The sequence below is a fragment of the Salmo salar genome, chromosome 26 (assembly GCF_965601325.2).
Source record: "Salmo salar chromosome 26, fSalSal1, whole genome shotgun sequence".
Lineage (NCBI taxonomy): Eukaryota > Metazoa > Chordata > Actinopteri > Salmoniformes > Salmonidae > Salmo > Salmo salar.
Window position 1 is genome coordinate 4,127,444 of NC_138316.1, and position 65,033 is coordinate 4,192,476.

The 65,033-nt window shown below is 41.5% G+C and overlaps 2 protein-coding genes across 4 annotated transcripts in view; both read right to left on the reverse strand.

Annotated features, from left to right (window-relative positions):
• The window catches only part of cmya5 (cardiomyopathy associated 5), a 99,666-nt gene extending 95,124 nt beyond the window's left edge, over positions 1–4,542 (reverse strand). The window contains exon 1 of one of the 2 annotated variants that reach the window (XM_082969336.1): positions 3,838–4,542. In XM_082969336.1, coding sequence (XP_082825462.1) covers positions 3,838–3,935 — 98 coding nt within the window. In that variant the 5' untranslated portion in view covers positions 3,936–4,542. The remainder of the gene's footprint in view (positions 1–3,837) is intronic. The other variant, XM_082969337.1, reaches the window with a different exon arrangement.
• Positions 4,543–18,200: 13,658 nt separating this feature from the next.
• tent2 (terminal nucleotidyltransferase 2) lies at positions 18,201–60,324 on the reverse strand. Of its 2 annotated transcripts, XM_014174924.3 has the most exons (15): positions 60,159–60,323; positions 59,749–59,945; positions 54,648–54,761; positions 54,232–54,475; positions 53,931–54,045; positions 53,711–53,802; positions 52,574–52,637; positions 51,931–51,997; positions 51,500–51,576; positions 46,237–46,365; positions 46,034–46,077; positions 41,325–41,461; positions 19,995–20,086; positions 19,620–19,699; positions 18,201–19,503 (listed from the first exon to the last, which is right to left on the reverse strand). In XM_014174924.3, exons 2-15 carry the CDS (start codon positions 59,889–59,891, stop codon positions 19,432–19,434), a joined length of 1,470 nt encoding a protein of 489 aa, XP_014030399.1. In that variant the 5' UTR covers positions 59,892–59,945; positions 60,159–60,323; the 3' UTR covers positions 18,201–19,431. The 2 variants fall into 2 exon arrangements, with proteins under 2 accessions (XP_014030399.1, XP_014030398.1); XM_014174923.3 differs by having other exon boundaries at positions 59,749–60,324.
• Positions 60,325–65,033: the final 4,709 nt, after the last annotated feature.

The window sequence follows — 65,033 nt, forward strand, 5'->3', positions numbered from 1 at the left end:
CACATCAGTATTCGACATAGACTTTATTAACCAAGCTTCAGTAATAATAAGAATGTCAGTGTTGGTTTGAGAAACCAGAGTTACATTAAAATCTATTTTCAAAATCAAACTTCTGGCATTTACGTCAATCAAATCAGCAAGAGTAGAGCAGGCCGGTGCTCAGGGTTGGAATATCCATTGCAGTGTGGAATGCAGTCTAGTTGTATTTACACCATCCCAGCAGATATCTTAAAAAAATAACTTCCGCTCTGTGCTTTTCCGAGCATGCACTTCATTTGATTGAGACCGGTAATGAATTGGCCTTGTCAAGCATCATTCTAATGTTCTTCAGTAGAGGGCGCTAGTGGTCTTAAATTGTGAAAGTCCCAAACACAAACTGTATAGTCTTTTGCAATTGTAATGGTATTGAGTTGGGTTGGGTTTAATGGTAAATGTCACTAATCACACTGCATATAGAGCTGTTTTCTAATAATGTTATTGGAAATATAAAACTGCCATGCAATGGTTTACAATTTTTATATTTTATTAGGGTTGTTAGAACCTTTAGTCGCTAAACCATTTCTCCAACAAAGTTTTAGTCTTGCAGAAAAAGTTCATTGCACCATAGGGATAGCCCTCTCAGAAGGCTGCCTTGTTGGACTATTCAAGAAAAGTTGGGTTGAAGCATTAGGTTGCTAAGAGAAAGACAACATGAATTGCTTTCATGAAGGAATGACTTGAATTGTGAGGATGACCACACAATTTATTTACCATGAACAAAATGTATTGGTTTTCTACCCGAAGTTGCAAAGGAAATGCGATCTATTTAATAAAAACAAGGGACCAGCAAAATGTCTGGCAGCATAGCAGGAACAGCAGCATCTAGTGGTCAAAACCTGGTATTTTCACACTAATTTATGGTAAAAATTGCAAGAGACTTCAATTACAAATTTCTCAGAACAGAGGAAAATAACCATCACCAAATTCACAAGGAATACATTACATAGTATGAAGAAACAATACTCCAAACGGCATATTCATACTACTTGTCAGACATGTATCACGTCACATCACATGTATCACATTACATACCCTACATTACTAATCTCATATGTATATACTGTACTCTATACCATCTACTGCATCTTGCCTATGTTGTTTGGCCATCAGTCATTCATATATATTTTTATGTACAGTGAGGGAAAAAAGTATTTGATCTCCTGCTGATTTTGTATGTTTGCCCACTGACAAAGAAATGATCAGTCTATAATTTTAATGATAGGTTTATTTGAACAGTGAGAGACAGAATAACAACAACAAAATCCAGAAAAACACATGTCAAAAATGTTATAAAATGATTTGCATTTTAATGAGGGAAATAAGTATTTGACCCCTCTGCAAAACATGACTTAGTACTTGGTGGCAAAACCCTTGTTGGCAATCACAGAGGTCAGATGTTTCTTGTAGTTGGCCACCAGGTTTGCACACATCTCAGGAGGGATTTTGTCCCACTCCTCTTTGCAGATCTTCTCCAAGTCATTAAGGTTGAGGCTGACGTTTGGCAACTCGGACCTTCAGCTCCCTCCACAGATTTTCTATGGGATTAAGGTCTGGAGACTGGCTAGGCCACTCCAGGACCTTAATGTGCTTCTTCTTGAGCCACTCCCTTGTTGCCTTGGCCGTGTGTTTTGGGTCATTGTCATGCTGGAATACCCATCCACGACCCATTTTCAATGCCCTGGCTGAGAGAAGGAGGTTCTCACCCAAGATTTGACGGTACATGGCCCTGCCCATCGTCCCTTTGATGCGGTGAAGTTGTCCTGTCCCCTTAGCAGAAAAACACCCCCAAAGCATAATGTTTCCACCTCCATGTTTGACGATGGGGATGGTGTTCTTGGGGTCATAGGCAGCATTCCTCCTCCTCCAAACACGGTGAGTTGACTTGATGCCAAAGAGCTCCATTTTGGTCTCATCTGACCACAACACTTTCACCCAGTTGTCCTCTGAATCATTCAGATGTTCATTGGCAAACTTCAGACGGGCATGTATATGTGCTTTCTTGAGCAGGGGGACCTTGCGGGCGCTGCAGGATTTCAGTCCTTCACGGTGTAGTGTGTTACCAATTGTTTTCGTGGTGACTATGGTCCCAGCTGCCTTGAGATCATTGACAAGATCCTCCCGTGTAGTTCTGGCCTGATTCCTCACCGTTCTCATGATCATTGCAACTCCACGAGGAGAGATCTTGCATGGAGCCCCAGGCCGAGGGAGATTGACAGTTCTTTTGTGTTTCTTCCATTTGCGAATAATCGCACCAACTGTTGTCACCTTCTCACCAAGCTGCTTGGCGATGGTCTTGTAGCCCATTCCAGCCTTGTGTAGGTCTACAATCTTGTCCCTGACATCCTTGGAGAGCTCTTTGGTCTTGGCCATGGTGGAGAGTTTGGAATCTGATTGATTGATTGCTTCTGTGGACAGGTGTCTTTTATACAGGTAACAAACTGAGATTAGGAGCACTCCCTTTAAGAGTGTGCTCATAATCTCAGCTCGTTACCTGTATAAAAGACACCTGTCCACAGAAGCAATCAATCAATCAGATTCCAAACTCTCCACCATGGCCAAGACCAAAGAGCTCTCCAAGGATGTCAGGGACAAGATTAGGAGCACTCCCTTTAAGAATGTGCCCCTAATCTCAGCTCGTTACCTGTATAAAAGACACCTGGGAGCCAGAAATCTTTCTGATTGAGAGGGGGTCAAATACTTATTTCCCTCATTAAAATACAAATCAATTTATAACATTTTTTACATGTGTTTTTCTGGATTTTTTTCTTGTTATTCTGTCTCTCACTGTTCAAATAAACCTACCGTTAAAATTAGAGACTGATCATTTCTTTGTCAGTGGGCAAACATACAAAATCAGCAGGGGACCAAATACTTTTACCCCTCACTGTACATAAAAATATATATGAATGAGTGATGGCCGAACGGCATAGGCAAGATGCAGTAGATGGTATAGAGTACAGTATTTGTATTTCATGTTTTGCAAAATGTGGTCTAAGATATGTATTTGAGCATTTGATCATTGCTGTTATGCTATAGATACGTTTCAACACAGAGCGAAAAAGTGCTTGTACGCGATTGCCAAAAACTGTATAACAAATGATCCTATATGCACTGAGCACTCGCTTTGTCCAATGGTAGATAAAAACTGGGAAGGCTAGTGTCCCCGAACGTCATCGTGACTGGGGCTGAGGGACAACTATCTATGTAGCTACAGTAGCAATATTCAGGATAACCTAATTAGAAAGTAAAGCACTAAACTGTGTGATTGTGTAAGGCCTAGATTCAATTAGATCAAGTGTTAACCGGTGATTACTGACACACGCATACTGATGTTTCGGCGGTGTCTGAGTTGTAACTGCCTGGAAGTTGTCAAACCGGTGAGCACCTGCTCTTGATCATTGTCACAAAGCCACACCCGTCCCAAGTTCAGAATGAGAAAATGTAGGCTATATAGAAATAATGATGCTCAAATTGAAAATCATTAAACAAAATAATGAAGGTTTTCTATCAGACTAATCGCTTTACAGTGTTCGAACTTGTAAACAAGCCTGCATAGGATTTCTCGTAATGTGACTCCGTGCAGCCATTGGCAATGGTTGCTTTAGGTATAATGACAGGAGTCGCTTGTGGATTTGACAGCTCTAACGTAGTTTCACCTCCGACATGGCCAAAACAAACAAAACAATAGCTATGCGGATGTCAGCTAAAGAGGATCTGAATTAATAGAGCACTAATTGTCCTAGTGTTGGAGAGTGTGTGTGTGTGCTCCAGTGAAGCACTTAGCTGAAATTCAAGCACCTGTTCCTGAGTTCCTCCACGTCGTCTTCATCCTCCTCAACGACGGCCTCTGGCAACTCATGCTCCTGTAATTCCGTCAACGCCATATCAGAGTCCATTTTTGTAGTTTATAGCAGGTTTCAGTATTTTTCCGTAGTTCCTGATGTTTTCTAAAGTTTCTTGTTATTTTTCTGTTGGTATCTGACCCTCTTAGAGTATTGGAGTCCTTCCTATTTGTGTCATTCCAAGCTGAGAGCTATTCGCCTGACTCAGCTAGCACTGGAAATAGACTGACAGAGGGACAGAGCGAGACAGGAGAGGGCTAAGGGAGAGAGGGGAGGGGAGGGGAGAGAAGAGAGGCTGAAAGAGAGGAACAGAGGGGTGAGGAGTGTGAGACAGGGCACTGTGTCTTTCTGCCCCCTGCGTTTCAGTCTGTGGACCTACAACAACACCCTCAGACTGAGACGTAACATGTCACTCACTGCAACAACTGTTCCCAAAGATACAGCGCCAACAGTATCTAAAGCTGTGCAAGTTTGCTCCCTGTGTGCAACAACTCAGAGGGAATTATAAATCAATGTCCACCAAATGGTGGGTCCTGGTTACAAACATGACATGGTCATAACACTAAAATAGCTTTAAGTGGGTCACAGTGCCACAGTGTTCTAGTGGCAGCATAGATCAGGGTCAGTGTGAGTTTAAAGGGATAGTGCGAGCATGCTAGCTGTTCTGGTAGACTTCCAGGCATTGTGCTAACGCTAGTTAGCAATGGCTCGCGAAACTATTTTTTTACTTCCTTCAAACTACACTCAGAGACATACAAATGGTATCTCTGATGAAGGAATAAGTGCTAAAACGTGTTAGCCTTCCCGGACAAAAATAAAAAGGTGAAATCGGGTGACATTTTTTTTTGTATTTTAAAGTTGCACTATGCAGAAATCGCTCCGCCATTTCCTGGTGGCTAAAACTTTAATAGTTTGCCTAATTTCAGTTTATGTTACAAAATAAACTAGTATTGTGTTGATAATCATTGTACCATCTAAACCGGTGTGAAATATATTTTCCATAACCAAAAATATTGTTGTTTCAGCTGTTTAAAGCTAGTGTTCGAAAAACCAAAAGTAAAAGATGCAAAAACAAAACTTAAGAACAGCAAGCATAGAAATAGCTTGTTAGACTGGCTTTCAAATAGAATGATAAATCTATAACACACATTTCTATGTGAATAAAAAATAAAATTGGAGTGCCGTTTCCCAATGTTCTTGAACTTTCATTTGAAAGTATCCATGAGTTCATCGGACTCTGGGTAAGTAGAAAAAGGCCTTACCCTTTTACACTTGTGGGAATTGGCCTATAGGGATAGGGCTACATTGAAATGTTTCTCAAGGAAGAAATATGAAAAGCATATGCTCAAATGCATACATATAAGCATGGTAGCAAATGAAAGGGAACAGTTTGGAGATTATGGGAAAATTGAGGACAACAGGTCATCTGACAAGACTGAATCCAAATGTTACACTGTTGATTTTATGTATATTTGACATTTACTGTACTTTAACACATTTGTTGATCATCTGAAAATACTTTGGATACATTCAGTAACGTAACAATATTTTGGGTTTGGGTGAGAAGACTAACTGGTGTCTCCAAGTGGTCAGACACCTCTCCAAAGTGTGCACAGTTCCTAAGTAATTTCAAAGCACTTTCAAGGCACTCTCCTAGCTGTGCCGTTGAAGAACTAGAGCAAGCACACTTGTAGTTGCTTTGTTTGGAACACAACCCTGCATCCCCACCATCACACAATTATTGTTATTGTTTACGCAATCCCAAAAACGGCCCATTATAAATCGCAATCTGGGTCAGGTGGGCATCAGCGGACAGGCTGTGTGAAGGCAAAACTTCTGAAAGGATAGCGTATAGGACCATCACGGGAGAGAACAGAGGCAGCTGTTCTAAAAGCTAAAAGCATTGTATTTGGCACAAATCATTCACTAAACCCTAAATCTTAACTAAATCTTGTAATGAACAATGTGGAAATTAAGCAAATTGTGGTGACTAAACTGCTTGGAGTAACCCTGGATTGTAAACGGTCATGGTCAAAACATATTGATCCAACAGTAGCTAAGATGGGTTGAAGTCTCTCCATAATAAATCGCTGCTCTGCCTTCTTAACAGCACTATCAACAAGCCAGGTCCTACAGGCCCTAAGTTTTGTTGCACCTGGACTACTTTTCAGTCGTATGGTCAGGTGCCACAAAGAGAGACTTAGGAAAATTGCAATTGACTCAGAACAGGGCAGCACGGCTGGCCCTTAAATTTACACTGAGAGCTAACATTAATAATATGCATGTCAATCTCTCCTGGCTCAAAGTGGAGGAGAGATTGACTTCATCACTACTTGTATTCGTGAGAGGTATTGACATGTTGAATGCACCGAGCTGTCTGTTTGAGCTACTGGCACACATCTCGGACACCAATGCATACCCCACAAGACATGCCACCAGAGGTCTCTTCACAGTCCCCAAGTCCAGAACAGACTGTCGGAGGTGAACATTACTACATATAGCCATGACTACATGGAACTCTATTCCACATCAAGTAACTCATGCAAGCAGTAAAATCTGATTTAATAAACAGATAAAAATACACCTTATGGAACAGTTACAAACATAGGCACAGATACATGCATATACACACGATAGCATATGTACTAAACCCTTTTTCAGGACCCTGTCTTTCAAAGATAATTTGTAAAAATCCAAATAACTTCATAGATCTTCATTGTAAAGGGTTTAAACACTGTTTCCCATGCTTGTTCAATGAACCATAAACAATTAATGAACATGCACCTGTGGAATGGCCGTTAAGACACTAACAGCTTACAGACTGTAGGCAATTAAGGTCACAGTTATGAAAACTTCGGACACTAAAGAGGCCTTTCTACGGACTCTGAAAAACACCAAAAGAAAGATGTCCACGGTCCCTGCTCATCTGCGTGAACGTGCCTTAGGCATGCTGCAAGGAGGCATGAGGACTGCAGATGTGGCCAGGGCAATACATTTCTATGTCCGTACTGTGAGACGCCAAAAGCAGCGCTACAGGGAGATCGGTACATCTGAACATCACACCTGCGGGTCAGGTACAGGATGGCAACAACAACTGCCCGAGTTACACCAGGAACGCACAGTCCCTCCATCAGTGCTCAGACTGTCCGCAATAGGCTGAGAGAGGCTGGACTGAGGGCTTGTAGGCCTGTTGTAAGGCAGGTCCTCTCCAAACATCACCGGCAACAACGTCGCCTATGGGCACAAACCCAACATCGCTGAACCAGACAGGACTGGCAAAAAGTGCTCTTCACTGAAGATTCACGGTTTTGTCTCACAAGGGGTGATGGTCGGATTCGCGTTTATTGTCGAAGGAATGAGTGTTACACCGAGGCCTGTACTCTGGAGCGGGATCGATTTGGAGGTGGAGGGTCCGACATGGTCTGGGGCGATGTGTCACAGCATCATCGGACTGAGCTTGTTGTCATCTGGATAAGAGCGTCTGCTAAATGACGTAAATGTAAATGTAATGTAAATGTCATTGCAGGCAATCTCAACGCTGTGCGTTACAGGGAAGACATCCTCCTCCCTCATGTGGTACCCTTCCTGCAGGCTCATCCTGACATGACCCTCCAGCATGACAATGCCATCAGCCATACTGCTCGTTCTGTCCGTGATTTCCTGCAAGACAGGAATGTCAGTGTTCTGTTTGGCCAGCGAAGAGCCCAGATCTCAATCCCATTAAGCATGTCTGGGACCTGTTGGATCGGAGGGTGAGGGCTAGGGCCATTACCCACAGAAATGTCCGGGAACTTGCAGGTGCCTTGGTGGAAGAGTGGGGTAACATCTCGCAGCAAGAACTGGCATATCTGGTGCAGTCCATGAGGAAGAGATGCACTGCAGATCTTAATGCAGCTGGTGGCCACACCAGATACTAACTGTTACTTTTGATTTTGACCCCCCCCCCCCCTTTGTTCAGGAACACATTATTCCATTTCTGTTAGTCACATGTCTGTGGAACTTGTTCAGTTTATGTCTCAGTTGTCTCAGTTGAATCTTGTTATGTTCATACAAATATTTACACATTTTAAGTTTGCTGAAAATAAATGCAGTTGACAGTGAGAGGACGTTTCTTTTTTTGCTGAATTTATATACACACGTACACATGGATTTTGTGTTGTAGATATGTGGTTGTAGAGTTGGAGCCTGAGGGCACACAATGTGTTGTGAATGTATTGTAATGTTTTTTTAAATTGTATAACTGCCTTAATTTTGCTGGACCCCAGGAAGAGTTGCTGCTGCCTTGGGATCCACAATAAATACACATTTGAAAGCTTGTTCTATTGCCAACATGACAAGGTAAGTTATAAAATAAAATCTTAGTGTTAGGTTTTCACAGCACAATTCAGAGAAACGGATCGTCATTTTGTTGCGCATAGAAAGGAGTCATGCGTGCATTCAGGTGCGTGTTCCGAGGCAAATTTTCTTCATAAGACATAGTTCAGAACAACCCAGGGTATGACGCCATGTCATCTAGTAATTGTACATCAAACAAAGTGATCATAAACATTGACTGCATATGAGTTTTATGATATGGAAATGTGAAGTGCAAATTTGGACTCACGGGTGTTTGGCTTGCTTGTATGACATCAAAGTGGTATTAATTCTAATCCTCAACGTCTCATCTTTCAAAATATACGGAACAAAAATATAATTGCAACATCCCTCTTAATGAGAATTTCTCCTTTGCCAAGATAATCCATCCACCTGACAGGTGTGGCATATCAAGAAGCTGATTAAACAGCATGAACATTACACAGGTGCAGGTTGTGCTGGGGACAATAAAAGGCCACTCTAAAATGTGCAGTTTTGTCACACAACACAATGCCACAGATGTCTCAAGATTTGAGATAGTGTGCAACTAGCATGATTACTGCAGGAATGTCCACCAGAGCTGTTGCCAGAGAATGAAATGTTAATTTCTCTACCATAAGCCACCTCCAATGTCATTTTAGTTAATTTGGCAGTACATCCAACCTTCCTCACAATCGAAGACCACATGTAACCACACCAGCCCAGGACCTTAACATCTGACTTCTTCACCTGCGGGATCATCTGAGACCAGCCACCCGGACAGCTGATGAAACTGTGGGTTTGCACAACTGAAGAGTTTCTGCACAAACTGTCAGAAACCGTCTCAGGGAAGCTCATCTGCGTGCTCGTCATCCTCACCAGGGTCTTGACCTGACTGCAGTTCGGCATCGTAAATGACTTCAGCGGGAAAATGCTCACCTTCAATGGCCACTGGCACACTGGAGAAGTGTGTTCTTCATGGATGAATCCCGGATTTAAATGTACTTTGTGTGGGGGAGCGGTTTGCTGATGTCAGTGTTGTGAACAGATTGCCCCATGGTGGCAGTGGGGTTATGGTATGGGCAGGCACCAGCTACGGACAACACACATTTTATTGATGGCAATTTGAATGCCGACACCGTGACGAGATCCTGAGGCCCATTGTCGTGGCATTCATCCGCCACCATCACCTCATGTTTCAGCATGATAATGCACGGCCCAATGTCACAAGGATCTGTACACAATTCCTAGAAGCTGAAAACGTCCCAGTTCTTCAATGGCCTGCATACTCACCAGACATGTCACTCATTGAGCATGTTCGGGATGCTCTGGATCACTGTGTACGACTGCTTGTTCCAGTTCCCGCCAATATCCAGCTACTTTGTACAGCCATTGAAGAGGAGTAGGACACCATTCCACAGGCCACAATCAACAGTCTGATCAACTCTATGCGAAGGAGATGTGTCATGCTAAATGAGACAAATGGTGGTCACACCAGATACTGATTGGTTTTCTGATCCACGCCCCTACCATTTTTTAAAAGATATTCGTGATGCATATCTGTATTCCCAGTCATGTGAAATCCATATATTAGGGCCTAATGAATTCATTTCAATTGACTGATTTCCCTATACTGTATGAACTGTACCAGTAAAACCTTTGAACTTGTTGCGTTTATATTTTTGTTCAGTGTACATCAAGTCCTCTTAATTTACAGCATTTTCCTCATTCGGACAACAAAAATGTTTTAATAGTTGCCCAATTAACAGGAGGGAAGGGGGCTACTTCTTGTCGCGTGTGGTGCTCAAGTTCAAAACGGCTGTCAGTCAAAACCCATACAGCGCTGTGAAGCGCAGAGCCTGAGCTCTGTCATAATTTATAGCATGTTACTGTATAACCACTGCGTTCCAATTTAGGAGCTTATCAGTGTCCAAACCTGCCATTTTAAACATGTATACAGGTGTGAGTATAAAGGGCTAATTGACGAAATCTTGCAGCTATCCCTTTAAGACTAGATTCTCCGTGTCTTGGTTAAATATAGGCACTGTACCCCCTGTAGCACAGGCGTGAACAAACATACATGCACACACTGCTGTCTGACTGACACCGTGTCCCTCCTGATGCCAACACTATACACTGGTCATAAAACTAACATAATTAGGCATCAAAATCACAGAGAGACAAGCTTACAAGGGTCTGGGAACCTAGTGGTCTCAGCCTCAGTTAACATTTCATTTCAATGAAATACGCAGGGACACAATAATTTTTCTTATCACTTAAATAAAACATTGAAAGTGTGTTCAGTACAAAAAGTCACAAGGAACCACATAAACAAAATATTACCAATAAAAGTAGCTATACTCACGTCGAGGTGAGAGTAGATTGTCGCACTGGTCTGTCTAGCAGTTAACTGATCACATATGAGTGACTGTCTATGTTTAGAAGAACAAAACTAGTCGCTGAATCAGACACAGCATTGACCTGAATTCAATCATAGGAAAATAAAGGGTTTGAACAGAAATGTCTTAGAATTCCCCCAATATAATTAACTAATTTGAAAAATACAAAAAGCTTCCCAGCAAACCGGGAACATTCCCAGAACATTAGCCAAGATTCCCATTAACTTCTAGTTAGGATTTTATATAACATTAGGATGATAACATGTTTTTTTTTGTTGAATTTAAAATAAATGTAATGTCCTTAGAAAGTTCTCCTAATGTTAAAATGTTGTGCATAACAGCTGTAACATCCACCACAGAACATTCTTCAAACGTTCTCATTAGGTTTCCAGGTAATAACAATGTAAAAGTAATGTTTTTAGAACATACTGCTGTAACAAAATGTGAGAGCAATAGAAATGGTTCTGAGGAAACATTACAGGAACATTCTCTTAATGTTGATGGAGATGTAATTAAAAACACCCATAGCAACAAGCAGGGAATATTCCCACAATGCTCTCATAATGTTATAGTGTGACGTTATGACATGATTGTTCCAATAACGCTCCCTAAACATTCTTCAGCGGTCATGTCTGGGTTCAATTAAATTGCTTATGAGAGAACATTACTAGAACATTTCCCTAACATTAATGGAGATGTCATCCGAGACAGCTATCCAAGTATAGAATCTTAATTTGACCAGTTTCTCACAGCAGGAAAATAATCCTGCAGCAACAGGAAATGTGAATTACTATGTGGATTATAATTAATGGTACATTTTGTATAAGTTGATACAATTTTCATTTGGGCAAAAAAAAGTCTGACATTTTAATGTGGAAATTACAAACTTTAGAAGCATTTTATTAACCTTAAATACAATAAAAGTTTTAATTTCCTATGGTGCAGGAAAAAGTATCCTACAACAGGGTGGTCAAATTAAGATCCTGTATTTATAACAACCAACAGCCCAGCAAACTGGGAACATTCCCAGAACATTAGCAAACATTCTTATGAAGTTCTAGTTAGGTTTTGAGATTTGAGAATGATAACGTCCCACAAACATTCAAAGCATTGTTTTGATCACCAAATATTAATTTCTACGAATAAAAAATAAATAATAATTGTTGGAATGTTCTAAAAACTATCAAAGAACATTACACTAAGGATCTCATTAGGTTGCCAGGGAAGGTAATAACACAATTATCCGTTAATGTTCTTAGAACATACTGCCGCAACAAAATGTGGGAGCAATAGAAGTGGTTCTGAGGAAACACTACAGGAGCATTCTGCTAATGTTGATGGATATGTTATTCAAACACATAACAGCAAGCAGGGAATATTCCTACAACTGTCTCAAAGTTATAGTGTGACATTATGACATGATGGTCCTAATAACCTTTCCTGTTGGAGCAATATAAATTGTTCTAAAAAAACAATGATTTATTTATTATTCAGTTAATGATGTTGGGAGATATTAATACTAACACCTAATACAACAAGAAACATTCCTGCGAGACTCTTATGAAGTTATTCTTTAAAGATTATGACATGATGATCCAGAATTGTTCTAAAAATATACGTCAATGATAATGGAAGTAGTTTTGAAAACATTGCTTTTAAATTCTGTTAATATTGATGTGTGTTGTTACATTATTATATGAAGTTGCCAAACTTTTAAAGAAATGGCATTTCAATCTTCTTACGTCATTATATTTTATTAGGGTACTGTCCAAACATAACTATAGCTTTTTTAAAGAATGGTAATCAAATAGATTTGAACATCGTCAAGCCCTGTAGGCTACTTAGTCTGCTGCGCCACCAGGATCCTAATGTTTCCAGTGGATTTCCCATTGTATTGAAATACACTGCTCAAAAAAATAAAGGGAACACTTAAACAACACAATGTAACTCCAAGTCAATCACACTTCTGTGAAATCAAACTGTCCACTTAGGAAGCAACACTGATTGACAATAAATTTCACATGCTGTTGTGCAAATGGAATAGACAACAGGTGGAAATTATAGGCAATTAGCAAGACACCCCCAATAAAGGAGTGGTTCTGCAGGTGGTGACCACAGACCACTTCTCAGTTCCTATGCTTCCTGGCTGATGTTTTGGTCACTTTTGAATGCTGGCGGTGCTTTCACTCTAGTGGTAGCATGAGACGGAGTCTACAACCCACACAAGTGGCTCAGGTAGTGCAGCTCATCCAGGATGGCACATCAATGCGAGCTGTGGCAAGAAGGTTTGCTGTGTCTGTCAGCGTAGTGTCCAGATCATGGAGGCGCTACCAGGAGACAGGCCAGTACATCAGGAGAGGTGGAGGAGGCCGTAGGAGGGCAACAACCCAGCAGCAGGACCGCTACCTCCGCCTTTGTGCAAGGAGGAGCAGGAGGAGCACTGCCAGAGCCCTGCAAAATGACCTCCAGCAGGCCACAAATGTGCATGTGTCTGCTCAAATGGTCAGCAAGAGACTCCATGAGGGTGGTATGAGGGCCCGACGTCCACAGGTGGGAGTTGTGCTTACAGCCCAACACCGTGCAGGACGTTTGGCATTTGCCAGAGAACACCAAGATTGGCAAATTCGCCACTGGCGCCCTGTGCTCTTCACAGATGAAAGCAGGTTCACACTGAGCACGTGACAGACGTGACAGTCTGGAGACGCCGTGGAGAACGTTCTGCTGCCTGCAACATCCTCCAGCATGACCGGTTTGGTGGTGGGTCAGTCATGGTGTGGGGTGGCATTTCTTTGGGGGGCCGCACAGCCCTCCATGTGCGCGCCAGAGGTAGCCTGACTGCCATTAGGTACCGAGATGAGATCCTCAGACCCCTTGTGAGACCATATGCTGGTGCGGTTGGCCCTGGGTTCCTCCTAATGCAAGACAATGCTAGACCTCATGTGGCTGGAGTGTGTCAACAGTTCCTGCAAGAGGAAGGCATTGATGCTATGGACTGGCCCGCCCGTTCACCAGACCAGAATCCAATTGAGCACATCTGGGACATCATGTCTCGCTCCATCCACCAACGCCACGTTGCACCACAGACTGTCCAGGAGTTGGCGGATGCTTTAGTCCAGGTCTGGGAGGAGATCCCTCAGGAGACCATCCGCCACCTCATCAGGAGCATGCCCAGGCGTTGTAGGGAGGTCATACAGGCACGTGGAGGCCACACACACTACTGAGCCTCATTTTGACTTGTTTTAAGGACATTACATCAAAGTTGGATCAGCCTGTAGTGTGGTTTTCCACTTTAATTTTGAGTGTGACTCCAAATCCAGACCTCCATGGGTTGATAAATTCCATTGATTATTTTTGTGTGATTTTGTTGTCAGCACATTCAACTATGTAAAGAAAAAAGTATTTAATAAGATTATTATTTCTGAGCAGTATACTTTAATTATGATCCAAACTATGGTCATATGTCTTCGTACATACAGTACCAGTCAAAAGTTTGGACACACCTACTCATTCAAGGGTTTTTCTTTATTTTTACTATTTTCTACATTGTAGAATAATAGTGAAGATATCCAAACTATGAATTAACACATATGGAATCATGTAGTAACCAAAAAAGCGTTAAACAAATCCAAATATATTTTATATTTGAGATTCTTCAAAGTAGTCACCCTTTGCCTTGATGACAGCTTTGCACACTCTTGGCATTCTCTCAACTAACTTCATTAGGTAGTCACCTGGAATGCATTTCAGTTAACAGGTGTGCCTTGTTAAGTTAATTTGTGGAATTTCTTTCCTTAATGCGTTTGAGCCAATCAGTTGTGTTGTGACAAGGTAGTGTTGGTATACACAAAATAGCCCTATTTGGTAAAAGACCCAGTCCATATTATGGTAAGAACAGCTCAAATAAGCAAAGAGAAACAACAGTCTATCATTACTTTTAAGACATGAAGGTCAGTCAATCTGGAAAATGTTAATAACTTTTTCTTTAAGTGCAGTCGCAAAAACCATCAAGCGCTATAATGAAACTGGCTCTCATGAGGACCGCCACAGGAAAGGAAGACCCAGTTCATTAAAGTTAGCAGCCTCAGATTGCAGCCCAAATAAATGCTTCACAGAGTTCAAGTAACAGACACATCCCAACATCAACTGTTCAGAGGAGACTGCGTGAATCAGGCCTTCATGTTCGAATTGCTGCAAAGAAACCACTACTAAAGGACACCAATAAGAAGAAGAGACTTGCATGGGCCAAGAGACACGAGCAATAGACATTAGACCGGTGGAAATCTGTCTTTTGGTCTGATGAGTCCAAATTTGAGATCTTTGGTTCCAACCGCCGTGTTTCTGTGAGACGCACAGAGTAAGTGAACGGATGATCTCCGCATGTGTGGTTCCCACCTTGAAGCATGGAGGAGGGGGTGTGATGATGTGGGGCTGCTTTTAAAATTTTATTTAACCTTTATTTAACTAGGCAAGTCAGTCAAGAACATATTCTTATTTACAATGACGGCCTACCAAAAGGCCTCCTGCGGGGACGGGGGCTGGGATTTTAAAACACACATCCATCAACATTAGCAGAATGCTCCTGTAATGTTTCATGGTGACACGGTCTGTGATTTATTTAGAATTCAAGGCACAGTTAACCAGCATGGCTACCACAGCATTCTGCAGCGATACGCCATCTCATCTGGTTTGCGCTTAGTGGGACTATCATTTTTTTCCTAACAGGACAATGACCCAACACACCTCCAGGCTGTGTAGGAGCTATTTGACCAAGAAGGAGAGTGATGGAGTACTGCATCAGATGATCTAGCCTCCACAATCACCTCACCTCAACCCAATTGAGATGGCTTGGGATGAGTTGGACCGCAGAGTGAAGGAAAAGCAGCCAACAAGTGCTCAGCATACGTGGGAACTCCTTCAAGATGGTTGGAAAAGCATTCCAGGTGAAGCTGGTTGAGAGAATGCCAAGAGTGTGCAAAGCTATTATCAAGGCAAAGGGTGGCTAATATGAAAAATCTCAAATATAAAACATATTTTGATTTGTTTAACAATTTTTTGGTTACTACATGAATTAGTATGTGTTATTTCATAGTTTTGATGTCTTCACTATTATCCTACAATGTAGAAAATAGTAAAAATAAAGAAAAACTCTGGAATGAGTAGGTGTCCAAACTTTTGACTGGTAGTGTCTGCAAAGATAAAGACCACAATCTGGAAGTCAGAGTAAAGGTGTACATAGCTTTAAATGTATGTTAGTCCCTTCCCAATGGCGCTATGGATTAATTCCAGGGATAACACTCCAACGCTCCCAGGTCCGATCCCCGCTTGAGACTATGGCAGAACTGTTTGTACAATAAATTGTCATGTAATTACAATTAATTGCCAGATGTGTTTCTACATGGATTGTTGTACAACTAACTTTGTCAACAGTAAGAGAACACATGAAAGAAACCTCCATGGACTGTTCAAAACTGAATTTGATCATTCTGGGAACATAGAAATAACATTCAATGAACATTGAGGGAATGTTTTGTGCACCCTGATACAAACATTGTAAGAATGTCATCTCAAATGGACAGATTTTCTGTTTTGGGAACCCATCTTGTCATATCCCGCAATGTTCCCACAACCTAAAGAAATGTTTTATGAACTTTTAAATAACATAAAAAATGTGCTGTGGGAACATTCTTGCAAACTAATAGAAACATTGTATAATCATCTGCACAGGTTTTGTGTTTTGGGAACACATCTTTTGTGATGTTCTCACAATGTTCCCACCAGACTGTTCCCACATTCTGGGAACCTTTAAAGAACAGACTAAATGTGTTCTGCAAATGTTCTTGCAATGTCAGGTGAATGTTTTATACAAACATTGTATAATCATCAGCACAACGGGACAGTTTTTGTATTATGAGAACATTTACCGCAACCTAATGAATGTTCTGGGAACTTCCACAGAACCAACTTTGGTTTGCTGGGTGCTCATACATGTCGTCATAGCCTAGAATCCCAAATGCATTTCTTAGTTGTTATTCACACAAAAGCACTTCTGCAGACACTACCTCTACCTATTGTCATAGAGACAACAGAATAATGACAGCAGAATGACAATGTTCCATGATAATAACATTCTAATATGCATTCTACCTAGGATTGGTACTTCGCCCAACAACATTGTCAATGTCATAGATAATCATAGATAAGCTGGAAACATACGGGTGCTGAGGAGCTAATATTAGAGAGCTGACTGGAGGTTCCCGAGATGTGGTCTTGACCAAGGGTTTGACTTTTGATCTTGGGAGGACAGGTCCCCCATGGTATGTAAAGAGCAGAGAAAGTAGAACACAGTTCAGGGAGAACCTTCGGACAGATCATTACAGATCCATGTGCAAGGGCAGACACAGAGGAGAGAAAGAGATGGAGATGAAAAGAAAGCGGGGTGAAGAAAGGGATATTATCATAGCTATGTTATCTGTCAGGGTCTGCTCTTATCTAAGGGGAAAATTCAGACCAGAGTTACTCACGCATAAATGTACTTTATTACCTTTTTATGCACTTTTCTAAGCGTATTCTGACCTTGAACTTAAGCTTGGGGGAAATGCCAGTGCCAGCAAGGTATGCGTTTGGGGTGCAGATCAAATAAAATTATATGATAAGAGCTATTGATAAGAGCTAGGTAATCTGTTTGGATAAGGGGATTGTAAATATAGGCTAAATAACAATTGTTTTAGATCTACTTTTTATGATCGCTGGAGATGAATTGAAGGAAACTGAAAAACATATAAACATCATAGGTATGCCTATTTATGCCCCTTTCCCACAGTGAAGTATGAAATGCTGTGCCATTATGCAGAATTTTAATTGTATTGCCTTATAACTTGCAGGGATTAAATGAATAGCCTATGTTAAATATTATAAGCAACTGTGGGTAGCGACCATAACAACCACATATATTTAACTCCCAATTGAATGTTCGCAGCCTAACTTTATTTCTTTCCACTGTAAGGATGTCATTATGGTTGTGGCTGCGGGTCAAATAATAGTGGATACTATTTAATGAAGGCCAAATACAAATTGTAGTAAAAATAAATAATAATGGACTTCAAACTGTTTCTTTGAACTTGATGCATGCCGCAAGACTTGGTACTTGCCATCAAACAGTTCCATGATCAATGCGGGCAAATAGGGTATATTTATTATATGATACTGTTGCATACTATTCTACATATTATAATTATTTTGTAGGCTACATTACTTCCAACATTACCATTGATGATCTGAATGTGGCAGCTTTCACAATGAATCAAACCACCTTTCTTCATTTGTGCGTAAAGGCAACATTTTTCCATTAAGTAGGATTCATGATTATTCCCTAAACATAAATGTGTAAATCTACCCATGGGTTCTGAAATTGAGGCAAATATGTACACGTTTCAATGGCTTCTATATTCTGAACGCATTCGCCATAGTCTTCATTCAAGTCTTGTGCCGATCAAATTCAAATTAAAGGTACACCATATTTAAAGAGAGTGATTTAGAGAAATTAACAGATTAACGATACTAAACAAAAATATAAACGCAACATGTAAAGTCTTGGTCCCACGTTTTATGAGCTTAAATAAAAGATCACAGACATTTTCCATACACACAAAAAACGTATTTCTCTCAATTTGTGTGCACAAATTTGTTTACATCCCTCTTAGTGAGCATTTCTCCTTTGCCAAGATAATCCATCCACCTGACAGGTGTGGCATATCAATAAAATGATTAAACAGCATGATCATTACATAGGTGCACCTTGTGCTGGGGACAATAAAAGGCCACTCTAAAATGTAGTTTTGTCACACAACACAATGCCACAGATGTCTCTCAAGTTTTGAGAGAGTGTGCAATTGGCATGCTGACAGCAGGAATGTCCACCAGAGCTGTTGCCAGAGAATGAAATGTTAATTTCTCTACCATAAGCCGCCTCCAACATCGTTTTAGAGAATTTGGCAGTACGTCCAACCGGCCTCACAACCGCAGACCCTGTGTAACCACGCCAGCCCAGGACCTCCACATTCGGCTTCTTCAGCTGCGGGATCGTCTGAGACCAGCCACCAAGCCAGCTGATGAAATTGAGGATTATTTCTGTCAGTAATAAAGCCCTTTTGTGGGGAAAAACTAATTTTGATTGGCTGGGCCTGGCTCCCAAGTGGGTGGGCCTATGCCCTCCCAGGCCCACCCATGGCTGCACCCCTGCCCAGTCATGTGAAATCCATAGATTAGGGCCAAATTAATTAATTTATATTGACTGATTTCCTTTAAATTAACTGTAACTCAGTAAAATTGAGGCATGTTGCATTTATATTTTTATTCAGTATAACTGAACAAAAACTCCCTGATCAAATTGGTATGTTTTCTGGGGTTGAATTCCATTTATTTAGTGCGCGCAAGAGACCCCCCCCCCCCCAACCTCGTTACATGCCTGAAGTCTGAATACCAACTACTGAGAAGTGCGTAGGAAAGGCGTGCGTAAGAAAGGCGTACATTTACTAAGTCTGAATCGGCCCCTATGCGAGGCAGCAGCAATACTTCAGGTCACACACACACTTTAGCAGCAATCTCATGTATCCTCTTGAAATATCAGAGGTTATACTTTCTTTTATTTCTCCTCTGTGTCCGTAACATTGGCAGGTGAGTCAGGAGAACGTGAAGAGTCTGAATGGTAGGGCTTTGGCATGCTGAGGAGGGAGACGGAGACTGTACAACCCAGTAGACAGGCCCAGGACAGACCAGGCAGATTTCCTTTGTACAGCTGAGTCACTCACAGTTCCTCCTCCTCATCTCTGGATGGTGTTTCTGATTGGGAGGATGAAGTTGAGATCCTTTCTCAGCTGGAGCATCTGCCACGACTAGAGAGAGTGAGAGGGGTGGGGTTAGATTTGGGATGCCCCAGGCTCTCAAATAGAAATTGTGGATTTACAATGGGGAAGGAAAACAACCACAGTGAAACGTTCCCTAAGTCTACCTCAGCGAACTGTGCTTTGATGGCATCAAACTTGACCTTCTCATGGACTGCCCTGGCTGTGTTGGTGCCATCAAATGGCTCTGAGAGAGCCACATTGGAGAGACAACATTTCAGTTGGGACAGATACCACATTAAAACATTGACACTGATTTAGCAAGAACCAGATGTATTGCACCAGCATGTATTGCAGAATCATGTTTTGTAGCATAAGCCTCTAGCCCCTAGGTGTCAATATAAGAAGATGATCTAAAAGGGGAGACATTACATCATGGTAATAACAGTTTTTATACAGTCACTACACAACTGTGTGGGAGGCAGCTCGGTGTCAGTGTCATGGTTAGAAGTGATTGACTAGTTAGGTCTGGTCTGGCCTACCTTCCACACAGATGAACTTGTCTCTCCACTCTAGACTATTTGACTTGGGCAGAGCCTTAGCCTCTCGCACCGAGATCACCTGTTTATCCCACCTGAAACAGAGGAGAGGGAGTGTGTTGTGAGCATGAGTAGACATCTCTGTGTGTATGTGTGTTCTGTGTGGCATGGTACTGTAGGCATAAACTTCAGAGCTCAGTCAGAGTTTCTTGGAGTGTCCAGCAACGCTGCCAAAAGGTTGAAGGTCAGTTTCCACCTGTTGCAGTCCCTCAGACAGCAACATGACACCAGAGAGAGAGGGGGAGTGGGAGGAGAGAAGAGAGTACATACCAGCTGTGACAGCAGTAAATGACGATAGTTTCTGATCGAAACTCCATATTTGGTGAGTAACAAACGTAATTTGACATTATTAAGCTTGAAAAGCTGGTGAACGGCAGGTTGAATGGCTGCTTCCTGGGCTTAAAGGAGATTCACCATAACAACGTCTACTGTAAGGCCAGATTCTGGTTCAGATGAGCACCAACTGTCATTATATGCAGATGTTGTGTTATTGTATGCGAGTGATCCAATAAATTATATTCTGGCCTTGTTCAAATGTTTAACACTAAAACAGCCATAGGCCAACGGCCACTGACATTTGATTCTGTAAGTATTTTTTTTACTTTTTTGGGGTGGCCCCCCAAAAAAACAGTGCCCTGCTCCTTCCCTTACTTTTCCTAAATGTTTGTATTTTACATTGTGATTTCAAAATTCGGTGAAATATGCAAACAAAAAAGTATTTAGAGCCTTTTTACCAGTTTTTTTCCACACCTATTCCCAACTTAACCCGCCAAGTTAATGTGCTGTAGGACGTTGGTACCCAGCCAGGCGCTAATGCGTCTCTCTCCTCACTGAATGAATGACAAATGGATGAATGGGCGATAATTGTGCATCTTACTTCACAATTGAACTTAAAAATTAGGCCTAACTGAATGATAAGAAGGATGAAGAGGTTGATTTAATTCAGAAAGACAATAGTGTAATGATGAAGTTGTGTTATGCCTATTTATCAGCAGCAAATAATTTGACCGCACCTTGCAGGTTGATTGACGTTTTACTTTGTAAAAAATAAGCCGTTACGGGACTGTTTAATTTACTGTAACTCTACTACTAATCAAATGTATTGTAAGGAAAACTAAAACATGCTACGTGTTGCAGTAGGCCTTTAGAATAATGCTAAACATATCATTGACTCTATCTAGGTTGATGAGCGGGAAACAAACGATGCCAGTCAGCCTGCACAGCCGGTCCATAGAAATAACACCATAAACTATACCGAAACTAATTTCACACATAAGAGTTAGACTATAGACAAGATTACATAATTTGATGAGTGACAATTCTTAGACCTATCAGTTATCAAATTGTATATAGAAAAGATGGGTGCACCTTGTAATTGACAGATGCAGGGAAAGGAGCATTACTTTATCAAATCCTCCTTCAGAGTCACATGCAGGTAATTTTTTTTTAGATTTCTATATAGTATCAGAAAGTGCATATTCTGCAGATTCTATGACATTTACCTTTGTCAAATAGTGCGCTCTGTTTCCAAATTTCACTTTTTCCAAGAATATCCGTGTCATTGCAGTCAGCACATGACCACTGGCTACTAAGCAAAAACGAGTAACATAATAAACTTAAAATATGCTATTCTGTCGTCAATAGATGAATGGGCGATAGAAACCAGATGGAAACTGATAATGGTGCATGTGACTACAATGAACTGAATGATGAGGATGATGAAGAGGATGAAGAGGGGGATTGAATTGATCTGAATTGAATCTAGAACAATAGTGTAATGATGATGAAGAATTGTGGGCGGTCTAATTATTTTATTACGAAAGGCTGGAAATTGTATATAATTTCACCTCGGAGAGTCAAATCAGACACTGAATACAACACACAATGTGTGTAGCGCATATTGGAAAGACGAACAAAACGAATGGACGCACTGACAGCATTGCAAATGCTGCAGAATTTAGATGAGTTGGAGTCTGTTGCTGTTACTCCCATCCCTATTGCAGAATGCAGCCTTTTGACAGCATGTACTAAAGTCGATTTAATCCACACTTGCATTAGTCCCCTCGTTTGGTGATTGGGATTTAGGCTGTGACAACGAAAAGGCAGCAGACCGACCTACAGATTTGTAACTATGAAAATCCTTTTGTCAGATTGCGAACCCAAAAGTGTAAATTAGAAAAATAATTTGGTTAGGGTGTAGGGTCGTCTTGTCTTCAGACGATATTATTTTGCATTTACTTTATTTACCTGATCAGTGGAACAATTCTTATTCTTAACAATGAGATAAAATATAGTGTAGTTATATTGCTTGTCAGCAAAAACACTACTTTTATTCCCCACACTTATTTTATTATCCCGATTCTTCCCAATATTGCCGGTGTAATCACATATTTGAAATCTGATATGCCTACTTGTGTCTTAAAATGAATTATATGAGACTATGCATTTTTTTGCAGCCATTCATAGACAGTTTTGAATATTGATATTCATTAGATTTTTCTTGAAGGTTTGGTGATTTTGAGAAATGAATTGTTATAACAACAACATTTTCAAGCACCCAGCACTTGTGAAACATAGATCAGGGGTGTCCAACCCTCCTGGAGAGCAAGCAGGATTTTCTTCCATCCCTCTTTTAAAGAGACAGTTCACCCAAATTAGAAAATGTTTGTGTTCTTACCTTGAAAGCAAGGAGACTGCGATCTGATACAACTGTCCACATGAGACCAGGGTTCAATCCCTGCTTCCAACCTTCCCACGATTTTTCCCATTTGCCTGTCTCCCCATTTCGTTACTGTCTGAATAAAGTACCAAACCACCTAAAAAAATATGTACAAATAATATTAGCATACTTTAAATTTCATCCCCCAAAAATCTCAAAGTAACAAAGTTCAAAGCATCCTGAATACACCTGACCTGTGTATTTTTTGGAGAGAAGAAATCCACCCTGCTCATAGGCCTAAGCCATGTCAAAATTCGTAAAATCACAGGAAATCAGCTTTAAAAACAGTAACATTTTCCTGGAGGAGGACACCCAGATCCCCCTGCTAGAGGATGTGCCAATGAAATTCACATAGCAAATCTCCCTCTAAGCTTTCTTCAAAAGTTGGCAGCCCTGTATTTGGCAACTTCTCTTCTCCAATTAACTAGCTAATTGTTTGGATTTAAATACCAGCCTAGCTAGATCTTCCTAGATCATCATCTCATGTATTTTCAATGCATCTCATCTACCATCTACTGGACCAAAGGCAGGACCACAATATTCATAAATGGCAGCAATATTTATAAGGATTCCTCAGAAGTTTTGCACAGATTAAAACAACCCTGTGTAAGGAGTTTAAGAACAGCCTCTTTCAATACGGGATCCTACAAAAAAAAATGCAGAAGGCGAGGACGATGAGGTGGTAACCTCCAACCTGCCAGTTACTGACTCTGTGGCTCAACACAAAACTGCCTTGGCTTCCATACTGGATGAAGTTTCTCCTTTGAAAACCCGCCTGGTGTCTTTCTCCAAATATTCTCCCTGGTACACTGAGGAGCTACGCTGTCTCAAAGCAACTGGCCGTCATCTAGAATGATGTATGCGATGTATGCGCAACATCAGAAAAAGACTACAAACAGGCCTTAAATGCAGCTCGGACATCTTACTACTCCCAACTGATCAGCAATGGCAACTTCCGGGTGCTGTTCTCTACTGTAATCAAGCTCCTCCAACCTGTAAACAACTGTGAACAACTGCTACAACTGCTACCTCAGCCTCCCCAAAATGGTGCAATCAACACCTTTGCTTCTTTCAAAGCAAAATTGAAAACATCAATAATACCATCCTATCATCTCCAGCCCTTGTAGTTGATCTACCCAGTCCTATGATCCCTGAGTCAAGGTTCTCCACCTTCACCACAGTCACTGCAGCTGATGTAACCAAGCTGGTTAGGAGAATGAGGCCCACCACTTTCTCACTTGACTCTATCCTCACCTCCTTTCAGAAGACCTGCTTACATGCTCTGGAACCTTTCTTCACGGAAATCATCAACATTTCCCTTACAACTGGATATGTCCCTCCTCAGCTCAAACTGACAGCAGTCACACCAGTACTTAAAAAGCCTGGATCTGACCCTGACAACCTCCAGAACTACAGGCCTATCTCCAACCTGCCCTTCCTGAGTAAGCTACTCAAACGTGCTGTGTCTAGCCAATTCAAAACACCATATGGCCACTCACAACCTGCTTAAGCCCTTCCAGTCAGCTTCAGAGCTAGACACAGCACAGACAGTGCCTTGGTAAGGGTCACCAATGAGCTCCTCATGAATGCTGACTCTGGGGCTGCCAGCATCCTCCTACTGCTGGACCTCAGTGCAGCATTTGACACTGTCAACCAGGCCATTCTGCTGGACAGCATGGAGAAGCACCTGGGCCTGTCAGACACTGATCACTCCATGTTTGTAGCCCTCGGCCCTAGTAGGTCAGACACAGTGGTGGTCTACCAGGGGGTCCCTCAAGGCTCGGTCATAGTGCCACTACTGTTTTGTATCTACATGCTGCCACTGGGAAATATCTTGAGAAAACACAGACTGGGCTTTCACTTTTATGCTGATGACACACAGCAAAAATAGAGAGGTCACCCTAACTGGCATTCGAACCATCATTAAAGAAAAATTTCACCGCTGCTCTATTTCACTACGTATGTCCATTAATATGTCATTAACATACAGTATCATATGCATTATAAAAGTTTAGAATTTTATCACTACACACAAATACAAGTAGAAACGGGCCAGCTACATTTCCTGGATGTAAGCAAACCACAATATCCAGAATTCATAGCAATTTCAGGACATGGAGAACCTCCTCGTGGAGGTGTATCCAACTGATGTGATAAATATCAAAATGCCTTTGCTTGTATCCAAAACTTTCAGCCAGAGGATTTCGAAACGTAACTGAAGTCATAACTGATGGAGTTGCAATGTCGCCGAATGTTGAAAAGTGATGCTATTCCATCGATTTTCCCCTTCACTTCAAAGCGGAAGGCATCCGATCAGCCAACATCAGCGTAGCAGAAAAGTAGTCAAGCTGAGGTAATGTAGCTAACGTTACCTAGCTAACTACATGTGTTTATCAAAACCAGAATCTAGCTAGCTTTCATAATACGCTGGCTAGACATTCCAAAACATATCAATGTAATTAGCCAGCTGCTATCTGGCGATGTGATTAGTAACTTTGCAAGCTAACGTTAGCTTCGTTAGGTTACGTTAGCTAGCTAACTAACTACCGCAGAGGCTAACATGACTAATGTTATGTGTTCTATTTAGAGTCCAATCCCATCAACATCGGCAGCAGCATCAAAATCAAGCTCAGCACCAGGAACTAGTGTAAGTCACCTTCTAAAATCAACAAAATCTTTCCACGATGAGTAAATAAATATACTGGTACTAGGCATAAACACGGTCTGTGTCTTGTCATAGTTGGTGTGTTTACAAGTAGGCTACAACTTCTACTGTAGTTATCTGTATTATTGAGGCTTAGTTGATTGTTCATGCAAGGCTTGAAGTCTAAATTAGGGGGAAAAATGGTATCATTAAGGAGGGGATGGTCTGGGTGACTGACTGGTGTCTGTTGGGGGTGGGTATTGTGTGACGGTTAGTATGCATGATCTATTGACATGAGGGGGGTGGGTGGATATAGTACCTTGTTTGAATGTGTATTGATGGGGACAAAGTAGTAAAATGTTGGCTTATCACTGACTACTGTGTGTCCTACAGACTAATCCTAATGTTGATGACGATGACCTTGACACGAGCTTTAGTAGTGCAGAGCCTGTAGACCCACTGGATGAAAGCTTTCAGCCTGGAAAAATCTCAAGCTCAACATCATCGGACTTTGAAACAAGCCAGGACAGCCAAAGGTATTTATGAAAGCACAATAACCTTGAGAAAGCAATCACTAATACACTAAACTGTCTACAAGACAAGTGATCCTCAAACTTTTCACACCCTTGCAGTCAGTTCTTTGGCATGGAGGGGTTGTCAGCATACTCTTCTACCCTATTCACTATTGTTGGCAGTGTTCGTCTACTCAACAGCACAACTGTAGGTGCTCATACAAAAATACACAAGTCAAGACCCCCTCAAACTTTTCACATCTTTACTAATAGCCCATCTCAAAGCCCCATTATTGACTGAGTAAAAAAACACATACCAGTCTACTGTACCCCTTTTTGTTTACAGATGAACATGGTTTATTGTATGGTTACACATCTTCATGATCAGTCTTCATGTATTTCCAGGAATGTTGAATGTCCATATTCAGTTAGACTGATGTTGTAGTATAATATAGACTACTTAGTATGCTCACAACTGTGGTATACACAGTGTACAAACATTAAGAACACCTGCTCTTTCCCATGACATAGACTGACCAGGTGAAAGCTATAATCCCTTATTGAGGTCACTTGTTAAATCCACTTCAAATCAGTGTAGATGAAAGGGAGGAGTCAGGTTAAAGAAGGATTTTTAAGCCTTGAGACAATTGAGACATGGATTGTGTATGTGTGCCATTCTGAGGCTATGGCAAGACAAAAGATTTAAAGTGCCTTTGAATGGGGTATGGTAGGTCGTTTTTGCTGGGTTTTTCATGCTCAACAATTTGCAATGTGTATCAAGAACGGTCCATCACCCAAAGTACATCCAGCCAACTTGACAACTGTGGGAAGTGTAGGGCCCCACAGTGGAGGTGTCATAAAACCTAGCGGTCAAACAGGGAAATGGTTCCAATTGTTTTTCAACCATCCATAGGGAATTTTAGAAACACTTCAAATAAAGGCTTTTTCGTGTAGGCTTACCCTAGCGTGATGTTTTGATAACTATGTAAATCTCTCTCGGCAAAGGTGACTTTTATCAATATATACGGCTATTTACTCTCAGATTTGAAAAGGAAAATTAGCATCGAAGTATACATCATGCAAGACTACAAATCCCTGTAAACTCCTGCACGTCATCTCTATCTGACACCTTTGCTAACAGGTATTGTTTAAATTCAAAACTTGCACAAGACAGTTCAAAAAAATTGTCAATTTAAAGAAATGTAGCCAATTTATTCATTACAAATTTGAGCTAACATTAGATAGTTAATCCAGAGATTCTTACCTTTGCCTCGATTCAGCAATCTTGTCCAGATCATCATGGCATTTGTAGTGCTTTATGATAGTCACATTAGCAGCTAATTAGCATTTATTTTTGGGGTGTGGTAAATACAGGCGAATATACTGATAGAAGTCACCTTGTCCTAGAGAGATTTACACGGTTATCAAAACATCACGGAAGGGTAAGCCTACACAAAACACAGCCCTTATTTTAAGTGTTTCTAAAATCCCCTATGGGAAAAATGAATGGTGGAAAAACTATTGGCTAGGTTTTATGGGTCACACTGTGGTATTCTGTTGGAGTCAACATGGGCCAGCATCCCTGTGGAATGCTTTCAACACCCTGTAGAGTCCATTTCTGAGGGCAAAAGGGGGGGGGGGGGGGGGGGTATTGCTAGCTGTTGTACATATGAATATAACAGTGTTTTATATCAGCTTTTTTTCTTAAACAAGATTCCAGCTGCATCAGAAAGCAATAAAGTGTTGACTTCAACTTCTGGATCAATTCATTGTGATATTCATGAAACGTGTTTGGACAAACTAGCTTCAATCTTACTGCTAAAACAAATGATGCAGGGAGTTGGTGTGTCATTTCAACTTACATTTGTTGGCAAGTAAACTTGCTTCAATAAAACAATAGATTAGTCTGTCTAACCACGAGTAAAGTCACACCATAGTTTAAAAAAAATCACGACAGCTGTGATGGAAAGAGGAAGTTTCAGTACAATTTTATAAATGCCTACAGATAATTTGTTAATTTGACATGGTGGGATCTTTTTTGTCTGTAAAATGTATTATGAGAGAAATGGCGGTGGAAATGCCTTTATGCGCAAATACTAATATAATAACCATCAAAGCAAACTTGGAGTCTCGTGATGATATGGTGTGTGATCCTTCCACTACGACTTGGGAAACCATGCAGTTTATTAGGCTACAGATGACATAAGTTGTGATGAACTTCACAGGGTGTTGAAAGTGCACACTATGTGCTTGATGCTCCTTTCAAATAAATATCAAGGGTCTTATTCTGGTGACATGATAATCAATGCTTGACTGCCATTTGACAAATATTCTCGCTCTTATTCATAATAATATCATAATGTAGACTAACCTACCTGCACTGTATCTGCGAGCTGTTGGCTATAGTGAATGTTCCAAGACCAGTGTAGGCACATTTGCTATATTTTTGGGACAAAACATAGACAACTAATCTGTAGAGTTGAAAATGCGATGGAAACACATTGAACTTTAGATTTTTATTCAGTACATGAAAACTATAGCGGAAAATTTTATTTTGTGTGCACTACAGCATCATGCACTGATTTTTCTCGGCAACAAGTCAGTTTGGTAGAAATACACCACTGGAGGGAAAAACCTTTATGCAGATTTGTTTAGATTTGCATGAAAATCTGTCGCCAATTGGATGGAAACGTAGCTAATATAGCAAATAAGTAGACATGGCTAGTATTTTTGTGAGTTGTAATAGCATTGTCAGAGTTGTAATTACATTTACGTCATTTAGCAGACGCTCTTATCCAGAGCGACTTACAGTAGTGAATGCATACATTTCATACATTTTTTCTCCATACTGGTCCCCCGTGGGAATCGAACCCACAACCCTGGCGTTGCAAACACGTTGCAAACACCATGCTCTACCAACTGAGCCACACGGGACCAAGACAAAGTTTATTTGCTCAGGAGACCGAGGTGAGTTTACACAGCAGTATCCAGGAACAGTTACTGTATAGCAATGTATGTCATATACAGTGCCTTCAGAAAGTATTCAAACCACTTGACTTTTTCCACATTATGTTGTGTTACAGCCTGAATTTTTTTGTCACTGGCCTACACACAATACCCCATAATGTTAAAGTGGAATAATGTTTTTTGAAATTTTTACAAATTATTTACAAATGAGCTAAAATGTCTTGAGTCAATAAGTATTCAACCCCTTTGTTATGGCAAGCCTAAATACGTTTGGGAGTAAACATTTGCTTAACAAGTCACATAATAAGTTGCATAGACTCACTCTGTGTGCAATAATAGTGTTCAACATGATTTTTGAATAGCTACCTCATCTCTGTACCCCACACATACAATTATCTGTTAGGTCCCTCAGTCGAGCAGCGAATATCAAACAAAAAAAACAGCAAGGTATTCCAATGCCTCGCAAAGAAGGGCACCTAGAGTAAAAATAAAAAAGCAGACATTGAATATCACTTTGAGCATGGTGAAGTTATTATTTACACTTTGGATGGTGTATCAATAGACCCAGTCACTACAAAGATACAGGCGTCCTTCCAAACTCAGTTGCCTGAGAGGAAGGAAACCGCTTCAGGATTTCACCTTGAGGCCCAATAGTGACTTTAACCTTGTCCCATCGTGACCTTGTCCCATCGCGCTCTAGCGACTCCTTGTGGCGGGTCGGACGCCTACAAGCTGACTTCGGTTGCCAGCTGTACGGTGTTTCCTCCGACACATTGGTGCGGCTGGCTTCCGGATTAAGAGAGCAGCGTGTCAAGAAACAGAGCGGCTTGGCAGGGTCGTGTTTCGGTGGACGCATGGCTCTCGACCTTCGTCTCTCATGAGTCCGTAGGGGAGTTGAAGCGATGGGACAAGACTGTAACTTCCAATTGGATATCACAAAATTGGGGCGAAAAAAGGGGTAAAAGTTCAAATATATAAAAATATGTTTTATATCCAATACAACTGAGTACCGCTCTCCATATTTTTAAGCATAGTAGTGGCTGCATCATGTTATGCTTGTAATCGTTAAGGATTGGGGATAAAAAAAGAAACAGAATGGCGCTAAACACAGGCAAAATCCTAGAGGAAAACCTGGTTTAGCCTGCTTTCTACCAGACAATGGGAGATTAATTCACCTTTCAGCAGGACAATAACCTAAACCACAAGGCAAAATCTACACTGGAGTTGGTTACCAAAAGACAGTGAATGTTCCTGAGTAGTTTTCACTTAAATCTACTTGAACATTTATGGCAAGACCTGAAAACGGTTGTCTAGCAATGATCAACAACCAATTTGACCGAACTTGAAGAAATTTTAAAAGAATAATGGGCAAACGTCGCGTGTGGAAAGCTCTTTGAGACTTATCCGGACAGACTCACAACTGTAATAGCTGCTCAAGGTGCTTCTACAAAGTATTGACTCAAGGGTGTGAATACTTACACTACATATACAAAAGTATGTGGACACCCCTTTAAATTAGTGGATTCGGCGATTTCAGCCACACCGTTGCCGACAGGAGTATAAAATCGAGCACAGAGCCATGCAATCTCGATACACAAACATTGGCAGTATAATGGCCTTACTGACGAGCTCTGACTTTCAATGTGGCCCCGTCATAGAATACTACCTTTCCAACAAGTCAGTTCATCAAATGTTGGCCCTACTAGAGCTGCCCCGGTCAACTGTAAGTGCTATTATTGTGCAGTGGAAACATGTAGGAGCAACAATGGCACAGCTGCGAAGTTGTAGGCCACTACAGGCTCACATAACGTGACCGCCGAGTGCTGAACCGCGTAACGAGTAAAAATCGTCTATCCTCGGTTGCAACTGAGTTCCAAACTGCCTATGAAAGCAACGTCAACACAAGAACTGTTCATCGGGTCTCCATGGCGGAGCAGCCGCACACAAGCCTAAGATCACCATGTGCAATGCCAAGCATCGGCTTGAGTGGTGTAAAGCTCGCCGCCATTGGACTTTGGAGCAGCGGAAATGTGTTCTCTGGAGTGATAAATCATGCATCACCAGGAGATAACTGAAAAAAGTCATGGCTGTGTGCTCGACGGATTAATCTGAGTTTGGCGGATGCCAGGAGCTACCTGCCCCAATGCATAGTGCCAACTGTAAAGTTTGGTGGAGGATGAATAATGGTCAGGGGCTGTTTTTCATGGTTCAGGCTAGGCCCCTTAGTTGCAGTGAAAGGAAATCTTAACGCTACAGCATACAATTCTGTGCTTCCAACTTTGTGGCAACAGTTTGGGGAAGGTATTTCCTGTTTCATCATGACAATGCCCCCGTGCACAAAGATAGGTCCATACAGAAATAATTTGTTAAGATCGGTGTGAAAGAACTTGACTGGCCTGCACACAGCCCTGACCTCAACCTCATCTAACACCTTTGGGATGAATTGGAACGCAGAATGCGAGCCAGGCCTAATCCCCCAACATCGGCAATGATTTTGGAATGAGATGTTCGACGAACAGGTGTCCACTTACTTGTGGTCATGTAGTCTATGTAAATGACATTTCATTTTCAATAAATTTGGAAAAAAAAAACTAGAAACATGTTTACACTTTGTAATTATGGGTTATTGTGTGTAGATGGGTGAATAAAAAAAAAATATTTAACCCATTTTGAATTTAGGCTGGAACACAACAAAATGTGGAATAAGAATAAAAATTACTACTAATGCTTATAATAAATACTACAGTTCTACAAAGGGAATACTAGCATATGGTGCAGTTTGGGTGGTGCAGTGTTAGAAGTCATTTTGATACAAGGGGAGATTGTTGTTATGGGACCCTTCACATCTCCTCTTGCAAGTCATCAACTTCTTAGTAGCCAAGCAGTATTGTCTGTGAGAGAAAGACGAAAACGCTATTAGATATTCATGGGCAATTGTTGTGTAATGTCTGTATTCCTACTGTAGCAGCATGGTGTATATGACACATCCCACAGACACACGTTAGCTAGCTCGCTACAACCCACAGGTATAGTTACTACAAGACTAATATGGGTCATAAAGAGCCAAAGTCATTATTTTACTCTCCGCCATCATCACCAACACATTCCTCCAGTTTTGCTCTAATGAGAGGCACTGAGGCTAACTAGGCTAGTTAGCTAACTCGCTATAATGTTAGACTACAGTACATTTTATGTATAGCAAACACAGCTAACTCGCTAAACGTGGCTAGTTTGGCTTGTAGTGGTACTAGCAAGCCAAGTTATGGCCGAATCGATCACCAAATTGTACTGTACAACACTTCCTTGTGTAAAAAGAGGTTATATTGCTAGCTAGCTAACGACAGCAAAATAACTTACTTGTTTTTAATTTGCCCTACTGAGTCCTGGTTCAGCTGGTCTAGGATGCAGTCACTGCTTGCTGGTCTCACAATTATTTTTCTTTCCGTTTCAACTCCTCTTCAGTGTGTTCCGGCTCAAATAAATAGGCTGTTAGCGTGATTGTGCAAACCGGCAAAACACAAAGGCCAAAATAATTGCTACAAAACATGACTCCATTCATTTTTACATCCTAAGAATTATGTAGGAAGACTGGAAAAACACCCCAAATAGTGTCTTGAAGTTAAGTTTCCATTTAATATGGCTTGGGGGCAGTATTTCGACATCTGGATGAGAAGCGTGCCCAAAGTAAACTGCCTGTTACTCAGGCCCAGAAGCTAGGATATGCATAATTTGTAGATTTGGATAGAAAACACTCTAACGTTTCCAAAAGTGTTAAAATAATGTCTGTGAGTATAACAGAACTGATATGGCAGGCAAAAACCTGAGGAAAATCCATCCAGGAAGTGCGATTTTTTTGATGTGGGTAGTTTTCAATTGAATGCCTATTGAGTATCTAATGGGTTAGGACCCAGATTGCAGTTCCTATGGTTTCCACTAGATGTCAACAGTCTTTAGACATTGTTTCAGGCTTGTTTTCTGAAAAATGAAGAAGAATGAGACCTTTTTGTCAATGGACTGAAGAATCATGCAGTGCTGGTTTGCGCGCGTGACCGAGTGCGCGCCCTTCATTGTTTTTCCTTTCTATTGAATATGCTATTGTCCGGCTGAAATATTATCGATTATTTAGACAACTGACAACCTGAGGATTAATTATAAACATAATTTGACATGTTTCGACGACCTATAACGGTACTATTACGATGTATTCGTCTGCATGTTTTGACCACCTTCGAGCCAGTGGTTAACTGAACAAAACGCGCCAACAAAACGAGGGACTTTATATCGAACAAAAACAAACATTTATTGTGTAGCTGGGACTCTTGTGACTGCAACCAGATGAAGATATTCAAAGGTAAGTGATTAATTTTATCGCTATTTCTGACTTTCGAGACTCCTCAACTTGGTTGGAAAATGTTTGTATGCTTTTGTAAGCGGGGCGCTGTCCTCAGATAATCGCATGGTACTCCATCTGTAAATATAAAAAAAAGCCACAGACAAAGTCAGCAAACTTCCCGCTAGCCATGATTGGCTGAGATAATAAGTGGGCTGGACATGCCGAGAGATGAGTTTGGATTGGTCTGCCATGTAGCACGCTTCTGTCTATTTGAACTGGTCAGTATGTGTAGCTAATCCTGTCTAACGCAACTTTAAAATAAATAAATATATACACTGCTCAAAAAAATAAAGGGAACACTTAAACAACACAATGTAACTCCAAGTCAATCACACTTCTGTGAAATCAAACTGTCCACTTAGGAAGCAACACTGATTGACAATAAATTTCACATGCTGTTGTGCAAATGGAATAGACAACAGGTGGAAATTATAGGCAATTAGCAAGACACCCCCAATAAAGGAGTGGTTCTGCAGGTGGTGACCACAGACCACTTCTCAGTTCCTATGCTTCCTGGCTGATGTTTTGGTCACTTTTGAATGCTGGCGGTGCTTTCACTCTAGTGGTAGCATGAGACGGAGTCTACAACCCACACAAGTGGCTCAGGTAGTGCAGCTCATCCAGGATGGCACATCAATGCGAGCTGTGGCAAGAAGGTTTGCTGTGTCTGTCAGCGTAGTGTCCAGAGCATGGAGGCGCTACCAGGAGACAGGCCAGTACATCAGATGTGGAGGAGGCCGTAGGAGGGCAACAACCCAGCAGCAGGACCGCTACCTCCGCCTTTGTGCAAGGAGGAGCAGGAGAAGCACTGCCAGAGCCCTGCAAAATGATCTCCAGCAGGCCACAAATGTGCATGTGTCTGCTCAAACGGTCAGAAACAGACTCCATGAGGGTGGTATGAGGGCCCGACATCCACAGGTGGGGATTGTGCTTACAGCCCAACACCGTGCAGGACGTTTGGCATTTGCCAGAGAACACCAAGATTGGCAAATTCGCCACTGGTGCCCTGTGCTCTTCACAGATGAAAGCAGGTTCACACTGAGCACATGTGACAGAGTCTGGAGACACCGTGGAGAACGTTCTGCTGCCTGCAACATCCTCCAGCATGACCGGTTTGGTGGTGGGTCAGTCATGGTGTGGGGTGGCATTTCTTTGGGGGGCCGCACAGCCCTCCATGTGCTCGCCAGAGGTAGCCTGACTGCCATTAGGTACCGAGATGAGATCCTCAGACCCCTTGTGAGACCATATGCTGGTGCGGTTGGCCCTGGGTTCCTCCTAATGCAAGACAATGCTAGACCTCATGTGGCTGGAGTGTGTCAGCAGTTCCTGCAAGAGGAAGGCATTGACGCTATGGACTGGCCCGCCCGTTCCCCAGACCTGAATCCAATTGAGCACATCTGGGACATCATGTCTCGCTCCATCCACCAACGCCACGTTGCACCACAGACTGTCCAGGAGTTGGCGGATGCTTTAGTCCAGGTCTGGGAGGAGATCCCTCAGGAGACCATCCGCCACCTCATCAGGAGCATGCCCAGGCATTGTAGGGAGGTCATACAGGCACGTGGAGGCCACACACACTACTGATCCTCATTTTGACTTGTTTTAGGGACATTACATCATTTTTTACATTTTTTACATTTTAGTCATTTAGCAGACGCTCTTATCCAGAGCGACTTACAAATTGGTGCATTCACCTATAATATCCAGTGGAACAACCACTTTACAATAGATCCAACATCAAAGTTGGATCAGCCTGTAGTGTGGTTTTCCACTTTAATTTTGAGTGTGACTCCAAATCCAGACCTCCATGGGTTGATAAATTGGATTTCCATTGATTATTTTTGTGTGATTTTGTTGTCAGCACATTCAACTATGAAAAGAAAAAAGTATTTAATAAGATTATTTAATTCATTCAGATCTAGGATGTGTTATTTTAGCGTTTCCTTAATTTTTTTGAGCAGTATATATTGCGTAGTAGAACTGCATAAGTGTTGCTCTCCACTTCCTGGAGGACCACGTTTTGAAATCAGTGGAATTAGATTATGATAGCAAAGGAGAAGGAGAAAACACCTGTCTCCAGATCTTCAAACTAAGGGCAACCATGGCATCCGTGACAGAGAGGGAGAAGCATCCATAGTCTAGCTAGCTACATTTTCAGATATTACATGTTTCTATTTTTGTCAGAAAGTCATTTTCATTTCAAGTTAAAGTGTACAGTTAGCTAGATATCTAGCTAATGTTAGCTGGCTGGCTCGCTAGCTAATGTTACGTGTATGATCTGTGTAGTAATATTATTTGTATCTCAGAGCCATTTGCTTTGCTAGTTATAGCCTAATGTTAGCTAGCTAACATTGAACCTGGTTGGTTAGCTAGTGCAGATTCATGCAGCATAGTAACATCATGAGTTGGGATTATGGTTCATTGTTTAGCTACATGTCTTAACAAAAGACTCCACTATGCAAGTAACCATTTCAATAGAATGTTAATGATGTCACTGCAACAACTGTTCATAGACGTAGCTGGTAAATTCACTCTGACTATCTACTCCGATTTCAGAGCTCAACACCTGATGAATATGGCCGGTGGTGTCAGTAAACGTTGGCAAAAAAAGTATAAATTGTTGCCAGCATTTGAGTTGCAGTCACTAACGCTCTGGATAACATAAAAACAACCTAACCAGCTCTTCTAGGGTGAGTAAAATGGTCAGTGAGCTGTTCTCTCATTTCTGTCTGGAAGTAGCTAGCAAGCTAGCCAACATTAGCCAGTTTGCTTGGGTGCTTGACTTCTGTTGTTAGGACATAACGCTCGGAACAACCCTTAAAGAGATGGGAGGGGCTAAAGCTTAAGGTGTGAACGATGCTGAATGGGTGTAGACAAGGAGGAGCTCTCCAATAGGTGCACCGAAACATTCAAAAGGCAATTTTCTCAAAAGTGAGATTACAAGTTTATCAACTTTAAAAGCAGAATTACTTAACCATTGTTCCTCAACTGTAGTGTATAATATACAATTTTCGAGCTCTGAGTCTCTACTTTTATCCAATGTAAAAAACACCATTTCAACTTTTGCTACATAAGACCGAATCGAGCCGGCATTGACATTGAAATCCTGGTTCACAGCTACCAAGCTATCCACAACTCTGGACCCAAAAATCTGTCTGATCTTATCCTGACCTCCTGCCCCAAACGCATCCTTCGCTCCTGCAGGTCTATCTCCCTTCAGCAGCCCCACAGCGGACTAAAAACTCTGGGTGACAGGGCTTTCAGTTGTGTGGATCCTCATTACAATCACTGTCAGTCTTTAGCTCAGCTTTTCAGAAAAGCTTTCAAGGACCTACATTATACAGTTGAAGTCGTAAGTTTACATACACCTCAGCCAAATACATTTGAACTCTGTTTTTCACAATTCCTGACATTTAATCCTAGTAAAAATTCCCTGTTTTAGGTCAGTTAGGATCACCACTTTATTTTAAGAATGTGAAATGTCAGAATAATAGTAGAGAGAATGATTTATTTCAGCTTTTATTTCTTTCATCACATTCCCAGTGGGTCAGAAGTTTACATACACTCAATTAGTATTTGGTAGCATTGCATTTAAATTGTTTAACTTGGGTCAAACGTTTGGGTAGCCTTCCACAAGCTTCCCACAATAAGTTGGGTGAATTTTGGCCCATTCCTCCTGATGGAGCTGGTGTAACTGAGTCAGGTATGTAGGCCTCCTTGCTCGCACACACTTTTTCAGTTCTGCCCGCAAATTTTCTATAGGATTGAGGTCAGGGCTTTGTGATGGACACTCCAATACCTTGACTTTGTTGTCTTTAAAACGTTTTGCCACAACTTTGGAAGTATGCTTGGGGTCATTGTCCATTTGGAAGATCTATTTGTGACCAAGCTTTAACTTCCTGACTGATGTCTTGAGATGTTGCTTCAATATATCCACATCATTTTCTTTCCTCATGATGCCATCTATTTTGTGAATTGCACCAGTCCATCCTGCAGCAAAGCACCCCCACAACATGATGCTGCCACCCCCGTGCTTCACAGTTGGGATGGTGTTCTTCAGATTGCAAGCCTCGCCCTTTTTCCTCCAAACACAACGATGGTCATTATGGCCAAACAGTTCTATTTTTGTTTCATCAGACCAGAGGACATTTCTCCGAAAAGTACGATCTTTGTCCCCATGTGCAGTTGCAAACATTAGTCTGGCTTTTTTTAATGGCGGTTTTGGAGCAGTGGTTCCTTGCTGAGCGGCCTTTCAGGTTATGTCGATATAGGTCTTGTTTTACTGTGGATATAGATACGTTTGTACCTGTTTCCTCCAGCATCTTCACACGGTTCTTTGCTGTTCTGGGATTGATTTGCACTTTTCGCACCAAGTACGTTAATCTCTAGGAGACACAATGCGTCTCCTTCTTGAGCGGTATGACGGCTGCGTGGTTCCATGGTGTTTATACTTGCGTACTATTGTTTGTACAGATGAACGTGGTACCGTCAGGCATTTTGAAATTGCTCCCAAGAATGAACCAGACTTGTGGAGGTCTCCAATTTGTTTTGAGTTGTTTTTGATTTTCCCATGATGTCAAGCAAAGAGGCACTGAGTTTGAAGGTAGGCCTTGAAATACATGCACAGGTACACCTCCAATTGACTCAAAACATGTCAATTAGCCTATCAGAAGCTTCTAAAGCCATGACCACATTTTCTGGAATTTTCCAAGCTGTTTAAAAAGGCACAGTCAAATTAGTGTATGGAAACTTCTGAGCCACTGGAATTGTGATACAGTGAATTATAAGTGAAATAATCTGTCTGTAAACAATTGTTGGAAAAATTACTTATGTCATGCACTTTAGATGTCCTAACCGACTTGCCAAAAACTATAGTTTATTAACAAGACATTTGAGTGGTTGAAAATCAAGTTTTAATGACTCCAACCTCGGTGTATGTAAACTTCCGACTCCAACTGTATATACAAAAGTATGTGGACACCCCTTCAACTTAGTGGATTTGGCTATTTTAGTCACACCTGACAGGTGTTTAAATCCGAGCACACAGCCATGCAATCTCCATAAACAAAGATTGTCAGTAGAATGGCCTTACTGAAGAGCTCAGTTAGTTTATGACGGTGCCACGCTGAAAGTAACAGAATGGGACCGCCGAGTTTTGAAGCATGTAAAAATTGTCTGTCCTCGGTTGCAACACTCACTACCGAGTTCCAAACTGCCTCTGGAAGTGCCTGACCTCACTAATGCACTTGTGGCTGAAGTGAAGCAAGTCCACGCAGCAATGTTCCGACATCTAGTAGAAAGCCTTCCCAGAAGAGTGGAGGCTATTATTGTATCAAAGGGGGGGGGGGGGGGCAACTCCATATTAATGCCCATGATTTTGGAATGAGATGTTCGACGAGCAGGTGTCCACACACTTTGGTCATGTAGTGTATGTTTATTCTGTTCTCCTGTCCACCGGATCTGACAACACCTGTAAATGGCTTTGATTGTTGTCTGCTTACAATGTTCTGTGTTTTGGATTGTTTTTATTATCAATTAATACATTTTCTTAAGTGCGATGGATGTGAGAAAAGCGCTTAACAAATTAAATGAATTATTATGACTATTATTAACTAGCTGTCAGTAAGTTATTGTAAAATTCAAAGTAACTTAATAGCCAGTAACTTACTTGCAAATAGCTGCCAGTAACTTACTGTACTTTCACTGAACTTTAATGATTACAAGATAGCTTAACATTAGTTTACAACTACTAAGCATTCTGTGGTGAGCACACCTGGGACATCCTCAACATCTTGGTTGACAACCACTTGACCTTGCTGCCACACCATCAGGTCAGTGGACGTGACAGATCTGCCACAGTAGGTTACTGTGAATTTTACCATAACTACTTGCAGCAAGCGGACAGTAAATTATTGACAAATACAAATTAACTTCCTGGTGACCAACTGCCATTAAGTTACTGGAACTGCAAGAGTTGTACTCTTAACAATGCAGCTCTTGATTGTCACAAGTTCTTACAAAGATTAAACTGGTACAACACTTCCAATAACGGTTGGCACAAATACAACATATTTTAGACCATGCCCCCAAATATGCTAGCGAGCCCCCACCAGCATAATGCCCCCACCTACATTTCAAAGTACAGTCATGATTGTACCAATTAGGTTCCTCTACAGGGGGATTCCTTGTGAGAGGGTTCAAAAAAAATGTACGGTTCTAAATATGTTTTGATTGATTGTAATGGTTTATTTGTTGAAATTGTAATTTTATAATTGTACCTTGCAGTTTTTTTTTTATTCTTGGTGTTTTATTTGGAATGTTCATTTTCTTGATTGTTAAGATGTTTGTACTCAGGGAACCATTGTGAATGAGACCCTGGTCTCCCATTAATAAATACAATTAAAATAAATAAATAGCATTCAATACACTGCTCTATGTTGTACAAATTGTGCCAAAACAAATAGGTCAAAGCCAAAGATATTGATATTAACTTATGTTAGTAAGTTAAGATATGTCATCTGCATCATTTACAATGGGTGCAAATGAACACAGTGGGTAGAACAAGCAAGGAGGTGGGCAGAGTCAAATCTGAGCTAGGGAGAACCTATTGGTGTATTTTAGCATGCATTTGCACATTTCTGTTAGGGAACACCTACTCTGAAGTGCATGTGTGCAAGTCACCCTTGCACTCCTAAACAACACAATTTTTTTAAACTTTGGCAAAGGGTCAAGTCTACAAAACTTTGCACTCTGTTCATAAGTAACATATTATAGTTTCGGAAACAGAAAACTGTATTGAGATTGAATGTTTCTTTAATGAGAAAATGTGCAGAATGTCAGTCAAATTTCATCCTGCTCCATCTTCTCCCACTGCCCGCCACTGGATTTCCGCTCATCACCATATTAGGTGGTGAGAGGAAGTTCCAACCTTAAATGTGTTTACCCTTTCATCATTCTATTCCACATCAGGTAACTGATGCAAGCAGTAGAATCAGATTTAAACAACAGATAAAAATACAACTTATGGAACAGCGGGGACTGTGAAGAGACACACACAAAATATAGACACCCATACGCACACAAGCGCTAGCACATGCACACCACACACACGTACATTGTAATATTGTTGTATTATATTAATAATGTTATATGATGTACTGTTTTATATTTTGTTTTACATGCAATGCAAGTGCTTCACTGTGTTTGGACCCCAGGAAGAGTAGCTGCCTTGGCAGCAGCTAATTCTATGGTAAAGCTAGCTTGCTAGCATTTTCCTTTGAAGCTAACAGGTTAGTCAGCTCCTACCTAGCATAAAACTAACGTAGCAAACATTTAAACATTCATTTGTCAAAATATTGCAAACATACATTGTCATATGGATTCAATTGTAATCATACCATTTCAATATCAAAATGCCTGTGATAAAAAAAAAAAATCTCAGTAATGATGAAGTAGCCTATCATGCTGAGCAATTAGCCAAAATGTAGTTCCCCCCATTTTTAAACAAGTAAATGACCAACGTTGGTTAAATTAATTGAATATCCATTTAGTTCGTTTTTTTCTTCGGTTTTACACAAACTGTGGGACGTTGTAGTTTACAACAGGCAAATATTCAACAAAGTTTAGGACAGAAAACATGGTAATTAACTACAAGGACCACAATCCATTGCGCCTACAGATGCCTGAACTTGCCAAGGCACAGACCACATGCGAGGAAGTGTATTAGCATATAGCTAGCATCTGCTATGGAAATTCGTTAGTACTTATTAGCATCTGCTAGCATTTTTTTTTTTTACAGACGGTTATTGGTCTTTTTTGCACCCCTTGTTCTGCAACGTAAGTAATACCTTATACCCCAGTATGGCACAAGGACGGTAAAAAAAAGGTATGAAAATCTGTTTACCACCCAACCCTACCGGCAACTTTACTTACCTGGCGACATTGCTGTAGTACTTGCAGAGTAAATGTTGAGTTTTTGAGGATTATTTGAAGGCTCTTACCTGAAGACAGTACTAGAGGAATATTTTAGCAGTATTACCTAAAGACGTTTGTGTAGTACTTGAGAAAGCCCAGCAGCAGCTCTCCCAGTGAGGCCTGGTTAGAGGAGGAGTAGGGGGGGATATCTCTAGGACCCTCAGGCACACGGTGGATATCCATGGATGGACTAAAACACTCCTGAAACAACGGGGGTGTATTCATTAGTCACACACTGTTGCAGAACGTTCTGCAGCTAAAACAGGTTCTGCAACGTCAAGCAAAAGATGTTGAGTTCTGTTTAGTTCTTAAACAATGTTTTGTGCGTCACATTGCAGAACATTCGGAATTAAACAGTTTCCTTGCAAAATGTTTTACTACGCTGTGTCTTATTTTTAATGTATTCGCCCCAGGGGTTTAACATGACCTCATCAAACAGGGACAGACCATCATCCTACAGGGACAGATGACATTGGTTGTGTTTCCCTGCTCAGACGTTGCATCAAACAATGGTTTTGTGCCACGTCATCGACCTGATTGCCATAACCTATGATGCAGATACATAAATGATCTATCCAGGCATTGTAAGATCTGGCATGTATTAGCAAAGTTTGAGCAGGGGAATACAACACTAATTACACTGGGACAGATGGCATTATCACACAGGAACAGATGACACTATCACACAGGAACAGATGACATCATCACACAGTATGTTGTAAATTACATCATCATACCAGGGTTTCCGTTGGGAAAATCTGGCACCAGACATTTTACTGGGAGCATTTTAATTTAATGGACATTTGAGAAATTTACCAGATCCATATGCATTGGGTGTGTAACCTGATCAGGGCGTCCATCCACGGTGCTCAGAATGACAGAAATCACATGCAACTCGAGGATGCAACGACATGCTTCCTTCTTACTGGATACCGATGCGCACTTTGAAGATGTTAGAAAAACTGGCACACTTACTTTTCCTCAGCTAACAAGACGAGTAACAGACAGAAAAGTCACTAGCATATGTCAATCTAATATCCCCCATAGTAGAAAGGTTTACCTATTCTATTGGTCAGCTTGTTGTTCTGTGCGAGAAAGAAATAGCCTATTTTTTAAAGCAATGAGGCTGATGCAATAGATCAGAACATTTAGCTTAATATGTTGATAAACTATTATTTATTCACATTATAAACACAGCAATGCGCACAAAGCAGTAGGCTACGCGTGAATGTTCGTTCCATAATGCAATTAGCAAGAAAACACCATTGTCTAAAGTGCACCGAAAATGCAAGCGGTTTCAAGTGACAGAGATGAAAATGTCCGCTAGAAAATTTGAAAGAGGGGAGATCTGGAGATCCAACTAGCATGGGTTGCTAATATGACCAGGATTGTGCCTTTGGCTACTGGAAAATGAAAGAAAGTTCACTTGAAAATCAATAGAACATGAGAGAAATATGCTACCGGTTTCAATGGCTTATGGAAGTCTTTATAAAATACACTGAACAAAAATAAAAATGCAACATTCCACAATTTCAAAGATTTTACTGAGTTACAGGTTATATAAGGAAATCAGTTAATTTTAATTAATTAGGCCCTAATCTGTGGATTACACATAACTGGGAATACAGATATGTATCTGTTGGTCACAGATACCTTAATAAAAAGGAAGGGTCGAGGATCAGAAAACCAGTTACGGTAAATTCCGGACTACAAGCCGCAACTTTTTTCCCAGGCTTTGAACCTCGCGGCTTAAACAATGACGCGGCTAATATATGGATTTTTCCCGCTTTCAATTTTTTTTCTCTCCAAAAAAACACATTCTGTGACGTGCTCAGTTTTTTGGCGGCATGAAGCTTTCATTAGACCAATGAAATTGCCGAACGGGTTAAGGTCAAACAACTTTTTTGTTTACTGTTTAGATTAAATCGAGCGCTCTCAAACTTCCCATCATTCTGATTACGGTAGTCATTTTGTCACCCTCATCATGGCAAAGACACGGCAAAATGCATATGATGCAGCTTTCAAGTTGAAGGCGATTGATCTGGCTGTTGGAAAAGGAAATAGAGCTGCTGCACGGGAGCTTGGTCTTACTGAGTCGATGATAAGACGTTGGAAACAGCAGTGTGAGGAATTGACTCAGTGCAAAAAGACAACTAAAGCTTACTGCACATTTTTTTTGTTTTTGTTACAAGCCTTGTTTCGTTAAAGCCTATTTATTTTTGTTACAAGCAATGTTTCGTTAAAGCCTGTGTAAAGTTCATTTGTTTCAATGTACCGCTAGGCACCTGCGGCTTATAGACATGTACGGCTTATTTATGTTCAAAATAATATATATTTTTTATTCAGTGGGTGCGGCTTATATTCAGGTGCGCTTAATAGTCCGGAAATTACGGTAGTATAATTTATGAACACCATTTGCCTCATGCAGCGCAACATCTCCTTCGCATAAAATTGATCAGGCTGTTGATTGTGGTCTGTGGAATGTTGTCCCACTCCTCTTCAATGGCTGTGCGAAAATGCTGAATATTAGTGGGAACTGTAAGACGATGTTGTACACGTCGATCCAGAGCATCCCAAACATGCTCAATGGGTGACATGTCTGGTGAGTATGCAGCTCAAGGAAGAACTGAGATATTTTCAACTTCCAGGAATTGTGTACAGATCATTTCGACATGGGCCGTGCATTATCATGCTGAAACATGAGGTTATAGCGGTGGATAAATGGCACGAAAATGGGACTCAGGATCTCATCAAGGTGTCTCTGCATTCAAATTGCCATGGATAAAATGCAATTGTGTTCGTTGTCCATAGCTTATGACTGCCCATACCATAACCCCATCATGGGGCACTCTGTTCACAACATTGACATCAGCAAACCGTTCGCCCACACAACGCCATGGTAACCAGGATTCATCCGTAAAGAGCACACTTCTCTAGCGTGCCAGTGGCCATCGAAGGTGAGCATTTGCCCACTGAAGTCAGATGAGCTTCCCTGACACGGTTTCTGACAGTTTGTACAGAAATTCTTCAGTTGTGCAAATGCAGTTTCATCAGCTGGCCGGTTGGCTGGTCTCAGACGATCCCGGAGGTGAAGAAGCCAGATGTAGAGGTCATGGGTTGGCGTGGTTACACGTGGTCTGTGTTTGTGAGGCTGGTTGGACGTACTGCCAAATTCTCACAAACGCTTATGGTAGAGAAATAAACATTCAATTCTCTGGCAACAGCTCTGGTGGACATTCCTGCAGTCAGCATTGCATGCTCCCACAAAATTTGAGACATCTGTGAAAAAACTGCCCATTTTAGAGTGGCCTTTTATTGTTCCCAGCACAAGGTGCAAGTATGTAATGATCCTGCTATTTAATCAGCTTCTTGATATGCCACACCTGTCAGGTGGATGGATCATCTTGGCTAAGGAGAAATGCTCACTAACGGATGCAAACAAATTTCTGCACAACATTTTTGAGAAATCGAAAATGTCTGGGAACTTTACACGTTGGGTTTATATTTTTTGTTCAGTATAATTGCCTCCACATTTGTATTGTCGTATTTTACTTTGAAGCAAGGTAAGACATGCCTAAATTATATGAAGTAAAACATTCAGGTTTCAAACAACTAAGTTTTCAAAATTCATATTGCATCCAGATCATTGCAAAGTAGTGTGTGACACGCCGTTCTTACCGTTGCATATAGGCAATGAATGGGATTATAAAAGCACGTTTCACTCCAGCAGCAACAAATTAGTTGTTTGAAAAGCTGTAGCAGCAGCTCTCGCGCTGTCTGACAGATTTTCCGCTCATAGGCTCTGTATCTGTACGCATGTGATAAACTTAACGACTAATGAAAATACACACAGGCCAATTTAATTCCACTAAATTATCCTATAAACTGGTAAGCATGACCGGTCAAATGTATTTCCATCGACTGGTATTTCCATCATGGAATATGCTAAAAAGCATTATTTTAGCAATGGGATTATTTTTCTTCCCCCGGATAATTGGCCGGCGACAGTTTTATTTATCAGCTTTTCATGTATTTTTTGGGGCCAAAAGCCGGCTAATACCGGCATACGGAAACCCTGCATCATATAGGGACAAAGATTCCTACACACAGTGGAAAGGAGGTGTCTTGGTGCTGGGAGAAACCTATATTCATAAGAACATTGGAGTTACAGGTTGAGTAATGTACCCAAATTCCTATTATACATCAACAATTTATAATAAAAAAAAAAAAAAATGTTTTATTGTCACATACACCGGATAGGTACAGTGAAATGTGTTGTTTGACATGGTCAGTCATAGTACGGAGCCCTTGGAGAAAATTATGGTTAAGTGCCTTGCTCAAGGATGTTTTACCTTGACAGCTCAGATATTCGAACCAGCAATCTTTCGGCTACTGGCCCAACCCTCTAACCCCTAGGCTAGTTAGTAGTGAATGCCATCTTATTTTTTTAAAGCCATTTTAGCTCTTGCCGTTAAGCCGACATTGCCTGCCTTCTAGTCACGTGTTGCTATGTAACTCCCCTGGACTTGCCCCGGGCAGGCCTGTCCCCCCCAGTGTAAGAAACCTGCTAACAAATGTTTGTGCTATGAAACTAAATAAACACTACACTCTGAACCCCAAAAACATCTTTGCTAGATTCAAGATAGGTGTAGTTAGACAAATCAAGGAAAGTAATGACATGTCGTTTTATTGGAATTTGTAGCCTAAAACGACTTAATAAACCTGTAACGTAGCCTGTTTTTGTCGTTTAAGAGTAAATGTAAATTTCCTTACTGGATATTCATTCTGCAGAGAGGGAATTACTGGTTCAGGCAAAGCTGTAAAGACAGAGACAGACACACTGGGTTAAACAGTGTAGTGGTTAACCTCGAAAAAGGAATGCCAGAGGTATATTGTAGTTAGTGCAGGACCATGATTACTGTGTGTGTGTGTGTGTGTGTGTGTGTGTGTGTGTGTGTGTGTGTGTTTACACTCACTCTGTAAGTAGTGTAGTACCATCAGTACAAGAGTGTAGCTGCTGAGTGTTCCTTTACTGGCGTCATTTATCCTGTGATGTCTGGCCCACCTCTTTACCACCAAGATGATGGGACGCACACGCCGCTCAGCTATATACACACGGAGCGAGAGAGAAGAGGCTAGTATAGAATTGTAACATAGTGGGGCACACATCCAGCACATTGTATGAGTGTGTAACAGGTTTAGAAATACTCTCCTTATTGAAATGTGACTTTCATCCAAATGACCTGTTTTGATATTATTAATTTGTTGTGAGTGGCGTAATGTGGTAGTGCAGGTCTGTGGTTACTCTAGAACAGCATGTACAGTGCATTCGGAAATTATTCAGACCCCTTGACCTTTTCTACATTTTGTTACGTTACAGCCTTATTCTATAAGGGTATTGTGTGTAGATTTTCCTCATCAATCTACACACAATACCCCATAATGACAAAGCAAAAACAGGTTTCTATAATTTTTTTGAACATTTATTAAAAATAAAACACTGAAATGTCACACTTACATAAGTATTCAGACCCTTTACTCAGTAATTTGGCAGCAATTACAGCCTTGAGTCTTCTTGGGTAAGACGCTACAAGCTTGGCACACCTGTATTTGGTGAGATTCTCCCATTCTTCTCTACAGATCCTCTCAAGCTCTGTCAGGTTGGTTGGGGAGAGTCGCCGCACAACTATTTTCAGGTCTCTCCAGAGATGTTCCATATTGTTTAAGTCCGGGCTCTGGCTGGGCCACTCAAGGACATTCAGAGACTTGTCCGGAAGCCACTCCTACGCTGTCTTGGCTGTGTGCTTAGGGTCATTGTCCTGTTGGAAGGTGAATGTTCGCCCCAGTCTGAGATCCTGTGCGCTCTGGAGCAGATTTTCATCAAGGATCTCTCTGTACTTTGCTCCGTTCATCTTTCCCTTGATCCTGACTAGTCTCCCAGTCCCTGCCGCTGAAAAACATCCCGAAGCATGATGCTGCCACCACCATGCTTCACCATAGGGATCATAACAGGTTTCCTCCAGACGTGACGCTTGGCATTAAGGTCAAAGTGTTCAATCTTGGTTTCATCAGACCAGAGAGTCTTTAGTTGCCTTTTGGCTAACTCCAAGCGGGCTGTCATGTGCCTTTTACTGAGGAGTGGCTTCCGTCTGGCCACTCTACCATAAGGCCTGATTGGTGGAGTGCTGCAGAGATGGTTGTCCTTCTGGAAGGTTCTCCCATCTCCACAAAGGAGAGGTCTGTCAGACTGACCATCAGGTTCTTGGTCACCTCCCTGACCAAGGCCTTTCTCCCCCGATTGGTCAGTTTGGCCGGGCAGCCAGATCTAGGAAGAGTCTTGGTGGTTCCAAACATCTTCCATTTAAGAAGGATGGAGGCCACTGTGTTCTTGGGGACCTTCAATAATGCAGAAATGTTTTGGTACCCTTCCCCAGATCTGTGCCTCGACACAATCATGTCTCGGCGCTCTACAGACAATTCCTTCGACCTCATGGCTTGGTTTTTGCTCTGACATGCACTGTCAACTGTAGGACCTTATATAAACAGGTGTGTGCCTTTCCAAATAATGTCCAATTAATTGAAATTACCACAGGTGGACTCCAATCAAGTTGTAGAAACATCAAGGATGATCAATGGAAACAGGATGCACCTGAGCTCAATTTCGAGTCTCTTAGCAAAGGGTCTGAATAGCGAAAAGGAGGATACCTTGTCAGTTGTACAACTGAATGCATTCAACTGAAATGTGTCTTCCGCATTTAACCCAACCCCTCTGAATCAGAGAGGTGCGGAGGGGCAGCGATAATCGACATCCACGTCTTCTGCCCCCTTGCTCAGGGGCAGAACGACAGATTTTTACCTTGTCAGCTTGGGAATTCGATCCAGCAACCCTTCAGTTACTGGCCCAATGCTCTAACCACTAGGCTACCTGCCGCCCCTTACAGTATACTTACAGTACCAGTAAAAGGTTTGGACACACCTACTCATTCCAGGGGTTTTCTTTATTTTTACTATTTTCTACAGTGGAGAATAATAGTGAAGACATCAAAACTATGAAATAACAAATAAGAAATCATGTAGTAACCAAAAAAAGTGTTAACCTCTTGACGGTCGCCTAGGATAGGGGGCGCCACAGCGCATTTTGAAAACAATGTGTGCCCATTTTAAACGGCCTACTACTCAAACTCAGAAGCTAGGATATGCATATAATTAATACTTGTGGATAGAAAACACCCTAAAGTTTATAAAACTGTTTGAATGGTGTCTGTGAGTATAACAGAACTCATATGGCAGTCAAAACCACGAGACAGATCGAAACAGGAAGTGGAATTCTGAATTGCGATCTCAACTTTATCACGTTGCCTATTTATCACACCGTGAGCTATGGTTCATTGAGCACTTCCTATTGCTTCCATTAGATGTCCCCAGTCTTTACAAAGTGATTTGAGTCTCCTACTGTGAAAACTGACAGATTGACACGCTGTGGAACGTGGTCACACGGAGAGGGCCATCACCATTATGACGCCGGCGCCCCTGGTTACCCTCCCCTTTCGAAACGTTTTGAAACACAATGCAATCGTCCTCCTCGAATCTTATTGGAGCTCTGGTTGAAAAACGCCCTAAAGATTTATGTTATACAACGTTTGACATGTTTGAACAAACCTAAATAAGAAAAAAATGCATTTTGTTGAAAGAGTAGCCCCGCGCACGTCCGAACTTTTGGTGCAGCCTTCAGAACGCTCTAACAAGAACAAGCTATTGGAACATAAAGTATGAACTTTTTCGAACAAAAATACATTTGTTGTGGACCTGGGATTCCTGGAAGTGCCTAAGGATGAAGATAATCAAAGGTAAGGGATTATTGACAATAGTATACAAGACTAGATTTGATATGCGATTGTTCCAAGATGGCGCTGACCTGTATTGCTAGCCTATTGTTCTGAGTATTGCATCCCCTTTTATCGCAAAGTGTGATTACCCAGTAAAGTTATTTTAAATCTGGCCTTACAGGTGCTTTCAAGAGATATTCATCTATAAATCTTAGAATGACAATATTACATTTTAAAAATGTTTTCGAATAGTAATTTAGTAAATTGTAGCGCTGTTTCACCGGATGCATTTGAGGGAAAATAGTTAGTCAACGTTACGCGCCGATGTAAAATGCTGTTTTTATATATAAATATGTATGAACTTTATCAAACAAAAGAATGCATGTATTGTGTAACATGATGTCCTAGGTGTGTCATCTGATGAAGATTGTCAAAGGTTAGTGCTGCATTTAGCTGTTTTTCGGTTATTTGTGATGCATGTGGTTGGTCGGAAAATGGCTATGTGGCTACTTTTACGATATACTCCTCTAACATAATCTAATGTTTTGCTTTTGCTGTAAAGCCTTTTTGAAATCGGACGATATAATTTGAAAAAAATAAAACTAAAAATATTCAATGTTGTTATGCTAATGGCGATAGGATTTTACGCTGGATGTCCGTCCCGTATGCCGCACAGGGGTTAACAAAATAAATGTTATATTTGAGATTCTCCAAAGTAGCCACCCTTTGCCTTGATGACAGCTTTGCACACTCTTGGCATTCCTCAACAAGTTTAATGACGTAGTCACCCGGAATGCATTTCATTAAACAGGTGTGCCTTGTTAAAAGGTCATTTGTGGAATTTCTTTCTTTGTTAATGCGTTTGAGCCAATCAGTTGTGTTGTGACAAGGCAGGGGTGGTATTCAGAACATAGCCCTATTTGGTAAAAGACCAAGTCCATATTATGGCTCAAATAAACAAAGAGAAACGACAGTCCATCATTACTTTAAGACATGAAGGTCAGTCAATCCGGAAAATTTCAAGAACTTTGAAAGTTTCTTCAAGTGCAGTCGTAAAAACCATCAAGCGCTATGATGAAATTGGCTCTCATGAGGACCATCACAGGGAAAGTAGACCCAGAGTTACCTCTGCTGCAGAGGATAAGTTCATTAGAGTTACCAGTCTCAGAAATTGCAGTGCAAATAAATGCTTCACAGAGTTCAAGTAAGAGACACATCTCAACATCAACTGTTCAGAGGAGACTGTGTGAATCAGGCCTTCATAGTCGATTTGCTGCAAAGAAACCACTACTGAGGACACCAATAAGAAGAGACTTGCTTGGGCCAAGAAACACGAGCAATGGACATTAGACCAGTGGAAATCTGTCCTTTGGTCTGATGAGTCCAAATTTGAGATATTTTGGATCCAACTGCCGTGTCTTTGTGAGACACAGTGTAGGTGAACGGATGATCTCCGCATGTGTGGTTCCCACCGTGAAGCATGGAGAAGCATGTGTGATGGTGCTTTGCTGGTGACACTGTCAGGGATTTATTTAGAATTCAAGGCACACTTAATCAGCATGACTACCACAGTATTCTGAAGCAATACGCCATCTCATCTGGTTTGCCTTAGTGGGACTATCATTTGTTTTTCAACAGGACAATGACCCAAAACACACCTCCAGGCTCTGTAAGGGCTATTTGATCAATAAGGAGAGTTATGGAGTGCTGCATCAGATGACTTGGCCTCCACAATCACCTGACCTCAACCCAATTTGAGATGGTTTGGGATGAGTTGGACCGCAGAGTGAAGGAAAATCAGCCAACAAGTGCTCAGCATATGTGGGAACTCCTTCAAGACTGTTGGAAAAGCATTCCTCATGAAGCTGGTTGAGAGAATGCCAAGATTGCCTTGATGACAGCTTTGCACAAAGGGTGGCTACTTTGAACAATCTCAAATATACTTTGATTTGTTTAACACGTTTTTGGTTACTACATGATTCCACGTGTTATTTTATAGTTCTGATGTCTTCACTATTATTATTCTACAATGAAGAAAATAGTCAAAATAAAGAAAAACCCTTGAATGAGTAGGTGTGTCCAAACTTTTGACTGGTACTGTATGTAAATAAGGTATCTGTTTTTTGTTTTTAATACATTTGTAATGGGATATTGGGTGTAGATTGATGAGGGGGAAAAAGTATTTAACCAAATTTAGAATAAGGCTGCATGTAATGTAACAAAACGTGGAAAAGGGTAAGGGAATGCACTGTAAAAAGAAAGGAGAATAGCCACACTGTTTAGATCCCCAGTTTTAATGTCAACCACAAGCACAAACTAATGATTTAGTTTAACCAGTAGCCAATAGCTGGAAGAGGGTGAAAGGTGAGCGGTGACAGTTAAGCATTGATGGGTGTTATGTGTGTGACCTAACCGTAGGCGTAACTCCTCAGCAAGAAGGTGTTTCTGATCCCTACAGTGTTGTTTACGTTCAGATCAAACTCGACTCCACTGGAGAAAGAGAGAGGAAGAGATAAATACATTTTTATTGAGGTTTGATATACCTAGTCCATTGCCCATGCACTGTTCTACTGTGGAAATTGACCATTAGTAACATGTACATATTTCTGTCTGTAAAGAAATGAATGACACACAGCCGTATTGTGTGAAGGAGAACCTATACGCTTATATACAGTCAGCCAGAGGAATATTCGCTTCACCTCAAGAGTCTGGTTGTTCACAAGGTTTCTTCTCTTCCTCTCAAGGAGTCTTTCCTTGCCAGTGTTGCCTCTGCCTGCTAAGCCTAAATGTGTTTGTGTAAATAAAAAATAAAAATAAAATGTGATTGATCAAGTTTCCACCCACCTGACTTTGTCTCTGAATTTGAGGATGGGGACCTTGGCTCGGATCAGCTGCGGTCTCTCTATGTACGCTGTGGACCAGAACACACACATATTCCTCAACTCCACAAGACCTTACACACATATTTTCGTTACTATGACTACCTAAAGTGAACACCATTGTGTGTGTTTAGTTCACCTACATCTATATATCAATGATTCTGGCTTCACCAGGGAACTAGAGCCATCTCGAGGCCATTGAGGATAAATACAGCTGCTCCTTTATCATTACTACACAAACTCATGGAACAAGATGGGCCAAGCCCACCGATCTGACAGGTGACAGCCATATGGTGTAAACAATAAAGCGGAACCTTATCTAGTCCTTTCACGTACAGTACCAGTCAAAAGTTAACACGTTTTTGGTTACAACATGATTCCATGTGTTATTTCATAGTTCTGATGTCTTCACTATTATTCTACAATGTAGAACATAATAAAAATAAAGAAAAACCCTTGAATGAGTAGGTGTGTCCAAACTTTTGACTGGTACTGTACTAGTGTTCATAATGGATCGGAGAAAGGGAGAGGAGACAAGGAAAAGAAGCTGATGAAGAGTATTGAGAGACACAGCTGAAATGTGCTTAAACAGCAGCGTTAGTACTCACAAAGTCTGTAGAAGAGCTGCTGAATGAGACTGAGTACATACACAGCATCATTCCTCTGGTCAACCTGACAGAGAAACAGACATGGTCAATGGGCATTTTATTCACAGAAAGATAGACGGGTTAGCTGATAGTCACAAAAACGATGCGCAAGCTTCAATGGGGCAGAAGTCTGTGTGTTGTTGTTATTCTAGATGGCCAAATAGCTAGCAACAATGACAAGAAGCTGCCATGTTGGGAACTGTAGATGGCTCGTTTCACAATGTCTTGTTTTGAGGTGTTTTGACTGATGTCACGTCTATGCTAATATAGCCGTGTGTCTGTAGCTAGGTTTCCATCCAATTGGCGACAGATTTTCAAGTAAATATTCAAAAAATCTGCATAAAAACAATATGTGCATTTTACCACGAGGTGTGTTTCCATCAAAAGCTGTGTGTGAGGACATAGTGCACAATAAAAACACTTTTGTGCTTAAGTTCCCATGTACCAAATAAAAAACAGAAGTCCAATGCGTTTCAATCGAACTTTCAACTCTACCAATCGGTTTGTCCCAAAGACTGTTGTGATAAATAGCAAATGTGCCCAATCTGGTTTTGGCGCATGCTTTTGAGACAAGAGTTCGCTGATAATTTGGACAGGGTAGGTTATATGACAAGATAGGATAAGAGCAAGATCATTATATTTGATAAAGCACCGATCATCATGTCACCAGCATTCAAATAATAGCCTACCCTCGATATTTATTGGAAATTTGCATGATCACCATGCACTTAACCACCATGTGAAGTTCATCATAACTTATTTAGAGGAGGATAAACTCATGTTTTTCCACATGGTGGTGATAGGCCTACAACATAACATATTTACTTCCAAGTTTACCTCAAAATGATAGTTACTATATCAACATTTGCACATAAGGGTGTTTCCACCACAATTGTCGCATATTCAATTTCACGACAAAAAGATTATCCACCCTTGTCTAGCGTATTTTGTTTTCTTGACATTAGGAAATGTTACCCACAAATTTCCTGTTTCCACCAGGCCTGTTGTGACTTTTTTTATGCTTCAGGTAATTCATCTGCATTAAATGGTTGGATGGAGATCTGGTTTGCGTGTGTTACAAGTAATTGACACACTCACTGGTGCTGCTTGGATGACCAAACAGAGGTCAGCATCACTGTTCCTGCTGCCGAAACCACTGAGAGAAGAACCAGCCAGGTACAACCTCACCACTGAGAGAGAGGAGAGAGAGAGAGAGAGAAGAGGAGAGGAGAGAGAGGAGAGAGAGAGAGAGAGAGAGAGAGGTGTAGAGAATTATGACAGTAGGATGATTTAGTGTGTGTCTGTGTGTGTTACATACATGGGAAGAGTCTCTGGATCTCTCTCTGTAGTTGAGCTCTGCACAGCTCCTTCCTCTCCAGGTCAGTCGACTGCTGCTGGCATGCCTCAAAAAGCTCCACCATCTGACCACTCAGCTGAGAGACACAACAACTCACAGCATCTGTACTGTTACACACACGTGCTATCCCACTGGGACTTGTTTTCCCATGATCTCTATTTGTTTGTGTATATCCATGTGAACGTGAATGTAAACGCCCGGGTTGGATAAAAAGAAAACCGCTACACATAACATGTATTATTATCATGATCCTAAGGCTTACCTTGTCCTTGGCATAAGCCTGCAGTGAGCTACGAGGGTTCTCTCCCCACAGGGGGGGCATCCGTGGGGCAGACGGTTGGGGGCTGAGAGGGGAGTGCTGGATTAGGGTAGACTGTGTTTCCCTGGGGCCAGGGCGGGATACAGAGGGAGAGAAGCCGACAGCAGGAGGACTGCCATGATGGGGGACAGGGGAACTGAAGTGCTGCCTCTTTAAATTATACGGGCTGTGGTCTCCACTGTGCCTCCTAGTATACATAGGGAGAAGACACAGGAGCACACACACACCGGAGAGGAAGACACACACACACACACACTTTAGGAAACTGCAACATTTCAGGTCTAACGTTTGGAAATGGTGCCTGTGCTAATGAAATAGGACAGGTAGAAGAAAACATAGAAAGAATAAACAAGCCTTACTTCCTCCCGTTGGCCAGTGCAGATGCATGAGGACCAGGTGGGGTGCTGGGACTTGGCTTCCAATCATATAGGGGAATATCTGAAGGACCTGCAGGCAGGGACCGACCATGGAAACTACACACACAGTGAGAATAGGTTAACACACCAGCATGAAATATCTCAGTAGTCGATAAACAGAGCAAAGAGATCAAGTACATACAAGTAGCCATACAGACTAAAGAGAATGCAATTGATTCTGTATTGCTTGCGCACATATGGCACAAATGCAGGATTCATTTTCACAAGGTTAGGAAAAGAGAAGTGATTTGTCAGTTGAGGAAACAGGAAAAGTAGTCTGCAGCAGACCCAGGTTTGGAAAGTCTTTGATAATACTTTTGGGTCTTTCCATGTCATTTCAGCAAGTCATGACACCCACCATCTCAGATTGTTCCCGAAATCGTTTTTGTAGTTAGAAACAGATAAGATTAGCATTCCTGCAACATTTTTTGAAATATAATTAGATCTCTGAGAAATTAATCTAATTGATTTCACCCAAATTGTGCATTTTAAATTATATGAATCATATAATATTCAATAAATATAGTACATGAAATCTGATTTGGACCCCAAAATATTCGAACAATGTGTGAAACATGAGGATTCCAAAGAAATTGTGAAAAGCCACACACGGACCACCCACACCAATCCCAACCCAACAAGTTTGACAAGTAGTATGGAGCTGCAGCTCAGTGAATTTGTGAACGTTTTTTACCCTGTTCAGAGAAATTAGTCATTGAAGTTGTTAGGTTTATATCCCATCTTACATCCTGATATTACCAGATTCTGACCAGTAGATGGGGCTTTTCCTGGTATTCTGTGATTAATTTAAAAATAATCCCTCACCCCTCAATGGTTCACCCAAAGTACAAAATGACATATTGGTTCCCTTAACCTGTAAACCAGGATTCCCCAACTGGCTGCCCGCAGGATTTTATTTGCCCCCCATTATATTGGTTTGGGCTTCTTGTGGTCAATTTGCAGTCGTAATTACAAATAATATGTAGTTCTGGCCCCCTGACCATATGCTCAACAATAAAAAATTAAAAAATGTCCCGCGGCTGAATCTAGTTGATGATCCCTGCTGTAAGCAGTGTACAACAGCAACCCATGCTTTGGTTTACCTGCAGTGAAGCAAACTGGTGAGGGTCCAAAAAGGTGACAAAATAATTTTTTTATTTAATTTGCATATTTTCCGAAAATAACAAGTACATAACACATATTTGAACAATCTCAATAGTCAGGAAACATGTTTATGGTAGGCTGGCATTTCTTAATTGATGACGTGGGTCGAAGATTATGTTTTGGTTATTTAGATCTCCAGTCACCTTTTGTTTCCTGAATAGGTTTACTGTTAATGTAACTAGCGTAAATATATACTGAACAAAAATATAAACACTACATGCAACAATTTAAGATTTTACTGAGTTACAGTTCATATGACAAAATCAGTCAATTGAAATAAATAAATTAGGCCATAATCTATGGATTTGACATTACTGGGAATGCAGATATGCATCTGTTGGTCACAGGTACCTTAAACAAATGGGCCTCAGGATCTCGTCATTTTTGTGCATTAAAAATCCCATCGTTAAAATGCAATTGTGTTTATTGTCCATAGCATATGCCTGCCGATACCATAACCCCACCTCCACCATGTGGAACTCTGTTCACAACGTTGACGTGAGCAAACCGCTTGCCAACACGACGCCATTTACAGTTGAAGTCGGAAGTTTACATACACTTAGGTTGGAGTCATTAAAACTCGTTTTTCAACCACTCCACACATTTCTTATTAACAAACTATAGTTTAGGCAAGTCGGTTAGGACATCTACTTTGTGCATGACACAAGTCATTTTTCCAACAATTGTTCACAGACATATTATTTCACTTATAATTCATTGTATCACAATTCCAGTGGGTCAGAAGTTTACATACACTAAGTTGACTGTGCCTTTAAACAGCTTGGAAAATTCAAAAAAATGATGTCATGGCTTTAGAAGCTTCTGATAGGCTAATTGATATCATTTGACTCAATTGGAGGTGTACCTGTGGATGTAGTTCAAGGCCTACCTTCAAACTCAGTGCCTCTTTGCTTGACATCATGGGAAAATCAAAAGAAATCAGCCAAGACCTCAGAAAAAAATTGTAGACCTCCGCAAGTCTGGTTCAACCTTGGGAGCAATTTCCAAACGCCTGAAGGTACCACGTTCATCTGTACAAACAATAGTACGCAAGTATAAACACCATGGGACCACGCAGACGTCATACCGCTCAGGAAGGAGACGCGTTCTGTCTCCTAGAAATTAATGTACTATGGTGCAAAAAGTGCAAATCAATCCCAGAACAACAGCAAAGGACCTTGTGAAGATGCTGGAGGAAACAGGTACAAAAGTATCTATATCCACAGTAAAACGAGTCCTATATCGACATAACCTGAAAGGCCGCTCAGCAAGGAAGAAGCCACCGCTCCAAAACCGCCATAAAAAAGCCAGAGAACGGTTTGTAACTGCACATGGGGACAAAGATCATACTTTTTGGAGATATGTCCTCTGGTCAGATGAAACAAAAATAAAACTGTTTGGCCAAAATGACAATTGTTATGTGTGAAGGAAAAAGGGTGAGGATTGCAAACTGAAGAACACCATGCCAACTGTGAAGCGCGGGGGTGGCAGCATCATGTTGTGGGGGTGCTTTGCTACAGGAGGGACTGCTGCACTTCACAAAATAGATGGCATCATGAGGAAAGCAAATTATGTGGATATATTGAAGCAACATCTTAAGACATCAGTCAGGTAGTTAAAGCTTGGTCGCAAATGGGTCTTCCAAATGGACAATGACCCAAAGCATACTTCCAAAGTTGTGGCAAAATGGCTTAAGGACAACAACGTCAAGGTATTGGAGTAGCCATCACAAAGTCCTGACCTCAATCCCGTAGAAAATGTGTGGGCAAAACTGAAAAAGCGTGTGTGAGCAAGGAGGCCTACAAACCTGACTCAGTTACACCAGCTCTGTCAGGAGGAATGGGCCAAAATTCACCCAACTTATTGTGGGAAGCTTGTGGAAGGCTACCCGAAACATTTGACCCAAGTTAAACAATTTAAAGGCAATGCTACCAAATAAACTTCTGACCCACTGGGAATGTGATGAAAGAAATAAATGCTGAAATAAATCATTCTCTCTACTATTATTCTGACATTTCACATTCTTAAAATAAAGTGATGATCCTAACTGATCTAAGACAGGGAGTTTTTACTAGGATTATATGTCAGGAATTGTGAAATACTGAGTTTAAATGTATTTGGCTAAGGTGTATGTAAACTTCCGACTTCAACTGTATGTCTACCTCACTTTAGCACTTCTCTACTCCACAAATGGTGTTGAAGAACTCAGTACCAGTAGTCTGAAGCCTCTGCACCTGTGTTGCAGGAAGTGCTCTGTTTAACCATCTAGTTGCACTTTACCAGACTGCACACTTATCGCAACTCAACACTCCTGCTGCACCACCAATCCACAGCTGCACAGAGACAGAACTGCATTGCCACAAACCAAGAACACTACCAGTAGGTCTATGTTACACAGCATTTTGTAATAGTCCTTATTTTTCAGGTTGTGAAAACCAACCAACACAAGTGCTGGAACAAGGTAAGATTAGAGACGTGTCCAGCTGAAAAGCTTTAAGAAGAGTGGCATCAGTCTTTAAAATGTAATATAAAATGTTAGGAAGAAAGGCTGGGATGCAAAAACTCTAGCGATCTATATCTGTGTTAATTGACGTTTTCAGCCTAGTGCTCTTTATCTAGACAGGTTACAGCAGTAATGAGTGGTAAAACATAAAACATGGTCATACATAAAACATCTCACACATACATGGTGGGAGCTACTGTGGATCTCTCCTACTTTCATGATGTGTGTACTAGTTAAATTATTTGTCAAGATGCAAAACCGTGCGTCTTTGGAAGATAAAAGTTTGTTGTGAGGAGGTAGGAGGGGGGCATTATTCATGGTCACAACCAGGGAAAGCCATGAAATCTTGGTCAGAGCCTAACAGGTCCATCGTCAAGTCCATCGTTCATAGCCGCAAAACATCGCAACCCATAGCCAATGGTCTTCACTAATATTCTACAATGTAGAGAATAGTAAAAATAAAGGTGTCTCCAAACTTTTGACTGGTACTGTACAGACACACACATACATTGCACACAGGCTGTAAAGTAAGAGAATAGTTTCTGAATGTACTGTATGCAGGAAAATAAAAGTAAGGCAAGTGATGTATCAGAAATTGTGTAATGGCATTATAGTCAAACTAAAATATTGTCATATAATTATAAATACAGTTTATACACGTTTTATACATATGTTCTGTATAAATAGCCTCTAAAATATACGTAAACAGACCATATATGTCTCAGATTTTGTTTTCTTTTAAAGCTGTTATTGTTATTATATGATACAATATGAGTACTTGTTGCATTTACAACTTATCTAAGTCCTATCATCAACTGATTTGAGCCAGTGTTTGGCTGTGGATTGACTGGATTGTTTGAATGAAATGTTGGAATATTGGCACTTAATTTGAAATGTATGGAATCATTCTCTAAAACGGATTGGCTAGCTAGCTAAGACACAGAGTGCAGATACATTCTTCACATTCACTGTTTTACAAAACAACTTATCACAGCACTGGCAAACCATGGTCGACCAACTCCCTGACCAACATGGCTGACCTTTGGACCATCATAATAGAGGTTTATTGCCTTTCTAGTATGCTAAATCCTAATTCAATGGGCACAGTATTGTCCCATGAGGTTGCGGGGCTAGCCCATCATGCACATCAGTTTTTTTGTTACTCTCTTTACTACAGGTGGCTCGAGAACAATGACCTTGTACACAATTTCGAGGACACTTTTAGACTCTTGAGCAATGCTTTCAGAACTACCGGCTTAAAAGTATACAAAACCTCTGTTCAATTTCTTCAAAAACGTGTTCTCTTTAGTCTATATGGACATACATACATACATAGAAAGACCCACCCAGCAACATTATTCCATGGGATTGCCTTACTTTGTATTAGCGATGTTTCGTGGGGCCTCAGCTAGTTGCTGGTGATGTTGAAGGAAGGCCTGAGGTAGCGGGTAGAGTCCATTACCGTGCCCGTGTTTGGAGTTGTAGGGCGGGCATCCCGCTGGCGCAGCACTGGGGTACATGTTGCTGCTCACGGAGGTCCAACATCAACTGCGCCTCGGTGTATTGGTCTCAGGCTAGATGAAGTACCAAGAAACAACGCCGAGATCTTAGCCAGCAGTCTTAAATATTTTTATCATTTAGCTAGCAAGCTAGTTATGCTAAGTTAGGTAACGTTAGCTAGCTAGTAAGCTAACGTTAGCGGTTTCACTTGTTAGTCTGTTTTTGAGTCTCTGCATCAACATCTGTTAGGCTGGAGAAAAAAAGTATTGCAGTAAAAACATGTTTACTTTGGAGATTCGGAGTTTGCTCGTCAATAGCTCTCGGACAGAAGGTCCTAGGACGATGAGTGATACATAGAATCAGATGATGGTACAGAGCTAGGTAAACCCTTTGTGTTTACCGATAGTCGAACTCTTCCCTTAACAGAGGCAATACGCTGTTTTCTTGGGCTCTGGTGATTTAGGGAACATCGTCAAAGTGCAATACCGATAATTGCGTGTAAGCTACAAAAATGTTTTTGTATTCCTATTCAGAAGGGTTACACCTATATGAAGATTACATACTACATGGCACCTCCAGTCACTGAAGGGCCCCGCATTTGTATTATTTACCTCTAGCGACCAAGGGGGCTATATTTGACCCATTTACAAGGAAGCTTCCTATCCAGGTCAAATGGAGATGTAAAACCACATAATGTGAAGTCACTGACCCCCTCATCCATGCTATATTAATGATATTTCCAGTTCATCACTTCCCTGATTTTACAGCCATATTTCTTGTGATAGGTCTGTATTTCAATACCTTCCTATCAATATAAGCTACAAATCTAGAAACAAGTGTGGTGGGTTCCTTTTCAGCTCTTTCAAAATTATTCCCCTTTGATTTTGTACAAATATTTATGCTTTTATTATTTGTTCACGTACAGATCTAATATTCTTTAGCTCTATCCAGATGGTTTTGAAATCTAACACTGAAAAGTATTTTCAATATTGTGTATATATATATATATATATATAGATATATATATATACTGCTCAAAAAAATAAAGGGAACAATAAAATAATACATCCTAGATCTGAATGAATGAAATAATCTTATTAAATACTTTTATCTTTACATAGTTGAATGTGCTGACAACAAAATCACACAAAAATAATCAATGGAAATCCAATTTATCAACCCATGGAGGTCTGGATTTGGAGTCACACTCAAAATTAAAGTGGAAAACCACACTACAGGCTGATCCAACTTTGATGTAATGTCCTTAAAACAAGTCAAACTTCCGCCACACTGATCCTTAACATGGGGCCTCTCGGGTGCATGCTCAGTCCCCTCCTGTACTCCCTGTTCACTCATGACTGCACGGCCAGGCACGATATCCCCGTCTGTACTAGCAAAACAGTCTTGTAGCCTCGCGTCTGCTTCATCCGACCACTTCTGTATTGAGTGCATCACTGGAACTTCCAGTGGAACAGCTGAGTCAGAGTTGAAATCTATTTGAAGTCAAAATCGAGGTTAGTAACTGTCGATCTGATGTCCAGAAGTCATATGTGATAATAGTATGAACTTTCTGTACAAAGAAAGTAACGATAAACACGATAAAAGTCATAGAAAAGTTGGGTTGGAACTCAAGATATGACCCTTCTCAGTCAACATAGGCGAGAGGTGTGCTTTGTTAATACAACCTATGGATTACAGAATAAAGTTAGGAATGTTCATGCGAGACAGGAGTCAGGATTTTGCATTTCATTGGGATTGGGACTATATTGGAAAATATATATGTTATATGTTAAGACTTCAGTTGACAGAGATGCCTATGTAGTGAATTGTGCATAGGCCTATCAAATTTGTGACTGTATTTTATAGGCTATACTGTAGGGGTTTCCTGTAGGGTTTATTAACTGCATTCGGGTCGCGTGTGCAGTCTGGCAGTGTCACTTATGTGTGTGCTTTTTATGTCAGTTTCAGTTATGTGTGTGTGGAATTTATGGCGACTATTTGTGAAGTAAATACGCTAGGTTAAATGCTTCCATGCATCAACCAGCTTGGATAATGTGCTATTACATTTTTGGCTAGTCTGATGCTGCACATGTTGTGTATTTTGTGGAATTGCATTAGTGCAGACATTAGGTATTTTTTTCTTTATTTCCCTAGTTTTGTCATTTTATTTTTGGGGGAAATGTGAAGAGTGTTCCCTGGACAGTCCAGGGATCCCAGTTACCCAGGTTGATCCCTAATGTATACGGTTAGAAATGTGGTATTACACACCAAAGGGTTCTGTAAGTGGTGTATGGCCCAATCCTAAATCCTATGGACTTGTGGAGATCTGAGTGGATTTAACTGGTGTAAGCAATATGGCAATAGCTTCAACGTTCCATCTTATAGTATTTGGACTTTTCACCATACTGCTTATACCAATCTCCACAACCTTTGATCTCCACAAGTGCATAGGGCATAGGTTCAAAGGGTTGATTGGGTATTGTGCCTATGACATTGCCCTTTGGAGGATGCTGTCTTTTGGAAGGGGTCTTAAACGGGTGCCTTGACTCTCTGATCATTTAGTAGCTTAACATGGTGGGCCTACTTCTCATAAGATAATAGTTTCTTACCCTGATGTCCTGGCTAAATTCCAATTTGAACCCTCTACCATAATGTTCATGTAATCATTCCTCTCACAAGTAATTATAGCTCATTAATCCACTCTCTGCCCTATGCAACTAACACTTATGTGTTGGCAGCTAAAAATAGCCATTAAAAAATATTTATTATACACTGCTCAAAAAAATTAAGGGAACACTAAAATAACACATCCTAAATCTGAATGAATGAAATAATGTTATTAAATACTTTTTTCTTTACATAGTTGAATGTGCTGACAACAAAATCACACTAAAATAATCAATGGAAATCCAATTTATCAACCCATGGAGGTCTGGATTTGGAGTCACACTCAAATTAAAGTGGAAAACCACACTACAGGCTGATCCAACTTTGATGTAATGTCCTTAAAACAAGTCAAAATGAGGCTCAGTAGTGTGTGTGGCCTCCATGTGCCTGTATGACCTCCCTACAACGCCTGGGCATGCTCCTGATGAGGTGGCGGATGGTCTCCTGAGGGATCTCCTCCCAGACCTGGACTAAAGCATCCGCCAACTCCTGGACAGTCTGTGGTGCAACGTGGCGTTGGTGGATGGAGCGAGACATGATGTCCCAGATGTGCTCAATTGGATTCAGGTCTGGGGAACGGGCGGGCCAGTCCATAGCATCAATGCCTTCCTCTTGCAGGAACTGCTGACACACTCCAGCCACATGAGGTCTAGCATTGTCTTGCATTAGGAGGAACCCAGGGCCAACCGCACCAGCATATGGTCTCACAAGGGGTCTGAGGATCTCATCTCGGTACCTAATGGCAGTCAGGCTACCTCTGGCGAGCACATGGAGGGCTGTGCGGCCCCCCAAAGAAATGCCACCCCACACCATGACTGACCCACCACCAAACCGGTCATGCTGGAGGATGTTGCAGGCAGCAGAACGTTCTCCACGGCGTCTCCAGACTCTGTCACGTCTGTCACATGTGCTCAGTGTGAACCTGCTTTCATCTGTGAAGAGCACATGGCGCCAGTGGCGAATTTGCCAATCTTGGTGTTCTCTGGCAAATGCCAAACGTCCTGCACGGTGTTGGGCTGTAAGCACAACCCCCACCTGTGGACGTCGGGCCCTCATACCACCCTCATGGAGTCAGTTTCTGACCGTTTGAGCAGACACATGCACATTTGTGGCCTGCTGGAGGTCCTTTTGTTGATCCAAATCAGTCAGGTTTCAAGACTGGTCATTCAACTGAGACTGCTCTTCTCTGTGTCACGGAGGCTCTCCGCACTGCTAAAGCTAACTCTCTCTCCTCTGCTCTCATCCTCCTAGACCTATCTGCTGCCTTTGATACTGTGAACCATCAGATCCTCCTCTCCACCCTCTCCGAGTTGGGCATCTCCGGCGCGGCCCACGCTTGGAATGCGTCCTACCTGACAGGTCGCTCCTACCAGGTGGCGTGGCGAGAATCTGTCTCCGCACCACGTGCTCTCACCACTGGTGTCCCCCAGGGCTCTGTTCTAGGCCCTCTCCTATTCTCGCTATACACCAAGTCACTTGGCTCTGTCATATCCTCACATGGTCTCTCCTATCATTGCTATGCAGACGACACACAATTAATCTTCTCCTTTCCCCCTTCTGATAACCAGGCGGCGAATCGCATCTCTGCATGTCTGGCAGACATATCATTGTGGATGACGGATCACCACCTCAAGCTGAACCTCGGCAAGACGGAGCTGCTCTTCCTCCCGGGGAAGGACTGCCCGTTCCATGATCTCGCCATCACGGTTGACAACTCCCTTGTGTCCTCCTCCCAGAGTGCTAAGAACCTTGGCGTGATCCTGGACAACACCCTGTCGTTCTCCACTAACATCAAGGCGGTGACCCGATCCTGTAGGTTCATGCTCTACAACATTCGCAGAGTACGACCCTGCCTCACACAGGAAGCGGCGCAGGTCCTAATCCAGGCACTTGTCATCTCCCGTCTGGATTTCTGCAACTCGCTGTTGGCTGGGCTCCCTGCCTGTGCCATTAAACCCCTACAACTCATCCAGAACGCCGCAGCCCGTCTGGTGTTCAACCTTCCCAAGTTCTCTCACGTCACCCCGCTCCTCCGCTCTCTCCACTGGCTTCCAGTTGAAGCTCGCATCCGCTACAAGACCATGGTGATTGCCTACGGAGCTGTGAAGGGAACGGCACCTCCATACCTTCAGGCTCTGATCAGGCCCTACACCCAAACAAGGGCACTGCGTTCATCCACCTCTGTCCTGCTGGCCCCCCTACCTCTGAGGAAGCACAGTTCCCGCTCAGCCCAGTCAAAACTGTTCGCTGCTCTGGCACCCCAATGGTGGAACAAGCTCCCTCACGACGCCAGGACAGCGGAGTCAATCACCACCTTCCGTAGACACCTGAAACCCCACCTCTTTAAGGAATACCTGGGATAGGATATAGTAATCCTTCTAACCCCCCCCCCCCCAAAAAAAAAGATATAGATGTACTATTGTAAAGTGGTTGTTCCACTGGATATCATAAGGTGAATGCACCAATTTGTAAGTCGCTCTGGATAAGAGCGTCTG

Excerpts from the sequence above, each read along its gene's own strand:
- tent2 (XM_014174923.3), bottom strand. The coding sequence starts at position 59,891 with ATGTACCCCAGTGCTGCGCCAGCGGGATGCCCGCCCTACAACTCCAAA. Across the intron at positions 53,803-53,930 it reads GATCCAGAGACTCTTCCCAT|TGGTGAGGTTGTACCTGGCT; the intron begins GTATGTAACACA and ends CCTCTCTCTCAG. Across the intron at positions 19,504-19,619 it reads TCAAAGCACAGTTCGCTGAG|TCGTGGCAGATGCTCCAGCT; the intron begins GTAGACTTAGGG and ends CACTCTCTCTAG.